The sequence below is a fragment of the Podarcis vaucheri genome, assembly GCF_965113315.1.
Source record: "Podarcis vaucheri genome assembly, chromosome: 6".
In the NCBI taxonomy this organism is placed as follows: domain Eukaryota; kingdom Metazoa; phylum Chordata; class Lepidosauria; order Squamata; family Lacertidae; genus Podarcis; species Podarcis vaucheri.
This window is the reverse complement of record NC_138764.1, coordinates 58293384-58363293: the sequence shown is the minus strand read 5'-3', so window position 1 is coordinate 58363293 and position 69910 is coordinate 58293384. Positions and strand designations below refer to the sequence as shown.

Below are 69910 nucleotides of genomic sequence, written 5' to 3'. Positions count from 1 at the left end.
AACCTGAGCCTACAATGGAGGAGTTCACAGCATTAACACCCCAAGAGGGACTTGCTTCTCCCATAGCCACAGCCATGGATTCACAAACAGAAATCAAGTATTGCTCTGCCTTCTCCCAGCTTGTTGCTTTGACATCTGGGCCACATCACTGCCCTCTCAAATCTGCCTCTGTCTTTCTAGCTATCCAAGAGTTGAGGGAGGGGATGGAGTATGGGATAAATTAGGCATAGGCAAATTCAAGCCTCCAGATGTTTTGGGACTACAACTCCCACCATCCCTAGCTAACAGGACCAGTGGTCAGGGATGATGGGAGTTGTAATCCCAAAACATCTGGAGGGCTGAGTTTGCCTATGCCTGGGATAAATACAAGAATTTATTAGAGTTAAGAACACCATTATGGCTCTCACTGTTGGAAGCTATAAAGGTAAAGGGACCCCTGACCATTAGGTCCAGTTGTGACCAACTCTGGGGTTGTGGCGCTCATCTCACTTTATTGGCCAGGGGAGCCGGCGTACAGCTTCCGGGTCATGTGGCCAGCATGACTAAGCCACTTCTGGCAAACCAGAGCAGCACACGGAAATGCCGTTTACCTTCCCGCCAGAGCGGTACCTATTTATCTACTTGCACTTTGCGGGGATTCGAACCGCCGACCTTCTGATCAGCAAGTCCTAGGCTCTGTGGTTTAACCCACAACGCCACCCACGTCCCTGTGCTGGAAGCTATAGCAGTAAAGAAAAAGAATATGAAAGAAGGGTGGACAACTCACAGAAATTTATTAAAACAAGAAGGAGGAGAGTAAAATTTTGAAATTTTAAATTGATTGTGAAACTAATGAAACATATAAACTTGAAAAGTATAAATAAAACCTTTTTTAAAAAAAGGGAGTTGAGGGAGGGGCTCCACCCATTTTCTGTCTCCCACAGAGCCCCTTCCTTTGCTCTTCTGACACCTGTCCAGGAGGCTAGCCTGGCTATTACAGGTATTAGAAGATTAGATTTCATCACTTGCTGGATCCAGAGATTAGAAAGGTCAGTCCTACAGTTTAACACTGCCAAAACACATGGGGTTATATTTTTTCCTCTCCTGTGCATCACTCTCAATTCACCTAGTTTGCTCTGTTTCTTTCGGAGATCTTCACAGCCCCTGTCTCTGACCTTTCTAAAAGTCTTCTTTGCAAAGAGATCTGTGCTGTGCAAATTATCCTCAGCATCTGCAAAGCTGCAGGAGAACCATCTAAAGAGGAGCGTTTGCTTTCAGTGGGTTTGGGGCTGGAGGAGGAGGAGCTGGCAGTCCCACGCCCCTGCGAGGACAACAGAAGTGACTGGCGAGGTTGGAGGAAAGGCTCCAAGGCCGGGAGGCGAGGAAAGCCTCTGGAAACGAGCGTGATTGGGGGCGGAGCCCGCATCGGTAATACGGAGCTCGCAATGGGAGTCGCCCATCCACATTCCTCCCGGAAACTCGCCGGGCAAGTTTGAAAGCGGCGCTCAGCCTTTCCACCAAAGCGGGGGTCCTCCTTCTGCCTGAGCCGAGCAACAGCAGCCAGGGACGCCGGACGAAGATGGGGGTGACGCTGGGCTACTGGGATATCCGTGGGGTACGTCGGGGTCCTTGGTTGGCGGGGGGCAGTCTTTTGGCCAGCAGAGCTCCGGTCTTGGTACCAAAACTCACGCTCTGCTTCTGATGGGCGGATGTCTATTCTATGAGTGCCTCGCAGGCAGACGTGCAACAGGTGCAGCTTTCCGAAGACGCATCTGCAGCGGCAGGAGAAAACTTCGCCCGTTGACTTCTGCCTGGGAGTCAAAAAATCACAGACAGGGAAACAGGCTGCCGGAGTCCGGCTGCAAACCTCTCCCCGCTTACTAAGCCACCCAACTCGGGGAAAGACAAGGATATTCTACTATCAGGGCCGGATTTAGGTTTGATGAGCCCCTAAGCTCCTGAAGGTAATGGGGCCCTTTATATGTCCAGCTGTCGTTTGCCAACAACAAATTGTCCCTGTTTTTTGGGTTGAATATACAGTATGCTATTTGGTAATTTATGGACCTAATAGGTATCTAAAGCCATTTGCACATAACAAATAGGAGCTTACACAACACAAAACACTGTTGCTGTATGTAGGTTTTATTTTATTTGTTTTTTATCTTATATTTTGGAAATGGACATCCAGTTTTTTTTTGGGGGGGGGGCAAGAGAGTGGGGCCCTAAGCTATAGCTTGTTTAGCTTATAGGTAAATCCGGCACTGAGTTATTGTTATTTATTGTATGTAAGCTGCTTTGGGATTCATTTGGCTGAAAAGCATCATAGAAATAAAATCAATCAATCAAACGTCCGGAGCTCCAGCATCTATTTAGCACGCTGAAGATCAATCGCCGCCGTCTCCAGACACCTGTGGGAGAGTCCCGGTCTGAAAGCCCGGAGAGTCGCTGCCAGCCCGTGTGGACAGCATCAGGCCCCACGCGGAGATGGCGTGACTCAGCGCCAGACCTCGAGTTCCCTGAAATTCCGGCTTTGGCGCGGGGGCGACGGGATTGCATCGTCAGCGCGTTTCCTGTGGCCGCGATTTCCCCCTTGATTTTCACGGGGAAGCTCGGAGATACGCCCCGACGGGCAAGCTGAGCAGCCAATCCCGGCGCGGAGCCGCTTCCCTCCCCTCTTACCTCTTCAATCCGGTGCCAAAAAGGGTTGGATAACAGTTGGGTGACGGTGTCATCAGCGAGAGTGAAAAGCAGTGATGGTGCTGCAGGAGGAGAAAGAGCCAGTTCCATCTTGCCAAAAATTCAGCCGCCTCCCTCCGGCAGACCTGCGTCTCTGGAGTCCTAAGGAGGCAGGCTGGACGCGTCTTTTTTCCTTTCCTCTTCTTCCTGCGCTCTGTGCAGGTGCAAAAAAGCACATCCCAGCCCCATCCTGCTCCCTGGCCCCAGATCTTTGTTCAAGTACCAGCTTGTCCCTGCGCGGAGAGCTCCCGGAAAGGCACTTAACATCCTAGAAAGATAGAATTGTAGAGTTGGAGGGGACCACGAGGGGCCATCTAGCCCAACCCCCTGCAAAGCAAGAATCTTTTGCCGAGCATGGGGCTCGAACCCCAACCTTGATATTAAGAGGCTCGTGCTCTCCTGACTGAGCTATCCCAGCTACACGAAGGGCCTTCTGGAACAGAGCTCCTTTTCTGTAATGGTGCCCTGAATGTGGAATGCTTTCTGCATGGCAATGACATGGCAATATTTTTCAGTGCCACATTCAGCTCTTCCTTTTTGCCCAGCGTAGCTGGCACCAGGGTGGCAGTGGGGGGAAGGCAGGTGCCTCCCATAAGGAGCTTCCCCCCCCGCCACTTGACCCCCATTTCTCCTGTCATTAAAATATGCTGTATTTTTCTCTTTTTCTGGAGCAGTCACTGTAATGCCCAGGCATTTGGGGCAATATTTTTGTTGGAGCTGCCTTCGTTCTCTGCTTCTACATTTCCCTCTTTCTTTCTTTCTTTGTTTGTTTTGTATTCTATTCTAATAATAATAATAATAATAATAATGATAATAATAATAATTTATTTATACCCCGCCCATCTGGCTGGGCTTCCCCAGCCACTCTGGGCGGCTTCCAAAAGAATATTAAAATACTATAATACATCAAACATTAAAAGCATCCCGAAACAAGGCTGCCTTCAGATGTCTTCTAAAAGCCTGGTAGTTGTTGTTCTCTTTGACATCTGGTGGGAGGGTGTTCCACAGGGAAGGCGCCACTACCGAGAAGACCCTCTGCCTGGTTCCCTGTAACTTGGCTTCTCGCAGTGAGGGAACTGCCAGAAGGCCCTCGGTGCTGGACCTCAGTGTCCGGGTAGAACGATGGGGGTGGAGACGCTCCTTCAGATATACTGGACCGAGGCCGTTTAGGGCTTTAAAGGTCAGCACCAACACTTTGAATTGTGCTCGGAAACGTACTGGGAGCCAGTGTAGGTCTTTCAAGACTGGTGTTATGTGGTCTCTGCGGCCGCTCCCAGTCACCAGTCTAGCTGCCGCGTTCTGGATTAATTGTAGTTTCCGGGTCACCTTCAAAGGTAGCCCCACATAGAGCACATTGCAGTAGTCAAAGTGAGAGATAACTAGAGCATGCACCACTCTGGCGAGACAGTCCGCGGGCAGGTAGGGTCTCAGCCTGCGTACCAGATGGAGCTGGTAAACAGCAGGAACAGATTTATATGTTGCAGGAACAGATTTATTCACACTTTTATACACTATGCTGGAATCTTCTTGATGAAAGGTGGCTAAGAAATATTTAAAATTAAGAAAAAAATGAGAAATGGAAGCTTTTGAGCTTGTGCCTATGCTTGAAAAGGAGTGGGGAGCACCCAAGCCAAGAGGGTAGGGTCCTTCCTGTCACAATAAACAATGGTTTTATGTGATGTCTGCTCAGAGCCACTGACATGCAACAGGGTTTTCAGCAATGCGAAGAGGCTATTGAATAGTAAACTTGTTAGCATGTGCTATCTTCATCCGTGAAATATCAGCAGACGTGTCAGTATCCTTTGCCTTGGGCCATTGCTAGTCTGGAGCAGAGGTAATTGTCTGCTTTTTCCACCACTGGTGATTATTCTGCCACTAAATATTTGTCTCTTCCTTCCTGCAGCTTGCCCATGCAATCCGACTCCTTCTGGAATACACAGGGACCGCATTTGAGGACAAACAATATGCACCTGGAGATGGTAAGGAGCTGTCCCTTTGCAGCCAATAGTGAATCCCATCAGCAGTTAGGATTATTGCCAGTTGCCTTATTTTATTTTATTTTATTTTATTTGCTTAGTGTCTTTGAATTATCTAAGCTGTGGGAATGGTGGAGAGCAGAGAAAACAACATCCAAGAACACTTGCAAATAGATGGCTATATATATATATATATATATATTTAGTAACTTGCACCTTTTATTTGACTTTCACAAAAGAGTAAGATTAAATCCTGGTGCAGCTGATGACTCTGATCTTCAGAAGGTAGACAGCAGCTTGCGAGTTCTGGAGGCCACTTAGTGTAGTGGGATTCCTGCAAAGAGAGCTGGGCTAGGAGGACCTTGATCTGAGCCAGAAAGACCTTTATGTACTCAAGTAACCTTGCACTCTCAAGATCACTTAAGGCAGGCTTCCTCAACCTTGGCCCTCCAGATGTTTTGAGACTCCAATTCCCATCATCCCTGACCACTGGTCCTGCTAGCTAGGGATCATGGGAGTTGTAGGCCAGAAAACATATGGAGAGCTGAGGTTGAGGAAGCCTGACTTAAGGGTTTCTGAGTATGCCTTCTGGCTTTTATACATGCAAAACGTCCTGGTGAACCACAAGGATTCAAGGGTTGTATGTGTGTTTAATGCAGACCACGTGAAACGTTTTAGTGATGCGAGTTGGAATGCAACAGATGATCTCTTGCTGTTGTATGCAATTAATTGTATGGGTTGTATATTGGACAGTGGCCAATTCAGCCCTGTGTTTCTACAGCTAGAATGACCTTCCCCAACCTGGCACTGGCTGTTTTGGACTATGGCTCCCAGCATGTGATTACTAGGATTCATGCCTGATAACCCCCTTAGGAATGGAGCCAAAACACAAGAGAATCTGGCTATGAAGGAGAAAACTTACTTTTCATACCTGTATTTACAGCTCCTGATTTTGACGCAAGTCAGTGGCTTAATGCGAAGGAGACGCTGGGCTTGGACTTCCCAAATGTATGTAGCAACTGTGGAAAAAACCCAGCAACATGTCGTTGTGCATTGATGGGGATGGTGGGGTCATTCTCCTGCTGCTCCCTCTTTGAGATGAGTGAGAGCAATCAGGCCAGAGTCCTGGGCTCTTTCTCATCTGGCTCTGCTGCTTCAAGTACAGGTTGCAGCTCAGTGGAAAATGATGACGGTGTGTGAGCAGAATCTAAAACAGTGGATTGGCTGGAGGTTGAGATCTGCAGTGCATTCCTGGCTTCTTGCTGGAGCAAAAGCTGCCAGGAAGCCAGAGGCTAAAGGGCCTTTCAAGTGTGCATGGGGGAGAAGCCAGGCCCTGTAAATTCTGCAACCAAATTCTCACACACAGTTCTCTAGTTTATGAGGGCTGTGTCCTGTTCTGAGCAACTTTCCAAGGGCCACATGCCAGTGCTGGGCAAAACTGGGTGGAGCAATGCAAATTTTACCGTTATGCCTTAGGCTAGTTTCTGCACATATTCTCTCAACCATCTCTGTGTCCAGGGCAGGATTAACCATTAAGCAAAATAAGCATGTGCTTAGGGCATCAAGTAGGGCACCACAGAAATTTTCCTTTGCCAGATTTTCAACATTAGTGGTCAGAAATTGCTCAGTTGAGTGTTCGTTTTCTCAGTTGAAGATTATCAAAAATCCCAGCAGAACAACTATGCAAGAAGACAGGCTGGATGCCTTATCTCTACCAAGTATAGAAGCAGATGTGTTATGCAAGATTAGTTATGAGGATCTGATCAAAGACTTTGCAATTAGAAAAAGTAGGAGAAAAATTTTCATATATAAATAAAGTGGAAGTGTAAAAAATAAACATTATTTTCCATTTTACTGTTGGTTTTGTTTTATTTTGAAAAATATGATTTTATTTTATGGTTTATTATTGTTATATTTTGAATTAGATATACATGGAGGCATCAAAATCTTTTAAGCGCTTAGGGCCTCTAAAGACCTTATTCCAGCCCTGTCTCTAGTCTCCAGTGAAACAAGAAGCACACACCTTAAATGCCATACATTTAATGTGCAAGACTTTCCTCAAAGATTCTGTGGGACTTGGGGGACTTGAGAAAGACTGGAAGCTGCTGAGTGTCAAAAGAAAGAAGGCGCAGTGTTAAAAGAAAAGGCTAGACCAGAAAGGAAAAAGACATCCCTTATGATTTTAATTTTGTTTTTTTGGTTTTAATTTTGGATTTTTACCACTGGGATATCCTGTGCAAAATTACCACATCCATCCTTGGACAGCCCTAAGTAATTATACTACACCTAGGATATGAAAACTATCACCCAGCAGCGCGAAATGGCTTCTCTTGAAGCCATTTCAGCTTAGAAAGCCTTTCGGTTGATGCTGTTTCTCCTAAGTAAATGGGAAGTTGTCCATCAAGGCTGAGAAGGTAATGAAGTTTTATGGGTAGCTTCATCTGCACTGGCACCATTAACCTTTCCTATCCTTTCCTTAGCTCCCTTATCTAATCGATGGTGAGACAAAGATCACACAAAGCAACGCCATCATGAGATACATTGCACGCAAGCACAAGATGTGTGAGTCTTTTGGCACTAGTGTTTCTTTGGATGCCAGCTTAAAATCAATTAATTAATTAAGTGACTGATAATATTCTAGCCAAATAGTTGGTTAGTGGGTACTCTCTTACCTTCTGTGTATGTTGTATTTCTACAGGTGGTGAGAGTGAAGAAGAAATGGTCAGAATAGATATGCTTGAAAACCACATTATGGATCTGAGAATGGCCTTTGCCAAAGTTTGCTACAGTCCAGATTTTGTGAGTTTTGTGGTTTGCATCCCCCCTTCCCAAATTGGAACTGATCAGGAATCTAGCAGATGTTGAGAATCATTTGGGGATCAGTATGGTGTGTGAGTGGGTCAAAAGAGAGCACTTACGTAAGGCTGAACAAATAATTCTTTCTGCTCTTGTGGGACTGGGAGGGGAACAAAAGTCTGTAAAGTTACAACCAATAAGCAGGCATGAGAGAGAAAGGAAGTCTATAACTGGGGGGGTCAGTAGTCCAAGGTTTCGCAAGAGTTGAACTGGAAATCAATCTGTGTACCTAATAATTCAAGAACCTCTGGTTGCAGGAGAAACTGAAGCCTGAGTATCTGGAGCAGATACCTGGAAAACTGAAGCTGCTCTCCCAGTTTTTGGGGGACAAGAAGTGGTTTGCAGGAAAGAAGGTACATGTGCTATGTATAATTCTATAGAAACAAAGATGTCTCTCTAGTTCTAGGGCTCAATTTACAATGTATTCCACTTGTAATTTTCTAGATCACCTATGTAGACTTTCTTGCATATGACATATTGGATCAGCACTGGATGTTTGAGCCAAAGTACTTTGATAAGTTCCCAAATCTGAAGGATTTCCTTAGCCGCTTTGAGGTGAGATTTACTGGGATGTATGCACCGATCTCCAGTAGGAATTGTTCTTATATTGATAGCAAAGGAAATGCAATTCCTCGAGTTGCTCTTTGTCTCCCACAGCAACAACCCCAAGTGGTGCTGCAATCATTCCTTCTTCCCAGGCAACTCTGTGAACTCTGTAATACAGCTCTGTGATTGGAAACTCTCAGCATACTTAAGGGACTACAGCCCCCAGAATTCTTTGGGGGGAATTCCATGACTCTTTAAAGGGGTATCATAGTACTGTAAATGTACATTGTGCATGTGGCCTTAGTCTCAGTGCTGCCTTTGTGGAATTCAAGCAGGGAGTAGCATGGGGACAAAACCAGAATTAGTTAGCTGTGTTAGTTGCCAGGGGGTGGGGGCAGACTGGTCAACCCCCAGGTACACCCCTACAGGCAAGCAAGAGGCATTAGCAGAGTTCAAGCACACATTTCAGCCATGCGAAAACATTTCTGAAGCATTGTGGATCCTAAACAGCTATTTTCAGTTTTTCTCGAGAGTCAGGTTTAGACTCTTGCTATGTGTTGCTGTTTAATGACTATTCCCTTGCAGGCTTTGGAGAAAATTTCTGCCTACATGAAATCTGACCGTTTCATGAAGGCTCCCATCTTTTGGAGACTCGCCAAGTGGAGCTATGAAAAAGTGTAGAGGAGACTGTGAACCTTGAAGCCTCTGCAGATGGGTGTTAGCATCAGTGATGGCCCCTGAGTGAATCACCACCCCTTCATGCTTTTAAACATGTATGTTATGCTGTGACCCTTAATCCAGACTGTCATTAATAAAACCTATTGGATACTGAACAGATTGTGCTGGCTTCTTAATTTTTCTGCCCTGCAGCCACAAAAAAATTCTCCATTTGTGTTATGTACTTTTCAATTCCCATGATTCAAAGTTGGGTTTAAAATGCTGACAGCAAACCAAGCTGGTGGCTACTTGTGTATCAAAAGAGCTTATTCCAAGAGCTCACAGGGCACAAAACAACCTGAATGGGGGTGGGGAGGAGGAGGAGGAGGAGGAGGAGAAGGTTGTCCTCTACAACATTGCCCAGTGTGCTGTGCCAATAAATACCTGCCAACCAAATACACTGGCAGGAAGCATTGTGGTCCTAATGCAGTAGGTTTTGTTTGCCCAATTTGTAAGTGCTAGCATGCCAATCCTTCCACTTAAGGCTTTTCTATGTGAGCCATCTGTAGTGTGTTGTTTTTTTTAAAATTAGTAATTTCCTTAATATTTCACCAGTCAAATTTTCAATAAAGATATGCAGTAGAAGACATGGGGCAAAACAGTGTGTGTACACATTGTTAGAATAGGCAACAGCCTTTAATACAGTACAGTGGTACCTCGGGATGCGAACGGTATCCGTTCCGGAGCCCCGTTCGCATCCTGAATAGAACGTAAGATGCAACAGTGCATCTGTGCATGCACGGAACACATTTTGCCACTTCCGCGCATGCACATGACATCATTTTGAGCGTCTGTGCATGCGCGAGCGGCAAAACCCAGAAGTAACATGCTCTGTTACTTCTGGGTTGCCATGGAGCGCAACCCGAAATCACTCAGCCTGAAGCACATTCAACCCGAGGCATGACTGTATTGAGGAGAAAAAGCCCCTTAGGGGATAATTCGCTTTGCCACTTTTTAATAATTATTAGTAAGACTCTGTCTGAAGTCCTCTCTTCTAATAACTGGCTTCAGCCTATAGTATGTGGCTGCTCTCCAGCTGAACCTTTCTGGGAGCTGTCTGTACCAACCTGGACTGTAGTCTTGAGCCTGCTTACTATTGAGAAAGTCCCCTTTAACTCTGTTGGGTTTACTACTACTACTACTACTAATATTTTATTATTTGTACCCCGCCCATCTGGCTGGGTTTCCCCAGCCACTCTGGGCAGCTTCCACAGAGATCAAAAATACACTAAAATGTCACACATTAAAAACTTCCCTGAACAGGGCTGCCTTAAGATGTCTTCTGAATGTCAGCTAGTTGTTTATCGCTTTGACATCTGATGGGAGAGCGTTCCACAGGATGGGCACCACTACCGAGAAGGCCCTCTGCCTGGTTCCCTGTAGCTTTGCTTCTCACAATGAGGGAACCGCCAGAAGGCCCTCGGCGCTGGACCTCAGCGTCTGGGCAGAACGATGGGGGTGGAGACGCTCCTTCAGGTATACTGGGCCGAGGCCGTTTAGGGCTTTAAAGGTCAACACCAACACTTGGAATTGTGCTCGGAAACGTACTGGGAGCCAATGTAGATCTTTCAAGACCAGTGTTATGTGGTCTCGGCGGCCGCCCCCAGTCACCAGTCTAGCTGCCGCATTCTGGATTAGTTGTAGTTTCTGAGTCACCTTCAAAGGTAGCCCCACGTAGAGCACACTGCAGTAGTCCAAGCGGGATATAACTAGAGCATGCACCACTCTGGCGAGACAGTCCACGGGCAAGTAGGGTCTCAGCCTGCGTACCAGGTGGAGTTGGTAGACAGCTGCCCTGGATACAGAATTAACCTGCGCCTCCATGGACAGCTGTGAGTCCAAAATGACTCCCAGGCTGCGCACCTGGTCCTTCAGGGGCACATTTACCCCATTCAGGACCAGGGAGTCCTCCACACCAGCCCGCCCCCTGTCCCCCCAAAACAGTACTTCTGTCTTGTCAGGATTCAACCTCAATCCATTAGCCGCCATCCATCCTCCAACCGCCTCCAGGCACTCACACAGGGCCTTCACCGCCTTCACTGGTTCTGATTTGAAAGAGAGGTAGAGCTGGGTATCATCTGCATATTGATGGACACCCAGTCCAAAGCTGGGATGATCTCTCCCAGAGGCTTCATATAGATGTTAAAAAGCATGGGGGAGAGGAGGGCACCCCACAAGTGAGAGCCCAGGGGTCTGAAAACTCACCCCCCCCCCACTTTCTGAACACGGCCCAGGAGGAAGGAGCGAAACCACTGTGTAACAGTGCCCCCAGTGATGAGACATGTACAGGTTTGAGCAGTTAATAAACTTCCCAAGGTCTAACCCACGCATCTCATTTGACCATAAATAAATAAATAAATACCACCCCCGCCTCCCAACATGTCATATTGGAACTTTATTAAATATTTACAGGCCACACTTTCATTTAAAAAAATAACATGGTGGTGAATGACATAAAAATATCACAGTACAATATCATGGGTTTAAAATCAAAACACTCTTCCCAGTCTGAGTTGAGAGCAAATTTTGAAGCACTCTTCAAAATTTGTTCTATTGGCTGGGGGTGGGGGGGACCTGCAATGGGAAGAGCTGTTCTCTGGAGCAGGTTTAATATGAGTTTGCGGGCTTATGTGCAATAATAAAGCCACTTTTAGGATTATGCGTATTTGCAGGTTTTATAAACTGTAATAAAAGCCACCCCCAAAACATTGCTTCCATGTCTGCCACCTCATTAAAAATAACACTAAATAAAGGGCTCCGGCCCTTTAAAAGGCTGGACTCGACGCCGCCGCTGCTCCCTCCCTCCCTCCTCCGAGGTGGCTGCTGGCAGTGAGGCTGCGAGAAAGGGAGCTCGACGGGAGAGGAGAGGACAGCGAGCAGCATGACGATGATTTTGGGCTACTGGGATATCCGAGGGGTGAGTTCCTTGCGCGGAAAGGGAGGGAGAGCCGAAGAGGCGCCCCGCCCCGTCCCGTCCGCCTGCTGAGTCGGGTTCCTGCCTCGCTTTGCAGAGCCTTCCGAGGCGCTCGCTGTTCCCACCGGGGGAGTCGGCGCCGTCCAGGGGCCGCGGGCCCAGAGCCAGCCGATGTTTAAGCCCTGGTTGGAGAAACCTGGGCCATTGTGTGCCCTCGAGGACGAGTGGTTTCTAAGGCGAGGAGGAAGAAGTCCCTCGGGGACCTTTCCTGGAAGGAGCCCGGGTCCCGGCTGGTCGCGCCGAGGAAGCGCGCTGCCGTCGAGTCGCTTTGCTGGAGATCCCCAGCGGATCCCTCGGGGCAGCGGCTGGGGAAGGCAGAGGGAGCACGCAGGGATGCTCCAGGTGTCTGCTTCTAACTACAGTGGTACCTCAGGTTACATACGCTTCAGGTTACATACGCTTCAGGTTACACACTCCGCTAACCTAGAAATAGTGCTTCAGGTTAAGAACTTTGCTTCAGAAAGTTGCACCAGAAATCGGGCTCTGGCGGTGTAGCGGCAGCAGGAGGTCCCATTAGCTAAAGTGGTCCTTCAGGTTAAGAACAGTTTCAGGTTAAGAACGGACCTCCGGAATGAATCAAGTACTTAACCCGTGGTACCACTGTATATGGGAGATGACGGAGGGGCTCTACCCATTTGTAGAGCACAGAGCCCCCTTCCTTTATTCGCCTTACACCTCACTCAGTGCCGGATTTACATATAAGCGAAACAAGCTATAGCTTAGGACCCCACTCTCTTGCCCCTCCCCCCAAAAAAACTGGATGTCCATTTCCAAAATGGGGGCCCCCAAAAAATGTAAAGGGGACAAAATCAGGATGTACATTTCCAAAATATAATATAAAAAACAAATAAAATAAAGCCTACATACAGTAACAGTGTTTTATGTTGTGTAGGCTCCTGTGATGTAGGTAATGGGCTCTGCCTGCTAGCCTGCTCCCTAAAATATCACTGGTTTGTTCATTTCTGTATATAGGATGCCTACATTCTGCATGCTACTAACATGAGTTTGACCAAACTGCGGGAGGCAGTGGAAGACTGGAGTGCCTGGCGTGCTCTGGTCCATGGAGTCATGAAGAGTCGAACACGACTAAATGATTAAACAACAACAACACATTCTGCATGGACTGGTTGCATAGCAACCTGTGCAAATGGCTTTAGATACCTATTAGGTCCATAAATTACCATATAGCATATCTTCAACACAAAAAACAGCAACAATTTGTTGTTGACAAAGGACAGCTGGACATATAAAGGGCCCCATTACCTTCAGTAGCTTAGGGCCTCATCAAATCTAAATCCGGCCCTGACTGCGCCAGGAGACAAATAACCAGCTCAAGGCCACAGTTTTTAAACCTTGGGTGACAAGCTGCAGTTAATCAAAACAAGAAAAGAAAGCTTTTGATCTTGTTCCTATGCTTGAAAAAGTATACCCAGCCCCCAAACCTTGACAGTAGGCTCATTTCTGTCACCAAAAACAGTGGTTTCCTGTCATGTCTGATCACATCCACTGACATGAAACAGGGGGTTCAGTAATGCCAGGGTGCTATTGGACAGGAACCTTCAGCTGCAAGCATCTGCTATCTTCATCTGTGAAATTTCAGAAGCATGCAAATATCCTTTGCCTTGGGCCATTGCTAGTCTGGAGCAGATGTAGTTTGCTGGCTTTTCTACTAATGGTGATTATTCTTCCACTATTCTTCCTGCAGCTTGCTGGTGCGATCCGACTCCTTCTGGAATACACAGGTACCCCATATGAGGACAAGCAGTATGCGTTTGGAGATGGTAAGGAGCTGACTCCAGAGGAGTTTCTAGCTGTATTATCAAAGTCTAGAAACAAACAAGCAGGAAGCTATAGCTACCTTCTTCCTGCCCTGCGTGTGACCTTCTCAGAGCCATTTGGCTAGTCACTGCTGGAAGCAAAATGACATTTGGTTTCCTGTCTTGGTAAGGCAGTTTTGCAGTCCCATTGATTAAACATTAGATGTGTTTAAGCTTTGTAGCTGTTAATTGACATATATGTTCACTGTTGCTTCTAAGGTTTTTTAAACATGGGAATTGCCTGTCTTAAAGGCATGGGTGAGCTGTTACTTAAAATGTTCCTTTTCCCCATTGATTGCTTGATGTCAGAGACATGGTCGGCAAAGAGGAATCTGCAGAGGGGGAGGAAGAGGCAGAGGAAATGAGAAACTTGATTCTTTCGCACAACAAAAGTGAGATAAGCCTTCTCTGGAAGGCTGCCTGTAAGGTTTCCCAGCAGCACAGAGATGAAGCAGCAGGACGCAGGTGGTAGGAGGCAATTGGATTCAGCTCTAGAGGAGAATTGGCTGCACCTGAATTTCCAAGAAGTAGGAGGCGGAGCAAGCGATTAGAACAAAGCAAGGCCAGCAGGAAGCGGGGGCAGGCCTGGCTTATATCTGGCCTTGGGAAGGATTGCTGGAAGCCTGTTATTGCTGATAAACCTCAACTAGTAAAACTGCCAGTGTTTCATGTCTTTGTGTGAGAGAAGTGCTAACCTGACACTTAAATACAGTGGACCCTCCGGATACGAATTAAATTTGTTCCGGGGGTCCGTCTGCAACCCAAAAAGTCCATAGGCAGAGGCGCCGCTTCTGCGCACGCAGCGAAATCCGAAAGTATACACTTCTGGGTTTTCCGAGTTCGTAACCCAAAAGTTATGTGCCCAGAGTGGTACTTAGCTAGAGGTTCCACTGTATGTGTTTTAGGGGTGGGGAGCTGAATCCAGCCTGTGGGTCAGGTTCAGACATTCTCTCAAAGGCCACTTCCACAATCATGACCCCATCCTGGTAGGTGCCTAATCCCAGCAGGGCTTGGTGTCAGTGCCAATCAGCTGAGGAGCACACTTCAAAGTCCCAATTGTTTCTTTACAACCACATACTTACCTGCCCAACATCTAGTGTCACATAGAATGCCAAGAGTAGGGCAAGTGTGATTGGAAGAAATGGCTTCATGGGCCAATTTGGGACCTTTGCTGGGCCTAATCTGGATTGTGGGGCAGATGTTAACCACCACAGATGTATGTGGAAGAGCTATGGTAATTGGTTTTTTAAAAAGAAGTCGCCAAAACAAGTTTTTGATATGGCTGAACATTCTGATGTGCTTCTTGCGTGAAATCTGGAGTTCTGAAGCTAGCCTCATAACTTCTTACATCAGATTGCTCAGCTATGATGTTTCTTCTAAAACACACTTTCCACCTGAAGCAGTGACAAGAGGGGAAATAGTTGCCATTGTGGCTCCCCCCCTCCAAAACAGAGGATTGTGAGGAAGGGCTGAAAGTGCCCTCATATCCTGTTCCACCTACTGCCGCCTTGATACAGAGAACCTCATTGAACCTTTGCTACTTATCACTGACCTTGCTCATAGTACAGAAACCATGTGCTTATCTCTTGACCAACAATGAATCCCTTCAGCAGTTAGGATTATTGTCAGTTGCTTTGGTTTTTTGCTTAGTGTCTTTGAATTATCTAACTGTGGAAAGCAGAGAAAAAATATATCCAAGAACATTTGGAAATAGATGGAGCTTTTTAAAAGAAGTATGGTAACTTGTGCTTTTTATGTGACTTTCAAGAAAGAGTAGGATTAAATCCCAGCCCAGCTGCTGCCTCTGATCTTCAGTGGTGGACCAAAGGTTAGACAGCAGCCTGCAAGTTCTGGTGGCCACTTAGTGTAAGCCTCCTGCTCAATCTGGTCAGACCTTCATCTGGCCAAAAAGGTGGTTACGTTCTCATGTAAATATGCACACTGAAGATCACTTAACAGTGGCTTAGTGTTTCTGAGTATGCCTTCTGGCTTTCATACATGCCAAATAGCTTGGTGGACTTCAGTGATTTTAGGGTTTGTGTGTGTGTTTCACGTAGGCCATGTAAAATGTTTAGTGATGGAAGGTGAAATGGAACAGACAATCTCTTGTTGTGTCTACTTCTAGATGCAATTGCCTCTTTAAAAGTATGGGTTGTACTTTGGACAGTGGCCAATATGTTTCTACAGCTAGAATGACCTTCCCCAATCTGGCACTCTGGTTGTGTTGGACTATGGCTCCCAGCATGAGATTGCTAGGATTCATGCCTGATAACCCCCTTAGGAATGGAGCCAAAAACAAGAGAAGCTGAAAATGAAGGGGAAAATAAGCCTGACTGGTATAGAAGTGAGAGCTGACTTACCATGGACTTACTTTTCATACCTGTATTTACAGCTCCTGATTTTGACAAAAGTCAGTGGACTAATGCGAAGGAGACGCTGGGCTTGGACTTCCCAAATGTATGTAGCAACTGTGGAAAAAACCCAGCAACATGTCGTTGTGCATTGATGGGGATGGTGGGGTCATTCTCCTGCTGCTCCCTCTTTGAGATGAGTGAGAGCAATCAGGCCAGAGTCCTGGGCTCTTTCTCATCTGGCTTGCTGCACTGCTGCTTCAAGTACAGGTCGCAGCTCAGTGGAAAATGAAGACGGTGTGTGGGCAGAATCTAAAGCAGTGGACTGGCTGGAGGTTGAGATCTTCAGTGCGTTCCTGGCTTCTTGCTGGAGCAAAAGCTGCCAGGAAGCCAGAGGCCAGAAGGCCTTTCAAGTGTGCCTGGGGGAGAAGCCAGGCCCTGTATATTCTGCAACTAAACTCTCACACACAACTCTCAAGTACAGTGTTTCCCAACTGGTGGTGGCAAATTCTGTGCAAAATTGCCACGTCAATCCTTGAGTAGCCCTAAATAATTATACTAGAGCTGTGATGCAAAAACTAACACCCAACGGTGTGTTTTCTCCTGAAGCCATTTCAGTTTAGACATCCTTTCTGCTGGCATTGTTCATCCTATGTAAATGGGAAGTTGTCCAGCAAGGATGATGGGGCGATGAAATGTTCTGGGTCTTCTGCACTGGCACCATTAACCTTTCCTATCCTTTCCTTAGCTCCCTTACCTAATTGATGGTGAGATGAAGATCACACAAAGCAATGCCATCATAAGATACATTGCACGCAAGCACAAGATATGTGAGTCTTTTTGGCACTAGTGTTTCTTTGGATGCCATTTTAAGATTAACTGATTAACTGATTGATAATATTCTTGTCAAATAGTTGGTCAGAGGTGCACTCTTACCTTCTGTGTATGTTGTGTTTCTACAGGGGGTGAGAGTGAAGAAGAAATCATCAGGATGGATATGCTTGAAAACCAGCTCATGGATGTCAGAATGACCTTTGCAAGACTTTGCTACAGTCCAGATTTTGTGAGTCTGGTGGTTTGAATCCTCCTTCCAAGTTGGCAATCCAGCCAATGACGAGAATGATTTGGGGATCAATATGGAGTGAGTGGGTTGAAAAATAGCACTTATGTAAGACTTAACAAATACTTTCTTTCTGCTCTTTGAGGGCTATCAGAGGAACAAAAGATCTTTAGAGTTAGAGAGAGAAAGAGAGTCCTATAACTGGGGAGTCAGTAGTTCAAGGTTTCACAAGAGTTGAGCTGGAAATGAATCTGTGTATGTAATAATTCAAGAACTTCTGGTTGCAGGAAAAAGTGAAGCCTGAGTACCTGGAGCAGTTACCCGGGGAACTGCAGCTGCTCTCCCAGTTTTTGGGGGACAGGAAGTGGTTTACAGGAAAGAAGGTACAAGGGCTATGCCTAATTCCATAGAAACAAAGATGTCTCTCTAGTTTTATGGATCCATTTAAAATGTCTTCCTCTTTTGATTTCCTAGATCACCTATGTAGATTTCCTTGCATATGATGTATTGGAACGGCTCTGGATGTTTGAGCCAAAGTACTTTGATGAGTTCCCAAATCTGAAGGATTTCCTTGACCGCTTTGAGGTGAGATTTACTGTGTTGTATGCATGGATCTCCAGTAGGAATTGTTCTTTTATCCATAGCAGAAGAAATGTGATCCACCAACCAACTGAATATTGGCAGTTTCCCTTAATCTGTCCCTTTCTTTATACATCCTTATTCACAACCAGTCCACAGGGTTACACTGAATGGACTACACTTAATGGACTACCGCTCCCAGATTTCTTTGGGGGATGTCATGACTCTTTAAGGGGCATCATAGCACTTTGAATGTACAGTGTGAATATGGCCTTAGTCTCAGTGCTGCCTTTGTAGAATTCAGCAGGGAGAATAATGGCTACAAAACCAGAACCGGTTGACCGGGATCCCTTAGGATCCATTCCAAGTTTATGATTCTATGACTTCTATGGCTCTGCTTGCCATTGGCTCTGGATCTACCTAATGTTGGTCTCCTTTCATCCTTTCTGAGCAGTTCCACTTGGTACCAGCCTCCACAGATTTACACATGTGCACCCACAGCGGGTGGCGCTGTGGGCTAAAGCCTCAGCGCCTAGGGCTTGCCGATCGAAAGGTCGGCGGTTCGAATCCCCGCGGCGGGGTGCGCTCCTGCTGCTCGGTCCCAGCGCCTGCCAACCTAGCAGTTCGAAAGCACCCCCGGGGGCAAGTAGATAAATAGGTACCGCTTACCAGCGGGAAGGTAAACGGCGTTTCCGTGTGCGGCTCTGGCTCACCAGAGCAGTGATGTCACGCTGGCCACGTGACCCGGAAGTGTCTCCGGACAGCGCTGGCCCCCGGCCAATAGATGTGAGATGGGCGCACAAACCCCAGAGTCTGTCAAGACTGGCCCGTTCGGGCAGGGGTACCTTTACCTTTACCTTTACCCCCTCCCTTATGGATATTAAATACTCTTTTTAAAGGGTGGGGGTAGAGACACTGTGTATATGCTAACACTGGGGGGGGGGGTGTGTGTTTCTGTAGGGTTTTCCTGCAGAAAGGTGCTTCTCCTGCCTCACCCCCTTCACACATCTACTACACACACACATTGTGTAGATGACATACATGCTATGAGAGACTGGCAAAATTGCACAACAACAAAAATCTGCTTCTCCAGATGAGAAAGTATTTGCTGGGCTGTGTGTGTGGCAGAATCCACAGAGAAACTCTGTCATATTTTTCAAGCTATCTGCTGTTGCTATATACCAGGCGTAGGGATCCTTTTTCAGCCAAGGCCCACATTCTGTTCTGAGGAAGCTTCTGGAGGCCACTGTCAGTGGTGGGCAGGGCCAGAGGCAAAAGCAGCTGAGCAATTCCTGTAAGTTTTATTTTTTTACCATAGGCTCATTTCTACATGCGCTCTGACACTCAACTCTATATTCCATCTAAGGAAATGAGAGGCATTCTCAGAGTTCAGGAACACATTATAGCCAGGCAGAAACACATAAGAAGAGTGCAAGCATGTCCCGAGTGGAAAGCATTTTGGGTCCTAGACAACTGTTTTCAGGTTTCCTCCAGAGTTGGGTTTAGATTCTTGCTATGTGTGATGCTGTTGCTGTTTAATGACTCTCTCTTGCAGGCTCTGGAGAAGATTTCTGCCTACATGAAATCTGGCCGTTACCTGAAGACTCCCATCTTCTTGAAAAATGCCAAGTGGGGCGATAAAAAATAGAAGAGGAGAATGTGGACATGAAAGCTTCTGTAGATGAGTGTTGGCATCAGGGACGGCCTCTGAATGATTCACTATCCCTTCGTGCCTTTAAACATGTATGTTATGTTGTGTTAATGTTGTCATTGTGACTCTTAATTAATGTTGTCTTTGTGATAAAAAAAGAAAAGCATACTGAAACAAGTCCTGGCTTCTTATTCCAAGAGCTCACAGGGCACAAAACAACCTGACTGTGGGAGAGGGGGGAGGAGGAGGAGGAGGAGGAATTGTCGTCCCTTGCAACATTGCCCAGTGCAACTGATGCCCTTGTGCCAATGCCTGTCAGCCAGATATACTGGCAGGACACATGGTGGTATAAAGCCACAGGTTTCGTTTGTATGATTGGGAATTGCTAGCCTGCCTTTCCTCCCAATTAAGGCCTTTCTACATGATCCATAAAATCATGCCTAAGTATCTCAGAATACTTAGAATTAGCCAAATTGACAGACATAATGAGACAAAAACCAAAAAGTGAAGTAAAAAAAAAAAAGAATAGGAGTGCCTAAATGAATACCTCAAAAGTCAAGGTTTGAGGGCATAAATCTGGCTGAGTCTGGAGTAACCTTGTGAAGTGAAAGGATATGAAAGAAGGATTTATATCTAGACGTTAGGATAGAGATGATAAAGAAAACAGGAAGGCAAAATGAGAGATAAAGGAGGTGCTGTGGGATTGGTGGAAGTCAATGTCTTGATGTTGTTGTTTTGGTGTTTATAATATTAACTTGTAAGATATGGATTTGGTTTTTTTGTCTTTTTGTTGTTTTTTAGTTTTCGAATGTTGATTTTTGTGTGTTGTGTATTGTTATTTTTTGATATCTTTTGTGCTGTTGTTGTGTGGAAAATACCAATAAAATTTATTTAAATAATAATAATAAAAAGCCTGCCTAAGTAGGGTTTTTTTTTAGTTCTTTGCGTAATCTTTCAACAGTTAACTTTTCAATAAAGGTGTGTAGTAGAAGAGATGAGACACTGCAGTGTGTGTGTGTGTGTGAGAGAGAGAGAGAGAATTGTTGGAATAGACAATAGCTTTCAATTAATAATCAAATAATTTATACCCTGCACATCTGGCTGGGTTTCCCCAGCCACTCTGGGCAGCTCCCAACAGAATATTAAAAACACGATAAAAGATCAAACACTAAAAACTTCCCTAAACAGGGCTGCTTTCAGATGACTTCTAAAAGTCAGATTGTTGCTTATTTCTTTGACATCTGATGAAAGGGCGTTCCACAAGGTGGGCGCCACTACCAAGAAGGCCCTCTGTCTAATACTGTATTGCAGAGAAAAAAGCCGCTTGAGGGGTTAATTCCCTGAGGCACTTTTTCAGACTTGTAAGAATGTTCAAAGTCCTCTCTCCAAAACCTGACTCCAGCCTGCAGCGTCTGGCTGCTCTCCAGCTTCTCTCTCCCAGGAGATGCCTGTATCAACTTGGACTGTAGTCTTATGCCCAATTAAGTCATAAGTAAGTGGGCATTAGGCTGCAGCCGAAGTTGTTACTGGGGATTGAACTCAGTGGGATTTACTTCTCAGCAGACATGGACAGGGCTGAGTGGTTAAGAAATTTCCAAAAGCTTCACGAATGCTTCTCACTTGACCGTCTTTTGTTTTGTTTTTAAACGCCCTTTCCTCGCAACAGAAAGATCACATTGCAACTTTATTAAATAAAGTTTCACAAAACTTAACATGAAAAGTATAGGAAGGTGGTGTAGGACGTAAAAAACACGACGCCACAATAACATCGGGTTAGAAGAAAGCACTTTCGCACCCCAGTCCTTTTTCGGTGCTAATTGGGACTGACCCCAATGGGAAAGTGCTGTTCTCCGGGGCAGGTTTAATGTGCAATCAAGCCAGTTTTAGGATTGTGTGTATTTGGAGTTTTCACAAACTCTGTAATAAAAAGCCGTTCCCCAAACGTTGCTTCCACGCCCCGCCCACCTAATTAAAAATAAGATTAATCGGCTCTGGCCCTTTAAAGAGCTGAACTCGACGCGCCTCGGCGGCTGTTTCTTGAGTCCCTCCTCCAAGGTGGCTGCTGGCAGTGAGGCTGAGAGAAAGAGAACTCGACAGGCAACATGACGATGATTTTGGGCTACTGGGACATCCGAGGGGTGAGTTCCTTGTGCAGAAAGTGAGGAAGAGGTCTCCCCCCTCCGCCTGCTGAGTCTGCTTTGCAGAGCCTTTCCAGGCTCTCGTTGCTCCCGCGGGGGGGGGGGAGCCGCGCCCGTGGGTCGCCCCTGCGTAAATCGGCGCCGTCCAGGGGCGCCGGAGCAGCCGCTGCTTACGCCCTCTCAACCGCGGGGGGCCTTCGGGTGCGCTCTTGGTACCGTGGCTTCTAAGGCGAGGAGGGAGAAGTTCCCCAGAGGACCGTCCCGCCCCCAGGCCTTGGGAAGCTGAGCTGCCGTCGAGGCGCTGCCCTGGAGGCCCCCAGCTGATCTCCCAGGGCAGCGGCTGGGGAAAGGCAGACGGAGCTCGGCGGAGGCCTTTTGTTTGGCTGCTCCACGTGTCTGCTGCCTCCTGCAAAAGGCCGACCGGTCCTGCGAGACTGTTTGAGGTGCCCCCCCCCCCCACGGGCCTTCGCCTCGCCTCGTTTTTTGCGCGAACGGAGCTCGACGGGGCGTCCGCGGCGGAGGCTCGTTGGATGAGCGGTTCCCACCTGCGGAGCTCTGCTTCGTCTACGCCTACCTTGCCTGCGTGTTGGGCTGTTAGGACTCTACAGCCCTGTGCACGTGGAAAGTGTTGGGCCATTGATAGCGATTAGCCACGAGGGAGGAATGCTGCTGAATAACAGTTGCAGAAAATCACGGGTGGGCTGGGGGTGGAGAGGGCCCAGGAGCTCACATCCCGCTTGCAGGTTTCCCACAGGCATCTAGGGGTCCACTAGTACAAATTACATTCATTTCCCTTCTGACACAGCCTCTCGGTTCTCACTCAGGGTCAAACTCTCAGTTCACCCCCAAATGCCTCACCAGGAGAAGAGTTCCTGGAAGCAGAGGACTTCAAGTCTCCCTCTAGACTTGCTTTTTATGGTTAGGCCTAAGGCAGATGGTACTTGCTGGGATGCCCACAGCTGTGTCCCCTTCAGCTGCATTCCCTATTCCCATTTCCAGGTATAGCAGGTTTGTTGAGTTTTCCAGGGGGCCCAGGGGATGAGGAAAGCCCCCCTCCTTCACGCACAGCTCTTTCTTCACCCTCTGCCCTCTCCTCCTCCATCTTAGATGCTGACTGCTGCTGCGATTTCTTTTTATTGTTCTTTCCTTTTTTCCAGCTTGCCCACAGCATCCGCTTGCTACTAGCGTACACAGACACCCCCTTTGAAGATAAGTTTTACAGCTGTGGAGAAGGTGCGTATTGGTAAACTTAGAATGGACCGACCTCCTCTTAATCAGAGTACTAAACACTTTAAAAAAGTTGCTGCTTTATTAATAGTTTCCTTTGCCTTTGGGCATTCTGAACAAGAGTTGGTAGGGAAAGTGTTTCGCTTGTGCTTATGTCAGCCAGTTATTTGAAATGCCGAAAGTCGCATTTTTGCAACTACGTTAAACTTGCGTACTACAATCTGAAGGTTTGTCAAGTTGCTGGAAGGCTCTGTGTGTGTGTTGATGAAGGGCTTGTAACACTCATGCAACTGTTGAAGGGAAAGATAATATTTAATATATCAGTTTGCTTATTGTTATGTAATTGTTACATAATGTTTATATATGTCGCATTACACACCACCATATAATTCTAAATGGCTACCAGATGTTGTTTGGAGGAATATTCCTAGAACTGTGAGTGTGGTGACTCTGTTCAAGATTTAAAAAGGGGCAGAATGAATCTAACTAAATCTTGGCTCTCCCACACCCAAGTGTGGATATCTAAGTTTGGTTTCTGCGGTCTGTACTTGCCCTAATAAGCAACAGGAAACTAAATGATTCAAATTCCCACTTATTGCCACAACATTTGAATCATCTTGGTGCGTAGAATGGAGGCACATACCATGAATGCAAAGGTGTATTAGAGGCTGCTGTTACTAAACCGTCACAATGAGCTTTTCAGGGTGATTGTGAAAGTAGATTTTATCTTGAGTGCTATATGGCTAGCTCACTCTGGGGTCTTTAGCTTAATCCCCTGCATTTGTGTGTGTTTGCACATGAGAGAGTGACAGAGAGCATAGGGAGAGCATAACTGCAGGGACATACCTCTTAAGTGGCTTTTTCTCTGCAAGCTTCCCTTAAGTCAAGCATGGATGAATATTCCAACAGTAGCTTTGCACAGTATGGGAGTATACAACCACCAAGGACATATTTAGAAATGATTTCGGTACCCCAAATCTTCGGGGTACATGCCCTCTTTGTGTTTGTTTCAGAATTAAGATGCGCTCATGCACTAGACTGCAGTCTATGCACCACTCAGTTGGTCCACATTTCCTGCTTGTCTTAGTGGATGGTGATGGGGGATATTTTGGTTATGCACAGCTGGTGGGAAGTGGACAATGGGGGAAAAAGGCAACGGCCCTTTCCAGAGTCACTTCTTGAATCTGCTTGATTTCCGACAAAGAAGCTGAGGATGTGGCCAGATGCCACTGCCTCCAAGTTTAGAGTTTGCCCTCTGTTGTAACACAGTTAACAGTTAACAGCTGGTTCAAAATGTGCCAGCCAGGTAACTGACTTATTTGAGTTCTATTTAGAACTCATATAACCCCTTTTTAAGCCAGCAGCAGCAGCCAGTTTGTTTCCAGGTCCAGTTCAAAGTGCTCAAATTAGCGTTTAAAACCTGGAATGACTTAGGTCACATTCCTTGTGTTAATTGGGAATGTTCAAGGAGGAGGAGGGAGAAGTTTTCCTAACTGTAAAATACTAGACATTTGAGTGCAGAAGCACCATCTTGAGGCAGATGTCTCCATTTGAAAACGTGCAACAGCAAGAACTGATTGTGCTTATAAACCCTGGTTGTCCAGAAAAGCCTTGAGCACAATGGAGGCTTTGTCTTATAATCCGCATAGCTCAGAACTTGCTGTTTTCCTCTTAACTGCATCTTCATTTTGCAAAGCAATTTCTTGAAATCTTCAGAATGTCCCCACGGTTTCTTAGGATCTAGAATGAAAATATAAAACCAAGCCAGAGAACTGCTCCATGTAACTTTCAGAGATAGTCCTCTGAATGGATCCTAGTGAGATGGACAAGTAAAGTGTGGGAAAGCAATTCAGAATGCTTGCCTAAACTTGTGCCCTTGACTTGAACAGGGCTTGCTATAACTCAGCAAGGCCCAGATCTATCAGCCTCTGTAGAAAAATATCCCTCAGAATGCTCTCACCAAGCTAACTCAGAATTAAATCTTGCTGAATTGTCACTGGACTTTGTCCTAACCACTTTCCTTGGGATTGCAACCTTAGCTACAAATTTATGGTGTGTGCGTGCGCATGCGTGCATGGCATTTCTTAAACGTTGATTGCCTTGCCTGTGCAAAGGAGAGTGACTGAGCAAATTTTATGTGCAGGAAGTGAAAATCCTCTCTCTCTCTTCCAGCCCCCGACTATGACAAGAGCCAATGGTTCAATGAGAAGGAGAAGCTGGGTCTGGACTTCCCTAATGTAGGTCACTGTCTTATTCTACCATATGACAGGTGGGAAGAGGAATGTGCCTGGGTTATCCAGAAGTTCTGGAGATTTGGTGGAGGAATGTGCCTTTCTTCCTTGTGGTACTCCTCTGTAGGGCCTTGGGTTGGGAAGCAGTGGTTGAGGAATGAGTGTGAGTAGAGTGAATGGGGGCCATTCATGGTGGAAGCACAAAGTTTCAAGCTGAATTGTCTTTAAGCTGATCATTCTTTGCTTACTTTCCAGCTTCCTTACCTAATTGATGGCAAGACCAAGCTTACGCAGAGTAATGCCATTCTCCGGTACATTGCACGTAAACATAAGCTCTGTGAGTAAAATTGAGTTCTTTGGGGGACCTGGGCTGGATGATTGGCATTGGCTTCTTTCTGTCTGTCTGGGATTTCTCATTGTTGTGTGTTTTCTCCAGGTGGAGAAACAGAGGAGGAGATTGTCAGGGTGGATATGCTGGAGAATCAGGTGATGGATTTCCGCATGAGCCTCGTGATGGTCGTGTACAACCCTGATTTTGTGAGTTCACCTGCCTCTGTTGTTCACAGCTGCTGTTGCATTGTGGGGATTTATATAGGACAGGGGTTGTCACCTCAGTGCCTGCAGATGCCCTAGGCCTAGTGCTTGCAAAAGCTCTCACTGGTGCTGCCCCAGACTCTGAGCTTTCTAGGGGAAAAAAATGTAAGTCTCTAGCCCTCCTAGATGGGGCAAAATGTGCAGGTACTTTCTAAGCAATTTCTGTGAAATTATTATTATTGATTAAATTTATATACCACTCTTCATCTGAAGATCATAGGGAGATGCACAAGATAAAAATGCAGGATAAAAGCACAAAAACAAAACAATAACTCCCCTCCCACATACACATTTAAAAAGCTGTAGAATCATAGCCTGGTTGAAGAGGAACATTTTCACCTGGTGCCTAAAAATATATAATGAAGGTGCCAGGCAAGCTTCCCTGGGGAGAGCATTCCACAAACAGGAAGCCACTTCAGAAAAGGCCCATTCTTGCGTTGTTACCCTCTGGACCTCTCAAGGAGGCACAAGAAGAAGGGCCTCAGATGATGATCAGGGTCTGGGTTGGGGAGAGGTGGTCCTTCAGGTATTGCGGTCCTGAGAGTGCTCCTGAGAGTGGGTAGTGCTCCTTGTTGTTATTAGACAGCCTCAGTGTATCTCTCTGTGTAAAATCAATATTGTGTGATCCCACAATTGGGACCGGCAGGAGATAGCTGATTTCCATTGAAAGCTTAAGCTTGTTGCTGGTGGCTGCCTCTAATTTTGTGTTATGCCATGCCCCCATTGCAGCCATTTTGTGACTGGTGTCCCCAACACACTCTCAAAATTCAAAATGTGCCCACTGTTCCAAAAAGGTGATTGGCCCCTGTTATAGGCTGTCCGCAAAAGGAGAGTGAGTCACACTGTATAGAGTGAGCAATGTTTCTTTCACCAAATGCATGAAAGTGACAGAAGTATGTGACTCTTCCAAGATCTTGAACTGTTTTTGGACTACAACTCCCATGTTGCCTAGCTAACAGGACACCAGTGGTCAGGGATGATGGCAATTGTAGTCTTCAACAGTTGGAGACCCAAGTTTGGGAAACACTGATCTAGAACATATTTCTAGAAACCTTGCTAGAGATGGGACGTGTGTGCAGGTGCGTGCATTTGTGTGGGATTCACACTTCACAAGCATTTTCTGCAGGAAACACCAAGGTACACAAAGCAACAGTGTTTGCTGCGTAAATGTTTAAATTTCTCCTGTTGGTGTTATGGCGATTGATAAGAGTTTGGCTTGAGGAAAGTGAAAAAAATCTCCATAAGGCGGCTCTTCTAGGTCATGCTTAATAACTTTTTGTTTTCCTGCCATATTACTCCTTGAAAGCAAGATGCCAGCCTGCCTTGTTCTCTGATAATTCTTGCACTAACAACATCAAATTCATAGGTTGTTAGCTGGAGGGGAGTTATGCTGAACTTTAGCTGAGAACACAGATCCAATCTTCCCCCTCCCCTTTGCTTGTTTTGCAGGAGAAACTAAAACCTGGGTACTTGGAGCAACTGCCAGGAAAGCTGAAACTGTTCTCAAAGTTCCTAGGGGACAGAAAGTGGTTTGCTGGGGACAAGGTATGTGCATGTCCACCTAGAGGCATCTGAAGGCAGGCTTGCTCCCTTTGGTGTCTCACCTTTGAGTCTCTTTCCAGATCACCTTTGTTGACTTCCTCATGTATGATGTCCTCGACCAAAACCGCATGTTTGAACCCAAGTGCCTTGATCAGTTCAAGAACCTTCAGGATTTTGTCTCCCGTTTTGAGGTTAGTGTTGTCTTCCCAAAACGTGCTTGCTTGCAGGTCTTTGCCTGATTCTTGTGACTTGGCTCATTAGCTTCTGGCAAGAAGCCACAAACTGATTGACTACAAAGTTCCAAACTGGCTAGAGCAACTGTCCAAGTTGGCACAAGCAGGAATTTGCAAGAAACATTTGTCTGTTTCCTTTTTTGCACATAAAGGCCAGGGTACTGAAACGTGCTTTGCTTCAGAGGGATATGGTGGCAATGTCCCATTCATCCATCATTTCACATGTTCCTAGATGTGACTGGGAGCAAGGCAGTGGGTGCTAGCAATTAATTGGCTCTGCTGAAGGGTCTTGACTGACATCTTTGTGGGCTATGAGAGAGGGGGAGGTTTTGTTTGTGTTCTTGCCCATCCCGTGTGATATTGCAGATACAGTGGGAGCTCCTTCCTTCATGAAGTGATGGATTGCTCTAGAAGCCTCCCAGAGTGTCTTATTTTGTACCAGATGGCTTAGCCCAGAGATTCAGATGCTTTCTGGTCAAACTGTTTGTGAGTGGAGTTCCTTAGCACTGGCACAGCAACACAGCTGGGTCATGTTGAGCTCAGTAGGTGAACACTTTGGCTGCTGCTGTTTTACACATGTAGCTTTTGAAATGCACAGGGGGTCATTTCTCAGTGTTTTTGTACATAGCGGCTTGCGGTTGTACACACCTTTGCACCATAGCATTGTGTCAAGGGGCAGCTGCTATCGGTGTTGTCTGTACACACGGTTGAACCTGTCTGTTGGGATTCGCAGGATGCTGAGTAAGTCTGCAGGCTTCAGTTTGCAACAGGCTGATGCAATACTCTGTGAAGTGCTGGGTCAGAATGACTCAGCAGTAATGTGATTGGCTGTCACCTGTTTAAAAGAAAAGCCTGTTCAACAGTGGTGCTGTGGTGGAGTGGTGTAGAGTCTTCGTTTGCCTCAAGGTGCAGGTACTCTGTATGAACTGCTTCTGTAAATATTTGTATATATATTTAGATCACATTAAACAATACTGCACTAAAGAACCTGGGACTCTGAGCATTCTGCTAAAAGCGCCGCGAGGAATTCGTGACACTGTCTTCAAACTACTGTGCAATGTATTTCTCTATTCTTCTCCCCTCAACTAGAAGAGACAAATATATTCTGCTTCCTATTTTGCCAATCTCCTTTAGAGATGAGATAAACACATTGAAGGAGAATGGCATGCACCTACAGTATCAGTAGGCCAGCCCCAGCAGGAGATGACCTGAGAAAGAGCTCTCTGTGTACACATGTACACATGTAGAATGTGCTTGAGAAGTGCATTTTCGGCACAAAGCTGGTTATAACCATCCCAGCAGAATGTGCATTAGATTGTCAAACAATGTAGCACAGGGACAACATGGGGATTATATTGTGTGTAATCATTATTATTGTTGTTAATTATACCCCGCCCATCTGGCTGGGTTTCCCCAGCCACTCTGGGTGGCTCACAGCACATATCGGAACATACTAAAACATTAAAAACTTTCCTAAACAAGGCTGCCTTCTGATGTCTTCGAAAAGTCAGATAGTTGTTTATTTCCTTGACATCTGAAGGGAGGGTGTTCCACTGGGAGAGCACCACTACTGAAAAGGCCCATGCCTGGTTCCCAGTAACTCCGCTGCTTCCGGGGAGGTAACTGCCAGAAGGCCATCAGTGCTGGATCTCAGTGTCCAGGCTGAATGATGATACCTGAAGAAGTGGGACTCCTTCAGGTATACTGGAATGAGGCTGTTTGGGGCTTTAAAGGTCAGCACCAACACTTTGAATTGTGCTCAGAAACGTACTGGGAGCCAATGTAGGCCTTTCAGGACCGGTATTACGTAGTCTTGGTGGCCGCTCCCAGTCACCAGTCTAGCTGCCACATTCTGGATTAGTTGTAATTTCTGGGTCACCTTCAAAGGTAGCCCCACATAGAGTGCATTGCAGTAGTCCAAGCAGGAGATAACCAAAGCATGCACCACTATGATGAGACAGTCCATGGGCAGATAGGATCTCAGCTAGTGTACCGAATGGAGCTGGTAGACAGCTGCCCCGGACAGCTGTGAGTCCAAAATGACAGTGCCCCCCAAAGATGCCTACATCCAGCATTAAACGCACATTAAACACACATTACCACACAGGGTGTACACACTTTAAATATGGGCACTAAGGTAAGCCAACCAACCATGAAGAATTGTGTGGCAGCCAATGCTATTCCCACCCAGACTAGGCCCACTGAAGTTAGTACTCATGACTGACTTTGGCTTATTAAATTCAGTGGGTTGTCTCTGAGTTAGAACTATCATAGGATACAACCTGTGGCCTTCATTTATCACCTACCATTAAAAAAAAAGTTGAACAAAAGAACATTTTTTTTAAAAAAAATGCAGACTTGCCATTTTGGCATGAGCAAAACCAGTGCCAGTTGAGAGCAGTGTCAGTTTTCCTAAGGCTTCTTCAACTTTTGTCTTACTGAGGTGGATTCTTTCACCCACATCCTTTCCTAAAAACTTTTTTTCTGCACCTCCAGGCCCTAGAGAAGATTGCTGCCTACATGAAATCCAGCCGCTTTATGAAGACTCCCATTAATAACAAGATGGCTAAATGGTGTAACAAGAAAGAGTAGATGAAGAATACAAATTTCCTTGCTGCTGCTAGACAAGAAGACTTCTTTTTGCCTCGAGTAGAGCTGATTGGATTGACTAAAGGCTGCCCCCCCGAATGTAGTACTCCTTCTATAGAATGGTTGGAAACTATTCTGTATTTTTTAAGCTGTAGTAGCCAATAAAGAATGATACTGTTGTTCTGTTGAATGTGCCATCATACCTTTATTGGCCATTAATGTGTTGCTTTTATCTTGCTGTTCCGAGTGGTTGTATGAACATGTCTTGCCCATCTGTGGAAGAAGAGGGTTGACATTTCTGTTGGCCTCCTGCTAATTTGAGGTCTAGTGGCATTCTTTATATTCCTGTTCTGAATGCTTTCTTTTCTGGAGAAGGATTCCCTCCCTAGAGTGAGGCTGTTTGGGTTGAGATTTTGCTGCAAGTGCAAATGTAGCCTATAGAGTTATTTTGTTGCTAAATCTAACCGACCGTGAGGTAAGAGCACATGCCTAGTAGGAAATACACAATTTTCACAAATATTTTTGAAAAGGTTCTGGGCCAGTAGTTACATTACTTGCTATACAGCAAAAACACAAGCAGTTGTGACACATTAAAGATTAAAATTTATTGGGTAGTTTGACACAAATAGAAACATTTAGGAACTAGTTAGAAAACATTCAATTCTGGCAGTGAGCTCCTCCACTCATCTTGAAAGGTCACGTTTTCCCATCAAAAATGGTACTGGGACATTCGGACATAGCTCTAACTTAAGAAAAGTTTGATTCTTTTTCTGGGAGACTAAATCAAGAATGTTTAGTTGGTCATAACACAGCCTTCCTAAACTTGCTGCACTAATGTACTGCTGTGCTAATTTGTCCTACTTATCTTGCATATATTGAGAGATTCGCACAGAAACTGCATTGACAATACCTATTGTTTTATGGCATTACAGCCCCACTATTTACAACTTTTTGTATGCACACAGCTGCAGAGGAAAACAGTTCACCTTCTTGAAAAGCAAATGGAAAATCAATAACATGTTCCTATTATGATAATTATGTAGTGGTTAAAGATGGCTGCTCTGGTGGATCATCCTGTCAAGAGAAACAAGGAGAAAGGAGTTGATGCTGGATAAACTCTAATCAATACATTTACCACATTTACAAACCTCTAAGAAGCTTGAGGTTATATTTCAGAATTGCTTACTTTATCCTTCTAGCAGCTTCATAATTGTTGAGCTTGATAAGTGACTTTTCCCCAAGCGCTTCTCCATAAACTCTGTACTAGATGATGGGGCTTGATGATGATTTGGTCCCTGGAGCCAAAAAGGTTTCCCACCCCCAGTCTTAAAAGTGAGACAATCCTAAAACTGACACATTTAGTGCATAAGAGTGGGTCACTGGTCTCTTCGTCAACTTTCTGTGGGGTTTGAAGAGAGAGAAGCTGGTGCAGGAATGCAACAAGCTATGCATATGCTATCCCCCTGAATTAAGGAACTCGCTGTATAGGAACATACACAAGTAGAAAACCCCTGTGTTCTATTTGTGTATATCTCCCTGAATTAAGCACCCATGGTGTTCCTATATCCAGGTGCCAACTTGAATAAAATATTGGGAGGCTCTGCGTAATTGATCAAGAGACACACTGCTCACACACCAGTTGAATGGCAATGCCCATCAACTTTGGGGGGACAGCCCCCTCAAATATTTTATTGTGGGGGCAAAGGGACCTCAGCCCTTAGGAGTTGGGCCCTATGCCTACATTCATCTCCACCAGGGAGAAACTGAGGCAATGGGAAACTCTGTAGCCTGTGCAAGAGCACAATGGCATTGTGGCATTGTATCCAATCAAATATTGCCTACAGGAGGGGAAAGGGGACTGGCTTTCAGCCCGAAGGCCAGATTCCGTCATGAGAAACTGTCTGGTGACTACATACCAATGCTGAGCTGACCAGAGGCAAAAGTGGGTAGAGAAACAGGCATGACTCTTAACAGCGAAAACAGACTCTGACCATAAAGGTTGAGAGGTTTTCACATGCACCCACACATCTCTCTCTATCCTCTGTCCAGGCAAGTGAGAGGCATCACCACAATCCAAGGACTATTCCAGCCAGACAAAAACACTCAAGGAGGGTGCAAAGCAGCCTGAGGGGTGTGTGGCCTGGGAAGAGGCCACCCTATAGCATACCTCTTGCCACAAGACAGATGAGTGTTCTGTTGGAGGGCGTCTTACCTACAGTGCTGATTTAATGGTTGAAAGCATGAGAAACACTCTTCCACCTTCTTCCGGGCAAACTGCTTTCAGCTCCTCTCTGCTCAGTGACAGAATCTGGTTTCCATCAAGGACTCCTAGGGCCCTCACCGTACTGTTGAAAGATGAAGGAAGAAGGGAAAGTGTGTGTGTGTGTGTGTGTGTGTGTGTGTGTGAGAGAGAGAGAGAGAGAGAGAGAGAGATAGCGAGATAGCATCAAAGCAAGGTGGCAAAAGATGGTACAGGCTTGAGACATTCCCAAAGAGAAGAGCACAGTAAAAGGTAAAAGGTAAAGGACCCCTGGACTATTAAGTCCAGTCAAAGGTGACTATGGGGTTGTGGTGCTCATCTCACTTTTCAGGCCGAGGGAGCCAGACAGCTTTCTGGGTCATGTGGCCAGCATGACTATACTGCTTCTGGTGCAAACGAACACCGTGACAGAAACCAGAGTGCACAGAAACACTGTTTACCTTCCTGCCATAGCTGTACCTATTTATCTACTTGCACTGGTGTGCATTTGAACTGCTAGGTTGGCAGGAGCTACGACAAAGCAACGGGAGCTTACTCTGTTGTGGGGATTCAAACTGCTGACCTTTCGATCAGCAAGCCTAAGAGGCACAAATCCACTGCACAAATCTCTTGAGGATGGCTTTTTAGCCCTATGGACCATCTCTTATATTCACAACCTTCCCTTCTCCTGTTCTCCCTGAACTTTGCAAAAACCTCCATGTTCTTTGGTTGTAGAACATACTGTGCAAGATAATCAAATCACATTTCATTATTTCTGAGCTTTCCATTCGAGTCATCTTTATACAGAGTTTGGATTTTTTTAAATGCTCAGCACACACCATCCTTGTGATAAAGTATACAAGAGTGGTACTCCCTACTATTCCATTGTTTTTCAATGGAGAAATAACCAGACAATTTCTGAAACTGGCCCCAGACTACGATAATAGTGCTGCTGTGCTATCGGGCTTTGTTGATGCCTTTTAAGTCCAAATTGAAAGTTTATTATCTTTGCAGGCAGTCTGCTAAGCTATGTATCAGAAACACAGCACCTAGGAAAGGGTGTGGGGCCGGGTTATTTGTTAGGGATAAGCTTTCTTGGGTCAGTTATTAATGCAGCACCTACATCTTGGAAAAACCTTTCATCCTGAGCCAAACTGTGACTTCTGCTGGTGAAGAACTGGGCCGGAGATCAGGGAAGTCTCTTGAAACCTTAATGCAGAGAAAGATATTTAATAGAGAACAATGATTGCCTCCAACTAAAGGCTTACATCCTGAACAGCTGAGGGGCTGCAATTTAGGGTACTTAATTTTTCTTTCTTTTAACTCTCAGAACCACACTAGATATGATTTTGCATAGTTGCTTTTAAAAAAATAAAAAGCTGGGAGGGCAGATTAAATGCTTTTTATCTGTCATGGTCCTGACTGAAATCCATCACCACCCAGCACTTTCCCAGCACTGAGCATAGGGCTGCAGGTGGTTGCTGGGTGCTTGGCCCTCTTTGGCCAAGCTCTGCTTTTACCTGATCCACAGATGTCGGCTGTGGAGCAGGTGGATATGGCTTGCCTGAAATGGCATCAGGGGCCCAATTTGGGAGGCCTGGTGGGCTGGAGTTACCCCACCCTTGCTTCTAATAGCTGCTTTTGTTGGAAAACCACTGCAGCTGCCCTTTTGAAATCTGGCAGGATTCAGAAGAGGCAAGCTTGTCTGCAAATTTCATCAAATTTTGTTTTTTTTAAAAAAAGCTGTAGATGGTTCCTTAAAAACAACAACAACAACAGTAAATCACATTTCAGAGCTTTTCAGTGCAAACACTTGTGAATTTATTAGTCTGTAAATTGGTAAGCTTTAGCCACCATAGAGGATTGGTATGCTTGCAAATTTCATCCGCTTCTGTGAAAAGGGGGGGGGGAGAGAAAAAGCCTATGTCCCAATATTGAACCCGGGGGTGGGGGTGAGGAGAGAAATGAAGCAGAGGGAGTCCCATGCACAGCTGGCTCCCAGCAGTGTTTGCAGAGCTACCTAAATTTCCTCTGGAGAACTTTCTAGGCGTTGCTTTTTTTTTGAAGGGCAGACATAGATATGCTCAAAGACTGTGCAGAGCAGATGTATTTTACAAACTCATAGCTCCCTATCTCTGCGCCACTGCAATGCCATCCAGTACAATAAAGAATAGTACCTACTTGCTCTGCGTTGTTCCCATTAGGTGTCTTCTGTTCTATAGGCTCCAGGATATTGTTAGGGATATAGCCTGTCTCTCCTGCAGCATTTCTAGCAAGCCACCATTTTTTCCGTTGATCCAAAACCTAAACAAAGCAGAATGTGTGATTACTCCAAAACACTGCAACTGATTAAAATGAAATACCTGTGAAGTGGTACCTCGGTTTACAATCTCAATCTGTTCCGGAAGTCTGTTCTTAAACCAAAACTGTTTGGAGCCAGTGTGGTGTAGTGGTTAAGAGCGGTAGTCATGTAATCTGGGTAACCGGGTTCGTGTCTCCGCTCCTCCACATGCAGCTGCTGGGTGACCTTGGGCCAGTCACACTTCTTTGAAGTCTCTCAGCCCCACTCACCTCACAGAGTGTTTGTTGTGGGGGAGGAAGGGAAAGGAGAATGTTAGCCGCTTTGAGACTCCTGAAGGGGAGTGAAAGGCGGGATATCAAATCCAAACTCTTCTTCTTCTTCTTCTTCTTCTTCTTAAACTGAGGCACACTTTCCCTAATGAGGCCTCCTGCCGCCTGTGCCCTTCCACTGTTCGGATTCTGTTCTTAGACCGAGGTAAAGTTCACAAACAGAGACACTACTTCCGGTTTTGCAGAGTTCGTAAACCGAATAGTTCGTAAACAGGGCTGTTCTTAAACCGAGGTACCACTGTCCTGCCTTTGAGTTCTAGTGAGGGTGGAATGTAACCATGAGAAGGGAGATATCAGTAATGTTAGTACTAGGGCTACCCACTTAACTTTCAAGTTCTATAATGCAGGATAGTAAACCAGGCTTTAGCAAGCTGGTGATCTCCAAGGGTGGAATCCAACAAAGCACTAAGTCCCATGTCCCATCAGTACAATGATTCCTGCTTGTGCAATGTAATCTTCTCCCTCACTAGAGGAGGGAGAAAGTCTGTTGCACTGATGGAACTTGATAAGCACTGCAGTTACTTTGGACTACAGCTCCCATCTCCAAGGTCACACTGGCTGGAGCTCTTGGGAGTTGGAGTCCAAAATATCTGGAGAGCATGGCATTGGCAAAGGTTGCATTAAGCAAAAGTTATCAGTGAGGCAGAAATGGAATGAGCTAGATGGAACAGTGAATCATCAGAGATATTAAGAAAAGGTTGGAGAGACTTCTCTTTGGGTGAGAGAGGTTCTATTGTCTACTGATTAGCTTCCAGCTCCAGAGTCCATCTACAGCAAAAGTGATTTCTTGACAAAGATTAGTGTTCAAAGTCTTTAACCCTTAGTGTGTCTTTTCTTTCTAATAAGCTCATGCAACATTGCTGAAACCACTGCTTGATAATGGGAATTATTACCCTATTCCCATTGATCTGGTTTCCCCCCCTTCCTGACCTGCCTGAGTCATGATTGGGCTGCAATCATTTGGAGTGCACTTGGGTGCAATTAAGCAACAGGGCAGGAGGCTTGCTGAGCTTATGCAGAAGGAATAGCTGTCCATGGAGGTTCAGGTCAATTCTGTGTCCAGGGCAGCTGTTTATCAGCTCCATCTGGTACACAGGCTGAGACCCTACCTGCCCACAGACTGTTTCGCCATAGTGGTGCATGCTCATGTTATCTCCCGCTTGGACTACTGCAATGTGCTCTATGTGGGGCTACCTTTGAAGGTGACCCGGAAACTACAACTAATCCAGAATGTGGCAGCTAAACTGGTGACTGGGAGCGGCTGCCGAGACCACATAACACTGGTCTTGAAAGCTCTACATTGGCTCCCAGTACGTTTCTGAGCACAATTCAAAGTGTTGGTGCTGACCTTTAAAGCCCTAAATGGCCTCATTCCAGTATACCTGAAGGAGCATCTCCACCCCCATCATTCTGCCCGGACACTGAGGTCCAGCACCGAGGACCTTCTGGCAGTTCCCTCGCTGCGAGAAGCCAAGTTACAGAGAACCAGGCAGAGGGCCTTCTTGGTAGTGGCACCCACCATGTGGAACGCCCTCACACCAGATTTCAAAGAGAAAAACAACTACCAGACTTATAGAAGACATCTGAAGGCAGCCCTGTTTAGGGAAGCTTTTAATGTTTAATAGACTATTGTATTTTAATATTTTGTTGGAAGCCACCCAGAGTGGCTGGGGAAACCCATCCAAATAGGTGGGGTATAAATAATAAATTATTATTACTGAAAGTGCTGTTTTTACCAGGAGGTTAGTTTGCTGAAGGGCAAGGAACTTCTGTCTTACCTCTAGGAGATCTCCTTTCATCAATGTGAGCTCCCTGGGGTTTCTTGCATGGAAGTCATATATGGCTTGCATAAGCTGGGGAGCATCAGATGCCCTGACGAGAGCAGGAGATGAGAGCAGGAGAATGGAAAATGAGATGCCTGCTTTAGGACTAGAATAACGTGTACATATTCACATGCAGGCATATACATGGCTGATAGAATCATTTTCTGATTAATTTTTGTGTAGGGATAATCAAGGGGACTCAGAATTGTGAGGATATAGACTCCTGAGACAAACACAGTTTTTTCTATGTGCTGTTTTGCTGTTGGGTTCAATGGGATTTGCACATGTCCACAACCCTAAACTTTATCTCCTAGTACTTTGGCCACCTCATGAAAAGAGAAGACTCCCTGGAAAAGACCCTGGTGTTGGGCAAGATTAAGGGCACTAGGAGAAGGGGATGACAGAGGACGAGATGGTTGGACAGTGTTCTCGAAGCTACTAAGATGAGTTTGACCAAACTGCGGGAGACAGTGGAAGACAGGAGTGCCTGGCATGCTCTGGTCCATGGGGTCACGAAGAGTCGGACACAACTAAACAACAACAACAACGTCACATGCTAGAGCCAGTAAGAGAACATACGGTACCTGCTTGAGAAGCTACTCCGGCTTTCTGTGCGGACCTGTGTGGAGGAAAACACAAGAAATGTATTGGATATTTAAAAAGCTTAATCTGAGTCAAAGCCACTGCTCTTGCTCATTAAATTCATGTGCAGAGACAGCAGCAGAATGATGTTATCCTTTGTCATTGCTAGTTACCAGGGAAACACACAGTTCCCCCTTGTGTTTCTGTACTACAGGTTGCAAGGTCTACTTCTGCTTTTCATGTGCTTTTAAAAGAGAGATTCACCTTATCAAAATCAACAGAGCTCTGCCTCCGAGTGGGCATTGGCGGCACCCATCCACTCAAGAACGTGGGCTGGTAGCTGGGGATGGATGGTCCCTCTGGATGTTCTGCCCTATGGGGAAAGAAGAGAACTTGTAGTGAAGGGACTTCCAAAATGAGAAGGTGCATCCTGTTGCAGATGTGGAGCCAATGATGTTTCTCGCAGTGCAGGATATTAAGTCCACGACCTTTTCTTCAGACTTCCTGCTGGAAATTCACTTGCGTGGCAGAGTTACTTGTACTTTTACATACTTTCAAGGTGTGACTCAGAGCTAGGGTCAACAAAAGACATAGTGCAGCTGCAAATGAAGAACATAATCAGAGTCTTGCTATATTAGGCCAAAAGACCAGTTGTCTGTTTCCAGCAGTGGCCTGGCAGATGCATCTGGTAAGGTTCCTGCTACAGTGAGATATGTCACTGGCATGTACTCATTAATGCCTATCATTAAGTTCAAATGGCATGCTGGTTTGCACATGCTATCTCCTTTGTGGGCTTTATCCGTACCTGCTTAGATTCCAAGCATCTCCCAAATTCTTCCAAATAAGCTGGTCTTTGGAATCCAATGAGTGCCTTAGCAAGTCAATTGCTGCAGGAATCAGCACAGGTGAGGACACCGTAGAGGCCAAGTTGGTCCAAGGACAATTGGACAAAACCTGCAAAGCAACAGCATATGAGATTCATGGAGCCTGACAGTCTCTTTGTCCCTGCCCAGTGTGGTCAGGTCTCCAGGAAGGATTCTTCTGAACATAAGCTCATAAGAACCCTTTGTTGTACCCAAAGACTGACACACAGAGAGGACCAAAGGCTCTTTATTGCCTCCTTCTAGGGATCTCAAGGTTTTAGGAATTTTCTTCACAGGTATCATTTGGCGATTGTCCCTTTTCATGCAGAAAGTGAGATATATATAATAATGCTTTGGGGGCATCAAGGTCACCAACAAATCAGGAGCAGGTTAGGAGTAAAATGCATGGACTCCTTAATCCAAACACTATGGAATCTAATTATTATGGCACAGGAAAATCCATATCAGAGTTTCAGTGGCACACACTGATATGGCAAATAATATCTTTAATAATAATGGGGGAGAGTAGATTCCCACCAGAGGCCTCCAGGAGTCTGTTCCTGGCTAGAATACTCACAATTTTCAAAGTGGAAAAGATGAGTTGAACCATCTCAGGAGCGCTTGGTTGCTGCATTGTATGTTCAAGTTTTGCCTGGGGGGGGGGAAGACAAGCTAATATTTACACTGTTAATACATTTCTCTGGGTGGCATTTAACTAACTTTTTCTCAGAGCAGACCTATCAAAATGCACATGATTAAGTTAGGACCAATAATTTTAATGCACACAGCTGCAGAAAGCTTGCTTCCCCACCCCTCAGCAAAAACACTGTTTCAACTTTCAGTTGCTCTGTGGTGGCAGAGACCAGGGAGTGGCCCTCTTCCCCTTCCCAATCAATGGCCCGAGGACCATGAAACACTGGGTAGCAGCACCATTTCTGCCCAGTGCTACCACCAGCAAGGGGAGATCAGCCTGGCCTCCTTCAACTGGATGTTGATGCCTGCTACCGAAGCTTGTCTACTATGGGACAGAATGAGGTGGCTGCCTCAGGTAGCAGCTGCAAATAGGGTGGCAGGAGTCAACACAGCTCTGAGCATCGTCATGTGCTACCTAAGCTAACCTGCTTCCCTCAGGTGCGGTGGAGGATGCTGTCCGATTGCCAGTGTGGAAGTAAGGTTCAACTGCTGCCAATCTGGCTGGCTTCTGTATATGGAATGGGGGAGGTGCCACCTTGTCCTTTGCCTCAGGCGGCAAAATGACTTGGGCCTGCTGCCCGTAAGCAAGTCATCCCCTTTTTTTCTGGCACTGTCAAATATCCTCTCCCTTCTCTATCTTTCCTCTCCACTTCCCTTTCCCTCTATGTCTTGCCTTTAAGACTGAAACTACACATGGTGTTCTGTTATCTGTCATTCCCTCTTCCCTCACATCTCTTCTCCTTCCCCCCTGGGAAAAGGGGCAAGTTGGATGTGAAAAGTTAGTAGAGAAAAAGAGTTAGTGCCCAGCCAGCCTCCTGTTAGGAACTGAAGCTTGGGCAGCTAAGAGAGAAAATGAAGAAAAACATTGTTAGGATCAGGCTTGCCCTTCCTTTGGAAAAACACTGTTCCTAATTGCACTTGCTAATTGCAAAAATGGCATGTCATCTGGTTTGTCCCTTAGACTGTGGCTCACAGGGAGGACCCGTGTCTTTTATGGAGAATGCCTGCCAGCAGCATTGTGTATTGAATTTTAATTGCTTTGGGAAAAGGGTTTTTTTTTCCCATCTGGAAAGCAGGTTCAAAATATAATCAATGGATACTATTTGATCCTTCATCCATCTCCGCACTGGTTCACATCCCTATTCCCCACCTTCTCCTATCCATACATTCCTTATCCTGCTCTGGTGGGTCAAGATATCTACAAAACAAATCCACCGTGAGCCTCTCCATTTACAATGAATGACTGCAGCAGGACACAATAGGGCTCTTTGTGCATCTGCCCTAGTTGCTCCGCACTTGGGAGGCCAGGCCTTCAGGCGGGGGAGATGCCTCTCTCTTCAGATATGCGGCCAGCCCTGCTCATGCTGGAGAATTTCCTTGTCAAGTTTGTGCAGGCTGTACACTGACCTACCAGCAAAATGAAGCTGTATTTGATCTTCTGGAAACAGTCCTTGAACTCAGGCTCCGGAGGCATTGCTGCAGATCCAGAGAAAGAATCAGTCAGTCAGCTCAACCAGAAACAAACAGGTGTTACAGGCAGGTTACTCATGTAGAAGCCACTGTTTATCTAGGCTCTTGATTTATGGGCTGGTTCATAGCATGAACACATGCACACAGCTTTCAACACCTATTTACAATCCAGATACGCCAAAACAATTGGAGGGTAACATGAACAGAAGCTGGTTTGAGCCAGATAGCCTCAATGGGACAAAGTCAGTTTAAATCCAAGAGACTGGCTTTGCTAGCCGTGGGTGTGGTCAGCATAGCTGTCCACGTTTCCCTCTTTTTAAGGGAACTTCCCTTATTCCGAATAGGATTCCTTGCAAGAAAAGGGAAAAGTTGACAGCTATGGTGGCCAGCATAGCATAAGTAAAGATCGCTGCCTTACTGTCCTTCCAATCCATAGTTGGGGAACCTGTGTTTCTCCAGATGTTGTTTGGCTCCTGTCTCCCCTCAGATAAGGTGGCAAATGGTGTGTGACTATGGGAACTGTGGTCTTGAGCATCTGGAGGGCCGCAGGATTCCTAGCCCCGTCCTAGTCATTGAGGTTTTCAAGCACAGTGCAGATAGTTTGCCTAATAAAAGACAAACCCTTTTATTCCTTTCGTCTGACACTCGCCCACTCACCCCACATCTTTGCACAGGCTTGTTTTACACTGAAAATCCAACCAGTGCCACATTTATTGCAAGAGTTTCCATTGCTCCCAGAAGCTCTCAATACTAATTCACCAAGGACATATATTTTATTGTCAAGTTGGCTTATGGAGATATGCATGTTTGGTAGGTACATCTGGTAGCTGTGAGTTTGGGCCTGTTTTAAAAATAGCTCCCGAAAAAGAGCTAATTTTAGGAGAGGCATGGGGGAAGTGTGGGAGATTTTACGCAGCTAATCGTAACTGGGCATAATTGTCAGTAAGAAAGGGGTTAAAGAACACAGAGCTGTAAATTTCTAGGCAAGGGGAGGGAGGAAGTATGGTTTGTTTCCTGTTCCCCTCTCTCTGAACCATGCAAGCAAAGCACATTTCTGAGGCTGGGGCTCCAGACTCAGACTGCGTGTTTGAGACTCACTTCTGTATTTTGCAAACAAATATACCTTGCCAGTGTTGTTTCTGCTGTAGCATTGAACAATGCATGAGAGAAACCTGTGATAACTATAAGTAAAACATTTAAACTTACTAAAGCTTGTGGTCTCTTCACTCTGAGAGGGGTAGAGGCAGGGGAGAATGCTTAATACTTGGACATTTAAAGGTCTAACAACCTACAGTATGTTTCCCCTGCTTTGAAAATGCTGTTTTAAACTCTGCTGAGGGCTGTTTTGGCTAAAGAGTGAGTCAAGCCCCCCCTTTTTTTAATTCAGTGAGTCATCCATTTTTCTTTTGCAGTTCCCTACACACGTGGGACTTCAGGATTAACTGATGTTCCCCAGTTATTTCCCAACAAAAAGGGACCAAAATAAAATAAAATAGAATATTAAAGACCAATGTTATATGTGAAGTAGGAAAACAGTGAGTCATGGTTCAACCTTCAGCTGTCAAAGGAGCGCTAATGGCAGATAAGGGGATAGCAAATAAGCTATCAAATCTGCTTACAATGTTCATATTTCTGCAAGGACATGAAGTGTCCCCATGAATGAATTACTTGGAATCCAATCTCTATCTCACCATCCTGAGTGCGTCGGATACAAAGAAGCCACCCACCCACTCACTAGCTCACAGGCTCTTCATTAAGTTGAAAGTGTAGATAAGACAGAACGTAACCAAGCAACTGGCTTATGGCTCAACACAGCTGCCAAGGCTAATCCTCCACAGGCCTTGGCCAGCTACAGCAGCTGCTTGGAAATTTCCCCTGTCCTAGCAGACACCCTGATCCAAAGTGCACAACCCATCCCTAGTGGACATCATCAAGAACGGCTTCTGTGAACTTCGTGAACCTGTGACCCTCCAATCCAGCACCTAGAGGTGCCAGTGTACCTGGTAATATCTTCAGTGACTGCAAAAACCCACAATAAATATTCTGTCAACAATCCGCAACGCATGCTGCTTGCTTTTTCTGCTCAGTTCCTGTTTGCGCTGGCTGGCCTCTCCTACAAAAGTCCCTCCTCCCTTAAATATGCTCATGTTTCATTGAATGCCAGGATTCGATGCCCACACCATTCTGAACAGTGGAGAGGGGCTTTGAGCTTTTTTTTTTTTTTTTTGAGTGATGCCACAGTGGCTGACATAGGTGCCTTTTCCCTACTATTGACTGTGGTCCTGTTGATTTTTCTATATAATAATAATAATAATAATAATAATAATAATAATAATAATAATTTATTATTTATACCCCGCCCATCTGGCTGAGTTTCCCCAGCTACTCTGGGTGGCTTCCAATCAAGTGTTAAATCAAGTACATTGTCTATGTCTTGTTATTGTACTGTTACTGCCAAAGAGGGGGAGAAAACCCATGAGATTATCTGTCTCAAGTACCACAGGATCTTGACATCACTTCAGCAGTACGTACCTTGGCCTGGTGTTAGGGTAGGGTACTGTTCTTCAACCTTGGGCTCCTGGATGTTCTTGGACTACAACTTCTGTCACCCATGACAGTTGATGGGAATTGTAGTTCAACAACATCTGAGGGACCCAAGGTTGATGCACGCCAAGGCAGGCATTGTCATTTATTGATATGCTTAAGGCAGAAAAATGCTTGGGGTCCGAACCTCATGGCGACCTCTTTGCCATTCTTATTTACCCTCTTTGCCTTTATTCTTTTTCGACTTCTTCTTCTTCTTGTCATTCTGGGATCTACTGGTCTCCTGTACTTTCCCTACAAACGTTTCAATGTCATCCAAGACATGGTTCAGGATCTCCTGCGGCCAGCAAAGGAACAAAAATAAATAATAATAAAAAATTAAATCAGACACTGCATCAAAAGCTGTTTCTCAAGGAACCACCAGAAGTTCAAATTCTCACAGCCATCATTGGAGACTTTGTTTTATACTGGCTGATTATCTGTCATTTTTGCTTTGTTTGGTCTTCAGCTCAAGTCTGGGAGAAAAGTCTCAGACAAAAGGTAAATTAGTCATACGATACATTTGGCTATCACAAATTACTCCTGGACCAAGGGTTATAGGGTTATAGGAATCCATTAATGTTTGTAAGGTTGGCTCCTAACTGCCCATCTTCCTGACTCCCTTCTATCCGACAAACCAGTTTTTGAGCTATCTGTCAATATCTGCTCAGCAGAAGTGCTTCTTGACTGCACAGTGTTCTTCAAAGTAGCCCAACTCATGTCTCTATCCAATAGGCATTCATATCACACCATTCATTCATTATTTTATTTGTATGTTGCCTTTCCATAGTTAAAGCCATGCTCAAGGTGGATTACAATATAAAAAATACTTAATTACAAAGATAACAAAAGTAATCATGAACAATAAATAAAACCTCAAAAAGCACACAGCCAAATTGAAAAGGTTCCACAGTAAACACATTAAGATTTAAGATAAAGATATACCCCCCTCTCTCATCATCTCAATAATAGCAAAAACAAAAACCCCTAAGCAATGCCCCAGCCCAAAAGTCTGTTTAGCAGCCTCAGCTTTTGTAGCTGGAGTCAGCCTGAGCCCTCCCCTCCCAGACCAGTTGGAAAAAGGCCTCCAAGGCAGGGAGCTGGTCTTCCAGGTCTCACAGCCAAGAGATGCCCCTCTCCCTCTGTCCAATCAAGCTCTCAGACAACACAGCTTTCCTGCCCTGCTTAATCAAATAATCCCCCCTGTTATCAGGTTCCTACCCTCTAGAAAGACAACGGGGAAAGAGGTTGAGTTGGGGGCTAGCAGGAGGTGGTATCCGGGAAAGTACTTACAGCATCTCTGTCTGTGTCTTGCATCATTGGAGGTCCAGGGTCTTCATACATTGACTCATATTTCTGCTGCTGGTGAAGTGGCTGTTCTGCTTCTGCAACAGAGTCCCAAGATCAATAATAATAACAATAATTTATTATTTATACCCTGCCCATCTGGCTGGGTTTCCCCAGCCACTCTGGGCAGCTTCCAACAAAATATTAAAAATACATTAAAACACCAGTCATTAAAAACTTCCCTAAACAGGGCTGCCTTCAGATGTTTTCTAAAAGTCAGATAGGTGTTTATTTCCTTGAGGGCATTCCACAGGGCAGGCAGCACTACTGGGAAGGCCCTCTGCCTAGTTCCCTGTGACTTTGCTTCTCGCAGTGAAGCAAGACATACCACATCAGGAAGCAGGGCAACCATTTAACATGTTGCACTATCCTGTACTATCTCTGCAGCTTTCTTATGACACCTGGAAGCGTAGATTTGATCCAAGGTTGGGAAGAGTGCACCCAATTATTCTCTCCGCAGTTTTTACAGCCCTGGACAGCATTGTTTTTCCCCTGACTGTGCAGCTCCCAAACCACACACACAGACCTTAAGTTAATACACTCTCAACAGTACAATGGTACTGTTACAGGCCCATGTCGTAAAAGTGTTTGCTTGTGCTCACCTTCACCCTCCTCAAAATCTGCTTTAGAGGGTTGGGTGAATCCCTAGAACAGATTTAGGGGAATGCAGGTGGAGGAGTGAAAGTCCTTGCACTAAAGAGACGCGTTATGCAGTGCTACTTTGGACACAACCCATAGGCATTTATTCTTGCTTAGGAGATACAATGTCTCCTCTGACCGATTCCTGGTGCATTATGAGAGTGGGAGCTACAAATGCTGCTGCGTGTTGCAAGAGAGACTGTAACGTCATCATTACCATAGTCCACAGGGACTGGGCCAGCTCTCCAAGGCTGTTGCTGCTGCCTCTGCCAAGGCTGTTGTGCTGGAGAAGGCATATGGTTCGGCTCCATTGGCCCTACTGGTCTTCTTTCTTGGGAGATCAGTGGGGATTTGTCAGTACGTGATGATCGGCTCTGCTGGTACAACATATTCTCCAGGTTGCTCCTGATAAGATAATTGAGAATAAGTACATTCTTAGGAAAGCAAGAATGACGGAAAACCTTGGAAAATTCAGCACTGAGCCTGAACCTAAAGGAACTGCAAGAGCACTGGTGGAATCTGCCTGGGAGAATTTGGATAACAAAAAGTGTGAGAAAAAGCTTGTGAACATGGGAGAGAGGGAGATGCCACATGCTTAACAGACAAGTGAGGCAGAGATTCACAGCCTAACAACTCAGTATGTTTGGGTTCCAGGTGGCTGGCAGAAATAATACATTTCTCTATGGCTGGGATATATCTTACGTTGACTTGGGGGAGAGGTCTCTCTGGACTGAGGAGTTCTGCATTGATAATGATTATGCACAAGTTAAAATCTAGCAGGCTTCTGGAGGAAGAAAGGTTTGGCTGTCCATACCACAGGCCTCTAAATTTCTCACTACCTGAGCAAGTTGTGATTCTGCTGTTCATCTCTCAACTCCTCAACGGCCTTCTCCACTTTGGTTTTCAGCAGCTCAGCCTGGAGGAAAGTAAAAGCAAGTCTATCACTTTTTACAACCATTCACCAGCATCTACCAAAGTTCCCCTGAAAAGATCTTCCTCTAATCTCAGCTTCAGGCATGCTCTGAGCTGGAACTCCTGCTACTACTGTGGTGCACAGGGAATAGAAATCACTCTCAATTTCTATGGCAATAGCAGCAGTAATGAGTTCCCTATACCCTTGGGAGGAAATCTGCCATCAGTTTATAGAACTCCTCTTAGCTCATGGTAGTGCAGGATGAAGAACACGTACTTGAGTGATCCAAGTTTTAGTGAGTACAGGGAACTTCTACAACGCAGTTCTTACTCTCAGATTCTCTCTCTCTCTCCCTCCCTCCCACCCTCCCTCCCTCCCTCTTTCTTTCCATCCATCCATCTTGCACACAGACACATGGATAAAGGTCAAACTACACATGTTAATGTGTGACTGCAATGATTGTGTTTTAAATCACAACAATGGGAGGCAATGAGAATCAGGAGCACAAGGAGAGATTTTTGCTCTTGCCCCATGGTCCTGGCAGAAACCCCTCCCCACCCCAGCTGCTATTTGCCACAGGAGGGGGAAAAACCCCTACCAAATAGCAGCTGGGTGGGTGTGAATCAGGATTATGGTTCAGGGGGAAAGTTCCCCATGTGCCATGGCCCCACCATGACTATCTAAAAAGACACAGTAAATGCAATCTTTCATTTCATGGAACATACAGGTTGTTCTAACCCCCCCTCCCTCCCAAGGTCTCTTCCTTCCTCTGGGCCCTGAAGTTGCTCACCCCAATCTGCTCGCACTGAAACAGCATGATGCTAGTCCTGGATGGTCTCATTTCTTTCACAGTGATGGCCAAGATGGAGTTGTAGATGCAGCTGTCCAGGACACAGGCACATTCCTGGATATATTCCAGGGGGTAACTATCCAGCTCTTCCTGTAAGCAAAGAAAGAAGTCAGCAGCAGATCAGGCCATTGGGGATTCCCTGGCAATCAATCCTATCACAATCTTCCAGGTCTGAAGGATGGGGTGGGGAGCTCTACAAGCCAACCTGTGACAGAGTGAGGATGATCTGCTGAGACCAGCTTGACTTTTAATCATTTTGGATGGTAATATCATAGGTATATCTTTAGCTGGTGTGAAAGGCAGTATAGAAATGTTTTATCAATAAATGTAAAAATAAGTATTTAGAGGTCTGGTCCCTTCCAATCAAGATGTGGACTCAGTTACTTATCACAACTTGTCCCCTGCTGACATTACATGGTTTGCACAATAAGATAAAGCAGCTCTGCTTACCTCTGCCTCAATGTCAGTCAGCAACAATCTGTTATCCTTCACCTGCAAAAGCATGTCTTGTCCCCACACCTGACCTTGGGCATCCATCATCTTGAGTCGGTTAATACAGTTCTCTACATTGCTAATTTCCTTGCCATCAACATTGCAGGTAAGAAGGTGCTGGGAATAGAAGCCATAGTTTAATTGTTGCAGCAGGTAATCAGGACACTCCACCCCCACATAAACAGTTTCCATGGAAGGGACCAGGAAGTATTGCATAGAATGGTCTTCTAGGCTGTGGTGCATTAAGGCTCTAGCCTTTCAGTGAAATTATAAGGGCTGTAAGCTGAATGCTTTAGTTGAACCATTGAAGGAGGAAATGCTTATCTACAGGGGCAAATTATAATTAACTGAGTAGTGTGTTTATTTCTAGTGATAATTTGGTCCTAGTATGTTACTGCAAAAAGGAATGAAAGAAAATATTAAAGATGCTCATTCCTCCTACTATCTCAGAAAATCCTACACTGAGGTTTCAGTGGTATACAAATATATTTAAATTTAATGAATTGATTAACTGGATGATCAAAAAGCAGATGATTTATCAGCTAAGTATTTTTAAATTGTGTAGCAAGTATAGACTTCTAGTGCTGGACCTCAGGGTAACTTCAGATCTGAGAAACTAGGGCCTGAGCTCCTTCTGGTATACAAATCTCTATGCACAGTAGTCAGGAACTCATGGATCATTTGTGTGATGATTTTATTGGATTGCCCTGTGGTGATTTATGGACCTGCTGGTGGCAATTTTCTTGGTGGGAAGCCTTCTGGTCCTGGACTGGCTCCACCCACTCAAGCTTCCCATTGAATCTTCCTGGGCAGGAAGGAGTATAAAAGCTTTCCTTGAACAATAAGGATTTCCTGAGCTCTGATGCACTGCTGGCTACTTGCTTCCCCCACAGCTCTTGGCTCCTCTGCCCATGGCTCAGCCTTGAGTGAGGGAGCAAGTGGGATCACGGTTGGCGTGTTCTGTCCCTGCCTGATCCACATTCATCTGAATGAATGATGAGAGCCTCTGCACATACAGTGGAGTGGGTTCCCCATTTCTGTGGAGAAAGCCTTATTCATGTAGGTGTTCTTTGAACACATTCAAATGAATGTGTGTAGGTTGGGTATGGTGCCTGATGCTGCGATTCTGCTCCCTTCACCAAACATGTTCCTTTGAACACATGTAGGAGATGAAAGTCAGGGAATGGGCGACCCACATGGGATCCCCTGTAGGAGAGAGTATGAGGCCACCAGCAGGTTAGCAAAACGATAGGAATTGTGTTGCACCACCAAGTGTAGGAACTGGCACCACTGCATGGGACCAGTTCATTCTTCCCCCATGACTGGACAGAATAAAATGTCTCTGCTTCCCCAAGCTTTTCCTACCTCCACCCGGTGCTGGAGTTCATGTTGGTGCTTTATCATACTTTCAGTATATTCCTTCCGCTGGTCTATGAGAGCAAGAGGGAGAGAGAGGAGACACAGTATGAAGAAATCAGCTTCAGTATCCCCAGATGTAAGGGAATCCTCACTTAAATATATGAATCCAAACCTCTGTATGAGGTTTGTACAACCTCTTGTACAAATATCAGGGAATTCAGAATGGTCCAATAACTTTGGCTCCAACAATTCATAAGGAAGACAGCTTGGCAGGAGTTTCTCGTGTGGCCAATGAGTTGCAAGCAGCAGCATAAGTTGAAGAAGGGCCGTCCCTATTATTAGGCAGAGTGTGGCAACTGCCTTAGGCAGCAGGTGCTGTGGGGACGCAGCATCCAGATCCCTAGCTGTACCCATTAGTTGGAGGGCAGAATTGTGTGTGCCACACCACCTGCCACCACATTGGCCTGAGGTGCAGTGGCAGACACAATCCTACTGCCAATACCAAAAGAAAATCCAACTGCCAGTCCAGTTGACTTCTGCACATAGAGCCATGGAGGCCCCATCTTCACCTTTCCCTTAAGCAGGAAGAGGTTATGAGACCTTACTTCCTAGGGCTTGCTTTACATCACCCTCCCCACTACCTCATCCCTCCTGGTAAACAGCAGTGACGTGACTTACCCGCTTAGGAGGTCAGGTAATCATCTCTGCTTCACCATGTTGTCTACTACAGCCCTATGGCTTCATTGCTGGGTGATTAGAATGGATGTGTGGCTTCTATTAATATTGCTCCAATGTCAAATGATTAACTGTGCAACTAGGGAGCATTTCTTATTTTTTATTGACAAGCAGGAAGATGGGGGGGGGAGCTCTCCACCCTTCTAACTAGCTTGTGTGTGAGGGACGGCTGATCTCACTGCTGTCTGAGGAGGGGAAGTGAAATCATAAAGGAAAGTGGCAACTATATTACTCTATGTCCATTCCCTGAGGTACAAAGTGTTCTAATACTGCTGTGACAGAAATAGGAGAGGACGCAGGTGGCATCTACAATTTGGTTATCTCTCTCCCCCCCTTCCAATATGAGACTTTGCAGCAAATAATAAAAATGAACAAAGAAACCCTGAGAGCTCTCGGATGGGGATTCAGACTTATTAAGACTGGAGATGTTAAACGCAGGAGAAAAGAACAGGCTGTTCTTACGGTAAATGGACTTGCCACTTGGCCTGGTCATGCTGTTGGCTTTGTTGAAGCTGCTCTCAGTTTCACTGTGGAGGAAGCAAATAGACACAAAGGGTTGAAATGTTCCCTAGGTTTTAAAATGTCTAAATATATCCAGCTTACGTGCCTTAAATTCCCTCACCCTACATCACTACTAGGTAAAGGTAAAAGGACCCCTGACCATTAGGTCCAGTCGTGACCGACTCTGGGGTTGCGGTGCTCATCTCGCTTTATTGGCCGAGGGAACCGGCATTTGTCCGCAGACAGCTTCCGGGTCATGTGGCCAGCATGACTAAGCCGCTTCTGGCGAACCAGAGCAGCACATGGAAACACCGTTTACCTTCTTGCCGGAGCGGTACTTATTTATCTACTTGGACTTTGACATGCTTTTGAACTGCTAGGTTGGCAGGAGCAGGGACTGAGCAATGGGAGCTCACCCCATCACGGGGATTCGAACCGCCGACCTTCTGATCGGCAAGTCCTAGGCTCTGTGGTTTAACCCACAGCGCCACCCGCGTCCCTTCATCACTACTACATGGAGTCAAAACTGGGTACTGATGGCATCTCCCCACAAGTAGGGATGCTGCAGCCTTCCATCTCAATGAGCCTTCAGGGGATCCTGATAGCAGCACCTTAGTTAACAAAGCTCAAATCCCCACCCAGCCATGAAGCTCATTGGATTGCCTTGGGACAGTCGCCATCTCTCAAGCTAACCCATCTCACAAAGATGTTGTAAGGCTAAACCTCAAGTTACTTGGAAGAAAGGTGGGATATACAAGTAATAAACAAAAAAGCAAACAAACCTTAACTAGCAACAAGGCTGAAAATATGCATATTTTAAAACTGCCATGGGAACTATGTAGTATTTTGTATTTGCAAACCACAGAATCCTAATTAGAACTTGGCATCTTCCAAAGACGGAACATAAAAGGTCTAAAGTTTTCAGAATCAAATTCTTCCTGATGAAGAAAGACTCTTGTCCATGTGCAAGAATGAATATAACGTGAAGGACAGTTGGTTGTGGCAAGTAGAGTCCTCCAGTGGTATCAAATGGTATGAAAGATACGCATAAACTTACTTGTAAGAAATGTCATTCCTATGGTGAAAGAGAGCTGCCATCTTCCTGACTTTTGATCCTGTGGATTATACATCAGTTATATCTCCAGACAGATGCCCAACACTCATGTCTATCTAATCAATATTTCAGGTGTGCATGAAAGAAGTAGTGGGGTGTGGTAAGCTTCTCTCTATTAAAGACTTTGGATCAAATTGTGAACTCCTGTACATCTAGCTGCCCACTCAAATCTATTCAGAGGCTGAAATACAGCTAAAGAGAAAAAGAAATAGAGCTAGCAAAAATCCAAAATAGAAGAAGAGAGAGAAAAAAAGGGAAAGAAAAATGAATGGAAGGAAAACAACACAGAAAAACAACAACCTGAACACCATCAGATAGTCCTCCGTACTGCTTCCTTTTTATACTGCAAATTTATATGCCACATCATCCTTAGGCTCTAGGGATGGTGGAGAATTTTTATTCAATTCACACTTAAATATTCCTTAATTTGCACTCTCTGAAATAATACAAGGACTGAAACACAGCCACCCTGTGAAATTCACACTTTTCTGAATTTTGCAATGCAGCCAAAGAATGTGTATAAAAAGGCATATACCAGAGTAAAGTGTGCATACACATTCACTTATTAGTGAACTAATATACATAAATGCATAATTGTAGGGATATTTTTTTTTGCAAAAATGTGTACATTAGGAGAAATTCACACTAAGATGCTGGTGAATTTTCATGAAAACCTTTTTTTTAAAAAAATGAATAAATTCACATGCTGATGTTAAAATGTGAAGAACTGAACTTAAGACTGGAAAAATAAGAAACTGAAAGATGTGCCCACCCTTATTAGTCACCAAGTCCATTAATTATGTTTACCTTGCACAGTTGAGCTTTGCATGGAAATGTCACTCATTGTAAATCGAGCATTACATAGCCCTTTGGACTTTCTGCTTATGCCCCCACACTTGACTTTTCTCTGTGTGATTACATATATACATATGCACACATACACATAAACCAGCTGGGATAAAACTTCATGCAGCCGACAAAATGGCCTTTAATCCATGGAAACTTAGTGCCACAAATCCTCCTTATTTTCTGTGTGGTGTAACTAAGGCTGGCTTGCTTCACATGCCACACCACATCAAATGGGGAAGTATTTCAGTTTCCTTGAGAGCCTATTTTGATTCAACCCAGTTGTTTTGCTGCACCACACTGAGCTAAGCCATTGTTCAGGCTTAGTGTGTTGCCCAAGTCCAGGCTAATAGTTTACAGCTCATGGTTTGCCTGGGAGAACTAAGTGGTAAGCCCGGGTTCAAATGACACCCTCAGCCAAACTATGGCTTAGCTCAGCACAGCAGGCAAAAGGCCAATGAAGAGCAAAGCAACCACAATCCCCTCTCCCAGAGCTTGCACACCTACTTACACATTCATGCTAAGCCATAGTTTAGCTTACTGTGCCATGGGAACTAGGCCATAGTTATCTCTCCTGAAATTTGCCTAATGATCAATAATATTTTATGGCTGAGTCTTATGTTTCCATTTATACAATAGCGGCCTTTAGTAGCCATGGGTGCTCTTAAGAGCCAAGCAGTTTGTTCCATCTCCATATTCCAAATTGCTGGGATGCCAGGACACCAGGAATCAATTATATTTAGGGTATTTCCAGCCAGAAAGCTTTGTACGAGGACAACAGGAAGCTTCCTCCTACCGAGCCAGTTTCTTTGTTCATTTGTCTCCAGTAATTGGCAGCAGTTCTTGAAGATCTGAAGATTTCCCCTTGTTCCCTTCAAGCTGATCCTTCTAAGTACTGTAGAGAGAACAGGGACTAAACCTCAGACTTTTTGCATGCTGAGCACACACTCTACCACTATGCTACAGTCTCTCCCATATGTGGGGTTGAGCTGGATGTGGCCATTCCCTTTGTATGAAAGGCAAAAGCACAAGCAGTTCTTTTTGAGACATGTATAGATTATTTTAAACCCCACTTTCGTGCAAATTTCAGCTTCAGAACGTCCCTTCCACTGTATGGAAAGTCACTCTATTTCTCCCTTCCCTTTAGACACCGTGACAAACACTCCCTGGAAATGGGATTAGCTGTACCTGGAAGTATGAGAAAGCAGAAGGACAGGGAAATCTGAGTCCCATCAGCGAGCGGCTAGGAAATGGTGAAGCAACTCACCTTCTCGGTTGCTGCAGCGATAGCTCCTACTGTAGAGCAAGTGCAAGGCCCCCCTCTGCTGCGCACAGCACCTGAAAGCAGAGCAGGGAAGGAGTCAACTGGGTTGGATACATAGCTTCGAGTTTAGACTTTGCCCCCTCTGTGAAAGAAACAAACAAACAGAGTTAAGGTCTGAAAGGCGTAGAGCAATTCATATCCGTCAGGGCTTGACTGCTTGTGACGCAGAGGCTACACCTTGTGTTCTTTGGTCTCTCGTGTACAGAAAGAAGCAATCCATCCCATTCAGTACTGTTGTTGATGCTGCTGCCACTGCTGTGTACATCTCCTACACTGCGGCCATTTCAGTATCATACCTCCTGTTCATAGACCCCCTCAAACCACCACCAACTCTGCTTGTGCCAGAACAGTCCTTACTTAGGAGAGAGAACACTGATGTAGTCAAAAACGTCTGGAGGATACCAGTTTGGTTAAGGCAGTCTTATGGGACTAGGGCTCCTTCCCTCTCCCAGGGAAGGCCACACCCATTTCCTATTTCTTTTGAAATAGTGGGCCATTTGCAAAGCATTCCCCAGGGGAGGACTGAAAGCCTCTAAAAGTTTATGGAGAGCTCAAAAACCAAAAATTTGCAAACATTTCTCAAAAACTCCTTTTCTGAAGAGAAAAAAAATCAACTTGCATAATGTTCATTGAAACTCTGTTGTTAGTTCCTTTGGGTGGATGAAGGAAGCAATGGGCTAAGAGAAAAGGGCAGGGAGGAGTCAGGGTCAATGGCTTTGCTCCCTTCAACAACACTAAAATAATGTTAAATCCTATGGAAAATAAGACCCGTAACTGGTCTCAGGGATGGTGAAACTGAGGAGGTGATTTTGCTGAATATTCTCCATGAGAGGAATAATATTCCCCAGCAGTTCAGGAGATTCTCAAACAAGAAAATTTGAAAGAATTTGTCAGAATATTCCTTTCTGAGGAAATGAGTATCATCCCTAGGGACAAAATCCATTCATTTTGAAGAGTTTGCTATGAAAAGGAATAATCCCAATGAGCTACGCAGATTATATATTCTTTGAATCCTTTGTAAGGTTTTAAAGAAACATCACTCTGCAACTATGAATTGTGCTTATCCACAACTAACCTCCACTCCCAAGAATTAAAGACAATTTAACCTTGCATCACTTCTGCCTTTGGCCTATGTCTTCTGATAATCCTTACTTCTTTTCTGTTACCTCTGGGTGAATCTCTTCTATACTTTTGCTAGAACTTTTTGTATTTCTGTGTACCCACCTCCAATGTGCAATTTCCCATCAAGTTGAAAAATGTGCATAGCAAATAGCCCTGAGGCTTTCTGCCTTGCTGTCTGGTTTCTGTCAACTTTCCCCCTGGAGATTTGGTGGTCAAGAATGTGACATCTAGTAAATATCAGCCATTCATGCTAACCAAAGGGCCAAGTGAATGAGGTGGTTGCCAATAGAAGATTCTTCTGGTCTTTGGACTACTGACTCAATAAGCCAGAGGCGCCCCACCCCCCAGCCAATCCTTGCCACTCCAAATAGCAGGCCAAGGCATTTGCAGGATGAGTAGGGCATGTAGCCCACAGGAGAGAAGAAACAAAGCACCCCTCTTTTGTTCTCACTCCTGATTTCTATACTTCTGGTTTAGTGCCAAACCTCACTGTATGACATTAGGTCTGCATGACAGCACAGCTCAATTAAATGGCAATGTGTCCTCCTTGCAAAATTGGAAGTAAGTTGGATGCAGCTGCAATAGTTGTGATGCTCAGATATAAAGCAGGGAGAAAGCACAGTTCAGGAACCAGAGCCAAGTCAGACTTGGTAATATGATCTTCATATTAATTCATTCACCTGTGACTCTAGCCTTAGCCTATGCGAACCATCCACTCTGGCCCGAAAAGAGACTTGGGTACTTCAGTTATCAAAGGCACCATAATCTGTCATTTTTTTGAGGGTAGATTTAACTGGAATACACAAATCTTGCGCTGCAGACCTGAAAAAGAAAATTCATCTTTTAAAAAATGTGTATTCTAATATGTACACAAATGTAGAAATAATTACTTTAACTAGAAACAGAAACACAAGATATCTCACCATAATAGGGAAGACTGACTTAATTCTCCCTGGGAAGAGGGATTGATGGTTAAACCACTATCAGAATTGTACTTCTGTGAGGGTCTCTTCACATAAATAAGGGTTTGTTAACAACTGTCAGCATCCCTAACAAAGTACGTTTCACAAGATTCTTTGGAGGCAGGGGAAACCATGAGTGCTTAAAGTGGCATAATACTGCTTTAAGTGTGTTGTGCAGAGGGGGCATTTGTTAACACCCATCCATGTTAGTCTGCTGTTCATCTCTGCAGTGACATCTGCTGGTGGATTCTTGCAAAGGGATATGCCTTGAAATAAAGTAGCAGTGTGACCAAATGCCAAAATCGTCTACGTAACCTGCCATGGTGAAACAGAACAGTTTATTTTATATATACATATAGAAGTATTTCTATATTGCCATATCATAAAACACCAAGGTGGTGTACACTGCTAAAACATAAAACTTAAAAAAAAATTTAAAATACAGATACTTATTAAGGTGACCAGCTAACCAAAAAATTAATCAGCCTGCACACACACAGTTTTCAAGAGACACCTGAAACTTAGCAGCACAGATGTCTGCCGAATTTCTTCTGGCTGAGTGCTCAACAGCGTGAGACACCAAATGTCTGACTTGTAATTGAAGCAAGCCTGGCTTATGAGACACGGGAGGATAAAATTTGATAGGCTAGTGAGGGCAGCTCCCTGAACCCACTGAGTATTGAGACAAGAAATTGAATCCATCCCTCATATGATAAGCGGATCGAGATTTCGATCAGAGCTGCAATCTTTTGGAATTGTCTCTGTGGAGCAGTCGTGTGGACAAGGAATGTCACTGCATTTAAGCCAGAGGGTGGGAAGAGATGGTAAGAGGGTTGGTAAGCAGGCCTCATCCTGCTAAGTGGAACTGAGCACTTCATTGCACATCAAGGGGCATATGTGTGGCAAAGCGTCCATCTGAATAAGACTTGCCTTGTCATTCTGTGTTTTGCTATCTCTGTTTGTGGGCTGTGCTCAGGATAGAATGGGGCCTCATCCACCCACTTTCATTCTCTCTACTTCCTCTGATGCAATTTTCGGGACCAGTGGGCACACCTGGAATTGCTGATGAAGTGATGTGAGTGCTAGCTCATAAAAGGCTGCCACGAGGCAGGAGAGAAGACAAAATGGCTGATAAACCTACAAACAGGACCACAATGGGATGCAGGTGTGCCCCCCATCAATTGAGGGGGAAAGAGGACCTGCAAAAGGAGGACCTGCTGTACTCACTCAGAGATAAAACCTTTGCACCTCACCTCTGTTCAGAACAGAAGGGAGGATGAATGTCCAATCTTTACAACCAGTCCAAAGTGGGCATGTTTAAGGGAGCACCTTCAATGAAAGGGAAGCTGAGACAGTGCAAACAGGAACTGAGCAGGAAGAGTAAACAGTCTCTTGTGCATTGTGGACTTCTGAGGAGTTTTCCTGAGAACCTTTGTGTGTGCCATAGGAGGTACACAGGTGCCCATCTGGGGGTTAGGGTTAGGGGGCACAAATCCACGGGTTAGGGGGCGCAAATTAATTGCCTTGCCCCGGGTGCTGACAACCCACGCTACGCCACTGGGTCAGACTGACCTACTGCGTAGGTTTCCATGTTCCCTTTCTACTGCTTCGCTTACTGACGTGAGTTCTCTCTTGCCATACACTCCACAATAGGGATTAGTTGCTCCCGTGGCACAAATTATATTGTGGGTCGTGACTGCAGAGCTTGACCTGCGGTAGGGTGGAATGAGCCTCACTTTGTTTACAGGTTTGGACTAGATGGTGCTCTAGCAATAATTCTATGATTGAGCCCAGGCTTGATCTCTATTGTTTGCTTCTTTTGATCTTGCCTGCAAGTAATCATGAGTTAGTCTGCAGGAGAGGGCCCTTGACTCCCCCAGCCAGCCAGCCAAATGCCGTGTTGCTATGGCACCCAAAGAAGGGAAGAATGCCTGCTCAGTAACTATGGAGACTCATTTCTACATTCCTACTTGGTGCTTTAATGAAGCTAGATATGGACACAGCACAGCGCTTGTACGCACTAGCCTCCATTTTGGAGAAAAGCCCAAAGAAAAAGAAGTAGTAACTATTCTTTGTAACATTTTGCCATACAGATGCACACTGGCCTGGGTTTCCATTTCCTAAAAATGTCAAAATGTTTATCATCTCATTTTGGAACTAAACTCCTGAATAGTTACATTCAGTTATTTCCAAATTCTATTTTGACATACCTGTAATGCATCAATTTAAAATTTATCCCATGCTAAGAATCCCACTAATCTGTGCTATGTATGAAATGTCCATGCCAGTGATTTACTATAGACATCCTCTCCTCCCTGTGGTCAACTCATTTCACAAATTAAATAAAACAGTTTATTGGGTTGAGAAATACCCACAGAGGTTCCTTTGGGATTTCAATGATTCGTAAGAGATTGGTAATTTAGTTATGATAATAACATCTCTTCTTTGTTGGTGTGTGTGCCTGGTCTACCTACAGTGCCAGACATCCTTATTGTAGTGAGGCAGATTTGGGAGTCTTTTGTGCTCTGTAGTTTTACAAATACTAAATTGACTGAATGAACATCTTGGAGGCACTTTTACAGGATCACTCTGACAGGAATGAATTTAACGTAGCAAATTAATTGTCTGGCAGGTAGAATGATCCTACTGTTACTCTAGCAACCATCACACCAGGACCAAGGTTGCTGTGACAAATCCATGTGCCTAGCAAAACACACGTGCAAAGCAGAAAACAAGACAGCAGACGTTTTCCAGCACCCATGACAACTCTGCCACCATCCACTAATCACAGCATTGTGCTCCAGTAATGTTACCACATTGGCTGTGCATGGAAGCCATCAATCAGCATCGCACAAGGCACAAGTGCTGCAGTAGTGGTCCCCTCCCTAGTCCACACCAACTCCCACACCCAATGCAATAATCCCAGGAAGAATTCACAGTACTTCCATGAATAGGAAGGAAGCAGCAACATATGCTTGTGCTCACCTCCGGCCTAGACAGGGCCGTGATTTCACTGGCAGCCCAAGTGCAACCAGCAACAGGCTGGAAATAATCATTTTGCCTAGGAAAAAGCCAGAGACAGATAGGGAGGAAAGGAGTGCCACACCAACCAATGAATTCCATAGCCCATAAGGTAGGCGGACATGCAATTTATAAGAGCCATTCAGAGGCAGAGCCAATTAATTTTAGCACTATACAGTGGACGCTCAGGTTGTGAACGTGATCCGTACAGGATGCACGTTCGCAACCCGCAGCGATGTGTCTGTGCACGCACGGGTTGCAATTTGGTGCTTCTGCACATGCACAACCTCCAAAACCTGGAAGTAACCCATTCTGATACATTTGGCGGGTCCATAACCCAAAAAAACGCAACCTGAAGCATCTGTAACCCAAGGTATGACTGTATAATATATATATTTTTTAGGGGGGAGCCTGGGTGGTACGGGGGGACAGGACCTTCCAGCTCTGTGATTCTGTATCTGTGAGGTTTAGATTCTAGTAGACAATGACCTATTTTAAAACCCCATCAGCATGTTAAAAAGTGCGCCATGTTCCTCTAGCAGCAACCAAATGATGGTCCTTTCCAGGCGGAGGAGGGGTGGGCCTTTCCTTGCCTGGCTGGGTGCCATGTCAACCTAGAAAGAAGAACAATAGTTCAGGGGTGACTGCCTGAGTGTTCTTTTGACTTGGCTGGAAGCTGGAGAAAGAAACTTGACTCTCTCAGCTGTGCTGAACCCAAAGCTATGGCCTTTGGGGACGTTCTAATGGGGAGGCAAGATCTATTGAAGTGTAACTGCTATGAGTCCTTCCATCCTGTGCTCAGGCTGCATATCTCTGTAAATAAAAGCATGTGTCCTAGAGACACCACAGTCTCCACTGACCTTCACTCCAAGGAAGCTGGATCCCGGGTAAGTGCTCAAACTCCTGGAATCTCTTGCTGCTCGGAGGCTGGGGTGCAGGAACATCTAGCATAGTCCCCACCTTCCTCTCTGCTGAGTTCTATAGAGGACAACATTTAGACTAAGGAGGAAGAAGCTGACAGGTAATGCCCCTCCTGGAAGTAAGTATGTAAGAAAGGACACAGGTAGGGGCTTGGTGAGGACAGACTGAGGTTGGTGGGACAGTGCTCCATTGGACCACCCTCAGCTAGTTTGCGTCCTCCTACAAAGCCAGTGATCCTGAGATGACTGAGACATAAATTCCTCCCACAAGCTGCTCCCGTTTACATGAAGAACTGACTCACACGTGCATGACAATTGTGTGATAATTGTGTGGTGGTTTATCTCTTAGTGATTCACAGCTGAACATGTAAACCACCTCTTTTGAAAACTACTGCTAAAACCAAGGTCAACTGATGATCCATAATGGCTATTTCATGCAGAAAAGCAATCACTTATTGTAATGATGTGATGAGCACCAATTTGCAGAGTCATCCCAGGTCAGCTTTTCATTTGGGTAATGGAATAAAATAAACTGAGCAAGATCCTCCCTGATGTTGCCCATAAATGTTCTTCAAGAAGTTGCAATTTCTTATAAAAAATCCAGTTTTTCTTACATGAAACAGAAATAAATTTTGCAACTATTTAAAGCCTTAGTTGGTTCATTTATATTCAAATGAATGTGTGAATATAAAGTCATATACTTATATATATTTCCCTTCTTGTTATTATGACTTTTTATAGGGATAGTAATGGGGAAATGTTGTAATAATATGTAATTATAAATATGTATCATTATTGGATGCAGGTGGCACTGTGGTCTAAACCACAGAGCCTAGGGCTTGCTAATCAGAAGGTTGGCAGTTTGAATCCCCGTGACGGGGTGAGCTCCCATTGTTCAGTCCCTGCTCCTGCCAACCTAGCAGTTCGAAAGCATGTCAAAGTGCAAGTAGATAAATAGGTGCCGCTCTGGCGGGAAGGTAAATGGCCTTTCTGTGTGCTGCTCTGGTTTGCCAGAAGCGGCTTAGTCATGCTAGCCACATGTCTGCGGACAAACGCCAGCCTATAGAGCGAGGTGAGTGCCGCAACCACAGAGTCATCCGCAACTGGACCTGTCAGGGGTACCTTTACCCTTTACCTTTATGTATCATTATTATTGTTTCATAAAATTTATATGCCTCTTCATTGTAGAAAAAACTCAAAGCAGTTTACAAAAAACAATAAAATTATCACTAAAACATTACAGTAATAATTTAAAACACAGTTAAACCAACAGTAAAGGTAAAGGTAAAGGTACCCCTGCTCGTATGGGCCAGTCTTGACAGACTCTAGGGTTGTGTGCTCATCTCACTCCAGAGGCCGGGAGCCAGCGCTGTCCGCAGACACTTCCGGGTCACGTGGCCAGCGTGACGAAGCTGCTCTGGTGAGCCAGAGCCGCACACGGAAACACCGTTTACCTTCCCGCTAGTAAGCGGTCCCTATTTATCTACTTGCACCCGAGGGTGCTTTCGAACTGCTAGGTTGGCAGGCGCTGGGACCGAGCAACGGGAGCGCACCCCACCACGGGGATTCGAACCGCCGACCATGCGATTGGCAAGTCCTAGGCGCTGAGGTTTTACCCACAGCGCCACCCACGTCCCACTAAAACAACAGTAGATTGATACAAATAAAAAGCCAAATGTATGCAATTCTGTGTGTTTCTAATAAAAACATTGAAATGAAAGAAAGCCATTCTCTCTCTCTCTCTGTGGCAAATTGAAATACTAAGAATTGCCAATCCTGATCACCGGATGGCCACCCTGACCAGGTATTTCACTGTCACTGCTGGTGTCTATTCTGCAAGGCCCTATTTACTCCCTAAACTATCCCGTCAAGGCTGGGAGCCAGTGCTTTTTTATTAAACCAGCAAGCAGGCATACACATGTAAATACCTGTTATTTTGTAGAGTGATACAGAATGAAACAGAAAGTAGGTCTTTTAATTAAACTGAGAACAGGAAAGGAAGCTGGGCGTGGAACCAAAATAAGCTGTCAAAGTGTATTTCCTTTCACAGCCACCCAGCAGAGGGCTCTGCTCTCCTAACTTGCTTTCCGAATGGGCCGCTGCCATGCTTTGAGGATATTGGTGCCAAACATCAGTGGTGAGAAGTGTTGCAAGGCTTGCGTACTTCTAACTGCTTGCCATTCTTGATAAAGAGTGTATGTTTGTTTAGTGATGATTCCTGGATGACAGAGGAAGCTGGTTACTGGAGCAGCAGGGAGGGAGATAGATGACCGACACCTTCACAAGGTCCAGGGCTCAGCAGCAATCATGAAGGCAAATTGCATGTTAGGCATTATTAGGAAAAGTGACTAAACTTGATTCTGAAGCAGTCAGTGCTATGATGCCTTTATATGGCATCATATTCCTCAAACTAGGAGAAGTTTCCCGGACACATGTCTGGCTTTCTCTGGATGAGAGGACACTGGAGACTTTATGGCATTTTTGTAATGATGTTGACATCATCCTCATCATGATAAGCATCTGCATAGTGTTTTCAAGTGTTCAGTGTACTTTTCCTTAGAACAGTGTCAGCCTTGTAAAGTAAATCTGTACTGTTATTATCCCTTGTTGGTAGTAGTGGTGGTGGTGCTGGGGGAATCAGAGGCTGAGAGGGTGTAGCTTGCCTAAGCCTGCCAAGTGAATTCAGACCAGAGGTGAGGTTTAAACTGAGGATCTCCTGATTCACAGGACAGTTTCGTGGCCATCATGCACCAACCAACTCTCATATTATTTGCTTTATTTACAAGTACACAAGCAGAGCATAAAGACAGCAGATCTGCTAGCCCTTCATTAAGCTGGTGCCACCCAGAAGTTGTTGAATACCCAATTCCCATCAGCCCCAGGCACTGCAGCCAACGGTCAGAAATAATGTAGTCCAGTAACATCTGGATTGCCGCAGACTGGTGAAGGCTGAATGACACCATATCTGATCCCCAGGAAGATAAGTACCCCCAAAGGTAAAAAGGTAAAGGTCCCCTGACAGTTAAGTCTAGTCGTGAACGACTCTGGGGTTGTGGCACTCATCTCGCTTTACAGGCTGAGGGATCCGGCGTTTGTCTGCAGACAGTTTTCCGGGTCATGTGGCCAGCATGACTAAGCTGCTTCTGGGGAAACCGCCGGAGCGGTATCAATTTATCTACTTGCACTTTTTGGCGTGCTTTTGAACTGCTAGGTTGGCAGGAGCTGGGACTGAGCAACGGGAGCTCACTCTGTCGTGGGGATTTGAATCGCCAACCTTCCAATTGGTAAGCCAAAGGCTAAGTGGTTTACACCACAGCGCCTACCACAAGCCCCTCTACCCCAAAAGGTACATTTACCCAATTCTGTTTTTTTTTTTTTTTTACTATTTAAATCTGGAAACTGCTGCTCCTCTGATTCACTCACTCACCCATACATCTACCTGCCTACAGTTTGTTCTCTCTCTCTCTCTCTCTCTCTCTCTCTCTCCCCAAGCTCTGATGGATACATAATTGGAATGCACAAATTGGGACCCATAAAGGAACCATCTCCAGGTGATTACTTTCATCCTACTGAGCAAACACCAACCAATCATTCTGGACAATTAAACACAAATCAACATAACAAAAGAATAGTCAGTCAGGTGCCATAACAGCACATAACTATGGTGTGGCCACATCTGGAATACCAGGTACGGTTCTGGCCATTCCAGCTGAGGAAGGTACATAGAAGCAAATTACAAAATCAAGGGGTTTGAGCTGCAGTGAAAGAGTGCAACCTTTGGAGGTGTAAGTAGAACAGATCACAGGATGACAGCAGAGCATGATGTAGACCTCTGAAGTTATAAATGATGTAGAAAGAAGAACAGATGCCACTTCTAGACTACCCATTTATTCAGCCTTCATACAGTTTCTAAAGGGCCCTGCTCAGGCAGAGAGGAAATGGCAATCATTCTTGGCCAACACGGCAACAAGCATGGCTGCTGTTTCTTCTCTGGCTTGGCTGTGTGACATGAGGTGGCTTGGGAATTTCCTTCCTAGGAAGAGCTTTGTGGGAGGTGAGGGGGCTGCTGTGCTGTGACCCTGTTCAGACAGGATGTTTCATCCCTAGTCAAAAAGATTGCAAGGAGGATGGGATGATAACTCTAGCCTGTTGGTGCCCTCCCACCAAAGCTCTTTGGTTTCTTGTACTATTTGATTGATGAGCATCTTGCAAGTTCTTTTTCCACAAGTCCCTGCCAGACATAGTCTCTTCCCCAGTCTATGTCCCCCTTTGCCTTTTGCAAGGACTCCGCAGCTCCCAGACTCCCCCTCGCTGTGGGAAAGGCGGTGCTGAATGGCGCAAAACCACTTCCAGTGCTGTAGACACCAAGGCTGGTTTCAAGGAGCAGAGTTGACAGAGCTGTCTACAGTCACAGAATTTGGGCGCTTGGTTGAATGATGAAAAGCCTTTTCTCTAGACTTTTGTTTGACCTTATCCAGGGAGAGGAGGTGTGCTATAGTGGCAGGCCCTAGTCATCCTCCAAAGGGAATGGCAGGGCTTTGTGGGGAGAGGGCAGGTAGGCTATTTATCTTATACAACCAAACAAATCAAGCTAAAAGGAAAAGGAAAAAAGAGGTTACAAAGTAAGGGGAGCCCTTCTAGAGCAGAGGAGGTAGCCTTGCCAGCTCTCTCTGTTTTTTAAAGGTTTTTCTGTGCTTGGCCTGTTATAGGGGAGAATAGCTCCAGTTCAAAAATAATAGTAATAATAATAATTTATACTAATTTATTACTTATACCCCACCCATCTGGCCGGTCATAACATTACAATGACAGACCCTTGGAGTCAATGGATGTTAGTCATGCCTAAGTTTTATTGGCATCAATGGGCCTTAAGCCAGCTGCCCACAACCAAGTTTACATTCTGCTGGTTTTGACCATGACTCAGGTGCAAGTAATTTCCTCTAGGTCGGACTAGACTAGAGGATGAGGATGTGAAAAAAGAAAAAAAGATTTTAAAGGTGTAGGCACCACACGTGTTTCCCACACTAGTTAATAAAGAAGAAGAAGAAGAAGAAGAAGAAGAAGAAGAAGAAGAAGAAGAAGAAGAAGAAGAGTAGTAGTAGTAGTAGTAGTTTGGATTTGATATCCTGCCTTTCACTCCCTTTAAGGAGTCTCAAAGTGGCTAACAATCTCCTTTCCCTTCCTCCCCCACAACAAACACTCTGTGAGGTGAGTGGGGCTGAGAGACTTCAAAGAAGTGTGACTGGCCCAAGGTCACCCAGCAGCTGCATGTGGAGGAGCGGAGACACGAACCCGGTTTCCCAGATTACGTGACTACCGCTCTTAACCACTACACCACACTAGCTGCTAGCTGGGGGGGGGGAGAATTACATTACCCACTGAGATCTGAGTGCTGGAAAAATGTGAGATGCTCACAACTGAGTCGCACCTGAAGGGGAGACGCAGCTGGACAGGTGAGGCACATTTCCTGAACCCTAAAAATGCAGTTGTCCAAGCAGGCTTTCAGAATGGGCCATGAAATAAGCCACCTCTCTTCGTACTCAATATTAAAGGCAACCCTGGAAAAAAAACTTGCATCCAAAATGTGGGTGAGGAAGGAGATTCCTCACCAATGGCTTCTTTCCCCCAGTCAGACATGCCTGAATGTTCAGCTTAATGTCTCTCTGGACATTTCAGGTTTCCCTCTGCTCCTTTTTACCTTCTGTAACAAGCAACCATCTCTACTCTGTTGCACAGCCGCCTTTTAAATGTTTGTAATGGCTACACGTTAACTAAATGTATCCAGTTCTTTCACCTTTCCTCAGAAGACTTGTCAATTATGACTGCAATGCCTTGCCAAGGTGTGCCTTTTAAAGACCAAACTAAGACCCTTCCAGAGATTTCGTTTGTGTTGTGCATTCATGATTATTTGTGTCCATGACATTATCAGGGAGGGTATAAGGAATCCCACGTTTAGTACTGCTGTTGTCTGCAAAGATTTCAGGGTGGACATGCTGAATGCAATGGCATGATTTCCTTGATCTAAATGCTCCCCGCCCAGGCTGCAATCAACAGGGGAGGATTTTAAAAGAGAGCTGCAATGGATAGCCACCACAGCCAATATCAGCTTGGGATGTGTGATATCTAAATCAGAGAGATGGGGAGTGAGGAAAGGGTTAACCCCACACGCTCAATCCAATTCCCCACTCCCCAACATGCCAGTATAAAAACTGGCTGCCTGCCAGTACAAAAACAAATGGGATTTCCCGATAATTGATTTGCTGTGTCATGTCTAGTTTGCCCCTTAGTCATATATTTCTTTCTTTTGATTCATGGAGTTGCTCTGCCATAGTCATGTTTCTGCCCACTTCATGCGCAAGCAGCAAACCTTCCTGCCTTGAATCATTGCAGTCTACAGGCTGTGGGTTTAGTAAAGCACTGGAGCCTTGCACTTGCTTAGATGTATGGCGTTGGACATGGTAGGGATCTAGGGCACAAGCAGAACCTTGTGGGAGGCGTAGGGTGGCCACTTACACACATGGCTAAAAAGGGGAAATACATCAGAAAAAGAAAAAGGGAATGGAAAGAAAGAAAGAAAGAAAGAAGAAAAGAAATAGTTTCATAACATTTGGAAATAATCAGTGTAATTTTCATATAAATACAGTACATCACACCATGGTGGGGGAGGCTATGGGTTTAGCCAGCTGTTCTGGTGCTAACTCTTCATGGGCAACTTCAGGGTCCTACTCCCTCTTCTTATGGTTCTTTACATTTAAGTCAAACTTCGCCTGGGAATTCCCTCAGATGGTTGTGTTTCAGACCAGGTCCCAAGTGAAAGGGCACCCAGGTAGGCAAGAGTCTGGTCACACAGAGGCAGCAAAGGACCGGTGGAAAGATGTGTCAGCAGGTCGCCCAGCCAGGTAAAGAAGCTTTCGAGCTGAAGCTGCTGGAACGCCTTCCAGGGCCCAGATAAATCCCATCAGCTAATATCAAAAAGCTCTTCTCATAAGGAGACATTGACACTCAAGGAGGTTTGCAATCCTCTACCCTTATTCCATGATTTAAGGGTAAGTAGTCACTGGTGACTGGAGTCAAAATTGCTCCCTTGTCTTCTGTTTGTTTGGGGGGGAGTAATTCATCCAGTTGCTGTGGTTGATGGAAGGGCAACTACTCATTACTCCTGTGTGGAAGCTATGGCTCATGAGGAGAGTTGAAGTCCCGCTTCATTCTCATTCCATCTGACTTACCATCTGACCCAAGGTGAGCAGCTGTTTGTGATGTGGCTTTCTGGGGGAACAGAGTCTAACAATTCACTGAGCACAGTAACTAGGAAGTGAGCAGGATAGGGTTTGACTGGAGACAGGGCTCAACAGGGCCTAGTTTCAGAACTGGTTTTCAGTATTGATAGAAGAATCTGTCAATTTCAGTTCTCTACATTTCTGCAAGCAGAAGAAGAGGTTGCTGGATCAGGCCAACCAGATGCTTGTGGGAAATCATCAAGCACTCTCCCCCACTGCGGTTTCCAGCAAAAAAATCAAAATCAAAGTGGTTTCTTCTTTTCCCAGTCTTAAATTCAGTTCCCCAGATTTCTGCAGCAACTCACAAAAGAGCTCTCATGAAAAATCTTCAGCATCCTAGTGCGGATACCTGTTAAAATAACACATTTTTGTATGCATCTTTGACTAATGTACTCATCCGTCTCTTAATATAATTTCTCCAAACATGAATTTTATTATGTTAATTTCACTAACGTAGTCATTTTTATGCACGTTTCCCCGTAATATATGCATTTTTGTAAACACTGCCTGGTTGAATTGCATTACAAAACTTGAACAAGTGTGGATTTCTTATAGTTTCAGAAAGTACAAATTTGATAGATTCGGCTTTAAATGAGAATGGAATACAATTTCTCCCCCATCCCTAGTTAGTGTGAAGTAATAATAATGGATCGATTGATCTGAACATGTGCAGCATGCTTTCCCCACATCGCTGAATAACCACACACTCCTCTGAAATTAAAGGTCAACAGGGCAGAGAAGGTGATTTTAACATGAACTCAGGAGCCAGCCTTCCAGCAGCTGCATCACTGCAACCTGCCTGGATAGCATGAAGTAAGTTTAGAGCTGCATGGATGCACTAGAGGTGGCAACCCAGTGCTGCCCACTTGGCCAGCTGCTCCCAGTTAAACCCTGGAATGTGCCATTTTTGAACTGTAGCACTTCATCCTCTGGCTGGCCCAGAGGATCAAGTCAAGAGACAGCTGTAGGAACACTCAGTATGACCACTACGAGCTCTATTATTACGTGCACAGGTATGAGAAGGCCCCAGCTGACCTCAAAGATGCATCATGCTCAGGCTGCATTGACAGTTCCCCCACAACCTCAGTTGGCCTTCTGGAAAGTCAGAGATTCCAATAATATTAACCCATTTAAGCAGGTGGGGTAAATAATCATTTTCAGCAATCAATTTCAAGCAATGCAAATGAGTCACGGACAGCATCATTTCTCCAATGCAGCTTCTCTCCTAAGGCCTGGCCCTTTGCCTGTCTGTCCGCAACTGACACAGAGATGTTTAGTAAACACTCTGAGAAATGATAGCTGTGGGACGCTTTGCAGTGTCTCACACCGCAATTAAGAGCCCCAACTGCTGCTTTCTACTGACTCAGAGACTGTTGGGCAAACACAATCAAAATCAGGCCTCAAGCTGCAGCAGCCTAAGACACTATCCGACTCCACTGTCCTCCCAACCCAGGCATAGGCAAACTCCGGCCCTCCAGATGTTTGGGACTACAATTCCCATCATCCTTGACCACCGGTCCTGTTAGCTAGGGATGATGGGAATTGTATTCCCAAACATCTGGGGGGGGGTCAGAGTTTGCCTATGCCTGTAACCTCTCAACCCCAAATCTGTCATTTAGCATCCATTCAACTAAGCATTGGGATACCCTAGTCCAGGGGTTGGCAAGCTTGCCAGACGATGGGCTGGTCCACGCTCTGTCCGTCCATGCGTGTGCGCACACGCTATTTCTGGCACTCCTCCGCCCTGGATGTGCACCGGAAATAGTGTGTGTGCACGTGCACAGGCACTGCTCCATCCCACACACGTGCGCACATGCTATTTCCAGTGCACATCCGGGTCAGAGGAGTGTCCATGCGCATGCACACAGGTGCCATCAATCCGGAAGTCAGTCCCCGTGCTATGCCACACTGCACCACGTCGTGCCAGTAAGAGAGGGCGGTGGAGGGTGGCAGGGGGTGCCATGGGCCGGATAGACAAGCCCCATGGGCCGCTACCAGCAGCCCCAGCCAACACACCACTGGTCAGGGTGTTGGGAGTTGGAGACTAGCAACACCTGGAGGCATGCAAGTTCTCCACCCCAGCTTACATGTTCCACCTACGTTAGCCTGCCAGATTACATGGGAAGTAGCAACACTTGTACTATGCTGTTCAAAAAGGTGTGGTGATGGCTACTAAGTCGCATAATCCTGTGGACCCACAAGGGTGAGGAGAAGCATTTAATGTTCCTTGCAGCTGCAGGCAATCCCAGCCACACATGGGGAGCCCAAGTCATTTTGATACCCAAGGCAAAATGGTGCCTCCTTCCTATTCCATGTACAGAAGTTGGACTGGCAGTTGACTCTTACTAATTCTAGAAAACAACATTTTTAATGTCATGGGAAGGACTATTCTATTGGCTCTGTTGAGAGACGAGTTGTACTTGGCTCCTCCTCCTCTTCCTCCTCTCACTGAATTGTTTCCATTCTAGCTGACAATTATTGGAACATTATAGCTTGAGAAATTGTTGCCTGAATTTACTTTGCCCTCCCTCTCCCCTCCTGTACTTTTTGTGTTCTTTCTTTTAGATTGGATGCCTATAGGCATTGGGCAAGGAGTGTCCTGCTTTTATTGATTGATAAAGAAGGCATCTGAGGACATTTTCCAGCTGAAGAACTAGCTAACTAAAGAAATACTGCAAAAGACAAACTTCTCACTTTTGTTGGAAGGAAGTTAAGCATGCAGAGCTAACCAAAACAGTTGCAAAATTTGTTCTGACCACTTCTAAAATTAGAATTAAAGCCACTAGAGACTGGAGACAACCAGTTTTTCTATTATTTTTAGTTATTGTGGTTATTTTTCTTTAGCTATTATGGTTTATTAGCCTGCCCTTATTTTTATCCATTCAATTATTACTTCCAATTCCAATTTCTATATTTGAATTTTTGTAAGGTTGAGTGGTTCTATGGCTAGATGTAGCTTTGGAATTGTATTTTGCCTCTTCAATTATTATGACCAATGCACATAAAAATTACTGACATATCTGGCCTTTCCCAGAACTCTCTCCAGAGATAGTTTTGCTAAAAATAACTCTAACTGAATGAATGTTTAGCGTTCTTCAAGATTTGCTCCTTCACAAGTATAATGAAGAAAAATTTTATTGTCAGGAATAAACTTTTAGAGGGACCTGATTTAATTATAACTTTATTCTGGTGCTTCTTAGCAAACAACTTAAATTGGATTGGTATCATTTCACTGTAATAAATTCAAATTACAGGCAGATTGTATTCCACCCCCCCATCTAATCAAGATCAATAATTTCTGTAGGAAATCCAATAAGTAAAAACAAACACAAACAAACCCATTGGCAATGACCTATTAGGGTTGAGTTTCTTCCTCCCCCTTTTCTTTTGTGCAAAAACTCAAAAAAAAAAGAAGTTTTTCAGCTATTTTTAAGAAAATTTGGCAAAATTTACACTTCTGACATGGGTTACCATACGTCCAGATTTCCTTGGACATTTCAGCGAGTTCCACCCGGACACTGCTTCCGACTGCCAAATCCAGGCTACGTCCGGGAAATTCCAGACATATGGCTACCCTACATTTGTGATATATCTCAATGTCCCATCTGTGAACTAAGCCCACATCTGGAAGCACCCTAGGTTTGCATGGTAGGCATATTTTGAAGCACTTTCTAAGGAATCTACTTTACAAAGCGTTTGAGAAAGCAGCCATAATAATAATAATATTTAAAATTTACACAGGAAAATTTTTAAAGAGGGAGTGTGTGTGTGCGCGCACATGTGCATGCGTATCATCTGAAATGATCCA

General features: G+C 45.2%; 4 protein-coding genes across 5 annotated transcripts; 3 read left to right on the top strand and 1 right to left on the bottom strand.

Moving 5' to 3' along the window:
• Nucleotides 1–1357: 1357 nt before the first annotated feature.
• Nucleotides 1358–8926, top strand: LOC309535427 (glutathione S-transferase Mu 1-like). Its single transcript, XM_082228484.1, has 8 exons — nt 1358–1594; nt 4619–4694; nt 5635–5699; nt 7172–7253; nt 7390–7490; nt 7805–7900; nt 7992–8102; nt 8679–8926. The coding sequence occupies exons 1-8, from the start codon at nt 1559–1561 to the stop codon at nt 8772–8774; spliced, it is 663 nt and encodes a 220-aa protein (XP_082084610.1). The 5' UTR covers nt 1358–1558; the 3' UTR covers nt 8775–8926.
• Nucleotides 8927–11569: 2643 nt separating this feature from the next.
• On the top strand, nt 11570–19419 carry LOC309535428 (glutathione S-transferase Mu 1-like). Its single transcript, XM_082228485.1, has 8 exons — nt 11570–11727; nt 13490–13565; nt 15994–16058; nt 16701–16782; nt 16915–17015; nt 17300–17395; nt 17487–17597; nt 19147–19419. The coding sequence occupies exons 1-8, from the start codon at nt 11692–11694 to the stop codon at nt 19237–19239; spliced, it is 660 nt and encodes a 219-aa protein (XP_082084611.1). The 5' UTR covers nt 11570–11691; the 3' UTR covers nt 19240–19419.
• A 1798-nt stretch (nt 19420–21217) lies between these two features.
• LOC309535426 (glutathione S-transferase Mu 1-like) lies at nt 21218–29986 on the top strand. The gene is made up of 8 exons (XM_082228483.1): nt 21218–21380; nt 22538–22613; nt 24780–24844; nt 25094–25175; nt 25275–25375; nt 26882–26977; nt 27055–27165; nt 29704–29986. The coding sequence occupies exons 1-8, from the start codon at nt 21345–21347 to the stop codon at nt 29797–29799; spliced, it is 663 nt and encodes a 220-aa protein (XP_082084609.1). The 5' UTR covers nt 21218–21344; the 3' UTR covers nt 29800–29986.
• A 390-nt stretch (nt 29987–30376) lies between these two features.
• Nucleotides 30377–52894, bottom strand: EPS8L3 (EPS8 signaling adaptor L3). Of its 2 annotated transcripts, none has more exons than XM_082228478.1 (20): nt 52744–52894; nt 50574–50631; nt 49478–49542; nt 48287–48351; nt 46880–47038; nt 46370–46519; nt 45506–45582; nt 44884–45071; nt 43974–44065; nt 42861–42978; nt 40039–40103; nt 38512–38586; nt 37877–38025; nt 37336–37444; nt 37074–37108; nt 36445–36538; nt 34217–34339; nt 33159–33244; nt 32009–32141; nt 30377–30870 (listed from the first exon to the last, which is right to left on the bottom strand). In XM_082228478.1, the coding sequence occupies exons 2-19, from the start codon at nt 50612–50614 to the stop codon at nt 32009–32011; spliced, it is 1824 nt and encodes a 607-aa protein (XP_082084604.1). In that variant the 5' UTR covers nt 50615–50631; nt 52744–52894; the 3' UTR covers nt 30377–30870. The 2 variants fall into 2 exon arrangements, with proteins under 2 accessions (XP_082084604.1, XP_082084605.1); XM_082228479.1 differs by having other exon boundaries at nt 43974–44062.
• Between the last annotated feature and the right edge of the window lie 17016 nt (nt 52895–69910).

Excerpts from the sequence above, each read along its gene's own strand:
- LOC309535427 (XM_082228484.1), top strand. The coding sequence starts at position 1,559 with ATGGGGGTGACGCTGGGCTACTGGGATATCCGTGGG. Across the intron at positions 4,695-5,634 it reads ACAATATGCACCTGGAGATG|CTCCTGATTTTGACGCAAGT; the intron begins GTAAGGAGCTGT and ends CTGTATTTACAG. Across the intron at positions 7,491-7,804 it reads TTTGCTACAGTCCAGATTTT|GAGAAACTGAAGCCTGAGTA; the intron begins GTGAGTTTTGTG and ends CTCTGGTTGCAG.
- LOC309535428 (XM_082228485.1), top strand. The coding sequence starts at position 11,692 with ATGACGATGATTTTGGGCTACTGGGATATCCGAGGG. Across the intron at positions 11,728-13,489 it reads GCTACTGGGATATCCGAGGG|CTTGCTGGTGCGATCCGACT; the intron begins GTGAGTTCCTTG and ends TTCTTCCTGCAG. Across the intron at positions 17,016-17,299 it reads TTTGCTACAGTCCAGATTTT|GAAAAAGTGAAGCCTGAGTA; the intron begins GTGAGTCTGGTG and ends TTCTGGTTGCAG.
- LOC309535426 (XM_082228483.1), top strand. The coding sequence starts at position 21,345 with ATGACGATGATTTTGGGCTACTGGGACATCCGAGGG. Across the intron at positions 25,176-25,274 it reads TGCACGTAAACATAAGCTCT|GTGGAGAAACAGAGGAGGAG; the intron begins GTGAGTAAAATT and ends TGTTTTCTCCAG. Across the intron at positions 25,376-26,881 it reads TCGTGTACAACCCTGATTTT|GAGAAACTAAAACCTGGGTA; the intron begins GTGAGTTCACCT and ends CTTGTTTTGCAG.
- EPS8L3 (XM_082228478.1), bottom strand. The coding sequence starts at position 50,614 with ATGGCAGCTCTCTTTCACCATAGGAATGACATTTCTTACAA. Across the intron at positions 45,072-45,505 it reads CAGAATCACAACTTGCTCAG|GAGCAACCTGGAGAATATGT; the intron begins GTAGTGAGAAAT and ends TTATCTTATCAG. Across the intron at positions 40,104-42,860 it reads AAAGAATAAAGGCAAAGAGG|CAATGCCTCCGGAGCCTGAG; the intron begins GTAAATAAGAAT and ends CTGGATCTGCAG.